We start from the raw sequence: 72,089 nt of genomic DNA, 5'->3' as shown, positions 1-72,089 counted from the left end.
TGTATGTAAGGGGGTTGCTATCGGTGACCACAGTGAAACTAGCCCCATAAAGGTAGTCACTAAACTTTTCTGTGACAGCCCACTTAAGGGCTAGGAACTCCAACTTATGTGCTGGATACCTAGCTTCACTTCTAGACAACCCTCTGCTTGCAAATGCTATAGCCTTCAGCTCACCATCTTGCTCTTGGTATAAGGCTGCACCTAACCCAGTCGTACTCGCATCTGTGTGGAGCAGGTAGGGAAGTTTAGGATTAGCAAATCCCAAAACAGGTGCTGAAGTGAGTCTCTCGATTATGGTGTCAAAAGCCTGTTGACAAGAAGCAGTCCAACGCTCACCAAATGGTTCTTTAGGATTGCGGTACTTGACATTGGCCTTTCTTTCCTTGTTCTTGCAGGTTGGAGGATATCCGGCTGTTAGCTCATTCAGCGGCTTCACAATTCTAGAGAAATCCTGAATAAACCTGCGATAGTAACCGCTGAACCCAAGGAAGGACCTCAGTTCCTTTAGGTTAGATGGCTTTGGCCAGGTTTTCAGGGCACTAGTTTTCTCTGGATCAGTCTCAACTCCATTCTGGGAAACAATATGGCCTAGATATCGGACAGAAGACTGAAAGAACTTACACTTCTCTGGTGAAAGTTTGAGACCATATTCCTTCAGGCGATTCAGAACATGCAGAAGGCGCTTCTCGTGCTCTTCAACTGTGTCTGAAAAAATGATAAGGTCATCAATAAAAACTAACACCTCTTTCAGGTTCAGATCACCCATGCAACGCTCCATGCAGCGCTGGAAGGTGCTGGGGGCATTTGTGACTCCTTGCGGCATTCTATTAAATTCATAAAATCCCAAGGGACACACGAATGCTGTCTTCTCCTTATCGGCCTCCTCCATTTCAATTTGGTAGTAGCCGGATTTCAAGTCTAAAACCGAAAACCACTTTGAGCCTGTGAGAGCTGAAAAAACCTCTTCAAGATTGGGAAGGGCATAGGCGTCCTTGATTGTCTGTGAGTTCAATTTGCGGTAATCGATGCAGAGACGGATGGAGTCATCACGCTTCCGGACCACCACAATAGGGGACGCAAAAGGAGACTCAGATTCGCGAATCACGCCTGCATCCAACAGCTCCCTTAAATGTTTTCTCACGGCATCAACATCCTGTGGGTGTATTGGCCGGGCTCTCTGCTTAAAAGGTGTCTGGTCGTGAAGTCTGATGTGATGCTTGACCTGACCTACATGACCAAAGTCGAGGTCATGGTGAGCAAACACTTCTGGCATTGACTTCAATGTTTGTGTTACTCTTTCCTTCCAGTCAGCTGACAAAGGAGAATCTCCAAAGTCAAACTGTAAATCTGGACTAGAATTGTTCTTGTCTTTGACAGAGTCAGGTACATTTGTGTCAGACTTATGTGCTACTATTTGTTGAACAGCACTGAGTTCAGCGATCACTGTTTTTGGTGTGATTGTTACATCATGGGCGGTTTCATTTTTGACTATCACTGCCAATGTGCTCGCCCTTTTCTTAGGCAATGTGACTAAACAATTTGCTACCAGTAGGCCACCAGGCATAGAGGTTGTTGTTGGTTGCTCTACCAAGGCCCACTTTTCATTAAAGGAGCTCCCAACAAGGGCTACCCCTTCTAAAGCAACAGTCCGTCCAGCAGGAATCGTCTCAGATTTCCCCCCAGACAGTTTTACTTGGCCCAGCTTGCCATTTGGTTGCTGTCTGTGCCTAATCTCCAAGGCTTTGAGGACTGCTCGGTAGCCATACTGGACAGGTAGGCCAAATTCATTCATGTGAGTAGCAACACTTGAGTACAACACATCTAGTGTATTGGTGCCAATGAGAATTTGCTCTTGGGGATTTTCTCTCATGTTTGGAACCACAAGGGCCAAAGTAGAAATCTCAATCTCCTTTCCTACAAACTCTTTGGGAAAAGTGATATCTATTTCCACATAGCCAAAATATGGAACTTGCTGTCCATTAGCTCCTTCAACCTCCAACAAATCATCTAATGATTTAATTTCTTTGTCCTTCAGGTTGCTTTCATAGAAGGACAATGGGATCGTCGTAACTTGAGATCCAGAGTCTAAAAGACAGTTTACTCTTTTCTCTGCAACACACACTTCAGCAGTGCATTTGCTTCCAACTAACCTCTGTGGCAGCCCACATGGCTGACCTTTTGGCTGTCTTTTGCTTTTTTGCTTGGAGGTAGAGGGACTAGTGTTAGACTGAACTCCTGTCTGTCCCACAACAGGAGTTGCTGTCAGTTTAAATGGTGTGGGTCCACAGAACCATTCTGTGTCTCCCACTCCTGCCGCTTTCTTTGAAATTGCTTCCTTTTTGCTGCTACTAGCACGGGGTTGGCCTCATTACTGCATCTCAAGGCTACATGGCCATCCTCTCCACACCGAAAGCAGTACCACGGGCGTGGCCTGGGAGGTGGCTGGTGCTCTGGAACAGGCACTGCCAAGGGCTGCTCAGGAGCAGGATTGGTCTGCACAGTTACCGTTGCATTTGAGTTTGCTTTCTTACCCCTGTTTTTCCTGTGGGGGGTTAACTGAGCCATTTGAGCCTGTAACTCAATAACTTGTTTCTTCAGGAGATTGGTTTCTGCTACAGCCTTAGACTCAGAGCAAACACAGGCAGTTTGCAGTTGGGACCAAACATGCTGTTTGGGTGGGGCTGGCTGTTGTCTGGAAGTACCAAGGTGCTTTTTCATACGTACTGCCTTGTTAGCATGCTTGTCTTCCTCAGTACGCAACAGGAGCAATAATTCAGCAAAACAAGGAGGGTTTTTAATTTTTTGTTCAAGCTGGAGCTCTGCTATTAAGGAGTCATCCCAGCAGCCTCTACAAAACTGCTTCAACAACTGCCTGTCAAACTCATCAGCAGAGGCCCCTCCTCTCCTTGTAGCAGTGTTAAGCACAACTTGGAGTCTGTGAAGGTAGTTTGATGGTTTCTCACCAGCATTCTGCAGAGTACCCATAAACTTAGCAAACAGCTCATCTCCATCCTCCACAGCACCGTAAGCTGAGTCAAGAAGCTGCAAATATGCAGAAGGTAAAGCTTGTGAATCAAGATGCCTAATGAAATCTGAAGCAGGGGGCAACAAGCTATCAACAATCTTCCTGGAGCGACTTAAATCAGACAATGCTGGGTCTGTTAAAAGAAGTTCCACACTAGAGCGCCAGGTCTCATAATCCGTTTCATTATTTGGCCGCGGCAATCGGCCTGAAAAGACTCGAAGGCGTGAGGCAGCATAATGGTGTGGTGGTGCCTCCTCATTTCGCACAACATGCTCCACAACGACCTTTTGTATCTCAGGGGGGTTGAGATCACTGGGGCTTAGATTTGGGCATGAACTCACCGTCACTGGTGGTATTCTCGGATGTTGCTCTTTGGTCAGGTTTTGTATCTCTGGAGCTGAGCGTAGTGCAGCACCCTGAATAGTGGCATCAGGAGCAATTCTAGATTGCATTGCACCTTGCGGTAATGATGCCGAGCTGAAATTAGGTGCCTGACTTCCATCATGATGACTCCTGTCCACAGGGGCATTTTCTACTGTGGCTGCAACTGTAGAGCTCAACTTAGTTAGTTCATCTTGCAAAAGAAGCTGAAATGACTTCCCTGTTAACTTAGCAATGTTTTGCAACTCAGACATGTAATTCTCAGTAGCACTATGGCTAACCACAGGGGTATAGACACTAGCAAGCGCACACACGTGGAAAGTCACATCAGGCCGTGTGGGGCTTTTGTATTTAAATGGCAACAAAGGAGCAAGCGTTTGCAGCGCAGTACCAAAAGTGAACTCAACAATTGCATTGTTATGGAACTCTGAGTTGGGTTCATCTATACGCAGGACACGATTAATAGAACCATGAGTCTCTAGATAGCTCTGTACTTCATTGTCCACCTCAGTCCAGGTTAACCCTTCAACCATGACAGAGTTAGGGATTTTTACCAGCTCACGTGTCACTACTTCCATGTCAACAATTTGGCAAATGACTGTTATAATGACTGAAGATAAGAAATTTTTTGCCCAAAAAGGAGAAAAAAAAGAAAACAAAGCGTCAATAGTCTGCCACCTGCTCCTGGCTGGCTCGCCAATTTTCTGTAACACCCCTTTCAACACTTGGGATACAGATTTAAATGGTTACCTGTGTGTTGGGCCAATAGCTGAGGTTCGACTACTGGAGCAGAGTGGATGACTAATGAAACGCTCAGAGAACTTGGTTTGATCAGTTTGTATTCACAATTAAAGAATCTCACATATATACATTGAAAACAATAACAGTACATGAAAGGAAAAATTGGGCCCAAGTGATGGAAAACAATAAACAAAACACACACACCCCCGGGGGATTTGACTCAGTCTCTCTCTTGTGTCAGCCGACACCCTTAAGTGTGAGTCCAGCAATGAGGATTCTCCTTGCAGGATGTGCAAAGGAGGAATGAAGTGCAAATCTGTCCTACCACTTAAGTAGAGTTTGTACAGTTCACGGTTCGTCCAAAGAATGTAGTTCTCCTCTTAAAACAATCATCTCAAGGATCCTGGAGGGGTGGCTCGCCATCTTTGGACTGGATCATGACTGAACTGTACTCCCAAGTAAAAAAACCTGACCAAAGTAACCAATAAAATGGGCTCTCCTGGAGCTTCAAAATGGCGATGGTGCAGCGTTGTAGCACAACCAGAAGAATCCGAGCAGTAACAAACTCCTTTCTGGTTAACAACAATTTCCAGATTGTTTATTTCCACCGTACAATCAGACTGAATAAAAGCAACCACGCTTTCCACTAGGAAAAAACGGACTTTTCTTCCTCTTTCCTGATATCCGTAGCTGCTACGCCGTGAACGGCAGGAGGCGGTACTTCCCCCTGTATACTTCAAGGACCATCAGGACATTATAGACATCTTCTATTTTATTAATTCTCAACAAAATAATTTAACTTAATAAAACTTAACAGTGAACTCAAAATACTAACACCACTCATAACACACTAAAACCCTTAGTAACTCTCCAGGGTTACACTTCCATACATATTGAAAATGTAAGGGAGTGCAGAGATCTTGAATATCTCAGAGTATCTTGGCACAGCATGCATGCAAGATAGAGTTCACTTAGTAAACATGAAAAGGTAGAAAACAGACTCAGTCAGCTTATATGCTTTTATTAAAATGGCAGCACTAGTACTTCAGTGATCTAGTTATTCACTCAGAATAATTACTGATAAGTTCGTAGACCCATTTCTATCTAATTTAGTACAAAAACACCATTACTGGCAAGTTGGCAACTGTATCACACCCTCGACCACCTCTGACTGTCATGGTCCTGGGTCGGTGACCCAGCGCTTTCAGTTTATTATCATTTTCTAGTTTATTATGATGATGTTGATTATTATTGTTTGAGTTTTATGTGTTATATTTGGTCTGCCTTTGAGTCTGCGTCTGTGTCTCTGTCTGTCTATCGTGTCACCCCGCCTGTTTGTGAAGCTGTCTGTTTAGTTCTGTGTCTTTTTTGGTTCCTCGTGTCTGAGTTTCCTGTTTTATTGTGAAGGTCTCTGTCTGATGTGAGTATGTTCAGTTTACATTTCCCCTGTCCCGTCAGCCCTGATTCCTCCCAGCTGTGTTGCCCTCCTGTGTGCCATTTCCTGATTACCTGGTGTGTGTATTTATAGTTGGTGTCTGCCTGTGCTTCTCGTCGCGTCGTCTGTGTTTATTTGTGTCTCTGCTCTGCGTCTCTCTGCTCCTCGCTCCATGTCCTCGCTCCATGTCCTCGCTCCATGTCCTCGCTCCATGTCCTCGTTTTGTATTAGCTTTTCCAGTTTAGGTTTATGTTCTGTTCTGCTCACACCTTGGTTATTTGTGCACTGTAAATAAAACCCACTTGCACCTCCGCCACTGTCTGCTTTTGGATCCTCCTTCCTCACCTCCACACGACTGCCGCCCCAGCCGTGACAGTACGACGCGACCACAAGATGGATCCAGCAGCTTTGTCCGGGGAGAGCGACCTCACACGCGCCCTACGCCTGGTGGACTGGGTAACCCACACCTCCAATGCACGAGCGAAGGTTGTGGGGATAAATGCCATTGAGGCTATCCTGGCCGGAAATCCCTATCTCCACCAGGTCCGGGGATTTACTAACTTAATCGCTGACCTGCATAAAGCCCGGGAAGCGGTGCAAGCTTCGGAAGATTCTGCCCCGCAACAACGGACAACGACCACCACAAAGCAGCCGTCTCAGATTCACCCACCGGAGGTTTCACGGCCCGACCCCCCCAGGGGTTTTTCCCTGCCTGTCGGAGCCGTCAGCGGTGGGGAGGAAACATTCGCGCCACCGGCGCTTCACCCCACAGCTGGATTCAGGGACCCCTGTGCGACCAGCTGTGGTGAGTTTTAAGGACGCTGGTGCTTCTGGGACTGTGTTTTCTGGGGCTGCTCATGGGGAGAGTAGAGACAGTTCACGGCGCTTACCTACCTTCGTGGTAACTGACCTCTCACAAGTTGGCATTTTCAAAACATCCAAAACAGTAACTGATCGGGTTTCATCCACTCCACTACCAACTCCAGTCTCACCTCAAACAGTACATCAGCCTTTAGCCAGTTCATTAGCCCAGCCTGCATCTATTCCATTAGCCCGGTCACTCGTTCCCTCCGTACTGGAGGCTGTGTCTGTGCCACCCATTTTGAATCCCGTTCCTAGCACCCATTTTAAGCGGAGAGACAAACCCAATAAAAACACTCTAGTTTCTCAGAAACTGGCTAATTTAGAGACTGTTATTCGCCCCAGGGCCTCCCCAGAGGCTGGGTTTCGGCCCCCAGCAGACTCTGGACCCCTGGAGGCTAAGAACCCAGCTGAGGACTGCACCCGGCTGTCGCTGCCTGAGCAGGGTCGGTGCTCCGCGCAGCTGCGTTCTGTTCTGTGCCCGCCAGAGGTCCCCGCACCTGCTGGTTCTGTTCAGTCTCTGCCAGAGGTCCCCGCACCTGCTGGTTCTGTTCAGTCTCTGCCAGAGGTCCCCGCACCTGCTGGTTCTGTTCCGTCTCTGCCAGAGGTCTCCGCACCTGCTGGTTCTGTTGTGTCTCTGCCAGAGGCCTGTGTGCCTGCTGGTTCGGTTCTGTCTCTGCCAGAGGTCCCCGCACCTGCTGGTTCTGTCCTGTGTGTGCCAGGGGCTCCAGTGCCCACTGGTTCTGAGACTGTTTTCGCTGGGGGGCCCGAGGAGCCCGTCCAGCCCCAAGACTCGTCAGCTGGAGGGCCCGAGGAGCCCGTCCAGCCCCAAGACTCGTCAGCTGGAGGGCCCGAGGAGCCCGTCCAGTCCCAAGACTCGTCAGCTGGAGGGCCTGAGGAGCCCGTCCATCCCCAAGACTCGTCAGCTGGAGGTTCAGGAGAACCTAGCCAGCTTCCTGCTTCGCCAGCTGGAGGGCCCGAGGAGCCCGTCCGGCCTCCTGCTTCGCCAGCTGGAGGGCCCGAGGAGCCCGTCCGGCCCCAAGACTCGTCAGCTGGAGGTTCAGGAGAACCTAGCCAGCTTCCTGCTTCGCCAGCTGGAGGGCCAGAGGAGCCCGTCCGGCCTCCTGCTTCGCCAGCTGGGGGGCCCGAGGAGCCCGTCCAGCCACCAGCTGCTCCACCAGCGGCCGCATCCACGCCTGCAGCAGCAGCCGCACCCACTGTTTCGCCCACGCCAGCTGCAGCCTCGGAGTCTCCACCATCATCGCCCACGCCAGCTGCAGCCTCGGAGTCTCCACCATCATCGCCCACGCCGTCTGCAGCCTCGCAGTCTCCACCATCATCCCCAACTGCCGCCTCAACACCGTCGGTCATCTGCCAGGCCGCATGTTGGGCATCTTCGTCACCGTGGCCGGCCCCCGGACTTGCTTTCACGACGCCGTCACCGTCCGCACGGTCGGCAGCTTTGTCACCATGGCCGGCCCCCGGACTTGCATTCCCGCCGCCGTCGCCGTCCGCACGGTCGGCCCCCAGAACTGCTTCCTTGCCACCGTCACCGTCCGCACGGTCGGCCCCCAGAACTGCTTCCTCGCCGCCGTCGCCGTCCGCACGGTCGGCCTCCAGAACTGCTTCCTCGCCGTCGCCGTTCGCACGGTTGGCCCCAGAACTGTTTCCACGCCACTGCCTACTGCGTGGCCGGCCTCCGGACCTGCCCCACTGCAACTGCCATTCGCATGGTCAGCCTCCGGAACTGAACTGTTTTGGCCTCCTGCGCTGTCGGCCCCCTGAACTTGGCCATCTAGGCCTTTTTGGTCTCTGTCCCTCCGTCCTGGACCCCCTCCGCCCGCCCTGGTCGGGTCGTTTTCTGTTTTGTTTTGGTCTGTTTTTGTGTTTCTGCTGGGCTGTCTGGAGCCAGCCCTTGAGGGGGGGGTACTGTCATGGTCCTGGGTCGGTGACCCAGCGCTTTCAGTTTATTATCATTTTCTAGTTTATTATGATGATGTTGATTATTATTGTTTGAGTTTTATGTGTTATATTTGGTCTGCCTTTGAGTCTGCGTCTGTGTCTCTGTCTGTCTATCGTGTCACCCCGCCTGTTTGTGAAGCTGTCTGTTTAGTTCTGTGTCTTTTTTGGTTCCTCGTGTCTGAGTTTCCTGTTTTATTGTGAAGGTCTCTGTCTGATGTGAGTATGTTCAGTTTACATTTCCCCTGTCCCGTCAGCCCTGATTCCTCCCAGCTGTGTTGCCCTCCTGTGTGCCATTTCCTGATTACCTGGTGTGTGTATTTATAGTTGGTGTCTGCCTGTGCTTCTCGTCGCGTCGTCTGTGTTCATTTGTGTCTCTGCTCTGCGTCTCTCTGCTCCTCGCTCCATGTCCTCGTTTTGTATTAGCTTTTCCAGTTTAGGTTTATGTTCTGTTCTGCTCACACCTTGGTTATTTGTGCACTGTAAATAAAACCCACTTGCACCTCCGCCACTGTCTGCTTTTGGATCCTCCTTCCTCACCTCCACACGACTGCCGCCCCAGCTGTGACACTGACGCATTCCCACTGCCCCAACATGTCTTCCTTTGGTACACACAATCTCAGTTTTATTATTTTCTCAATACAGTTTATCAACACTAAAATATCGAAACTGAATATTATGTCTGTTCACGTCTTCTCTGTTCACAGTGCAGGTCTCTGTAAGACAAAAAAAGAAAGGCCTTTTAATGTTAATAAAATACAGGAATGCACAGAATATTGTGTTCTTTAAAGGACTTTATGGGTATTATTTATTTTTTAGTTTATTTTTTCCTGCCTAACTATAAATGTCATTATCTTGTTTTTCTATGGCTATTTTACATGCCATCTCTAACATAGATTTCTGTACTGAAATTTTGAAGAATAAGAAATGTTTAAAAGTCACATTTGGATTTAAACTGAGCTTTCTCTAAATAAGTGGGCCAGTTATTTAATTTATGTACTTATTTATTTTTGGATTTTAGAGCAGAGTTATTTGTTAGACAAATATTCAGAATTTTAAGTCAGAAATTTGCACACCTGTATGGCTGCGGTGCTGTAATTTCAGCCATTCTCAAACTCTCTGTGAATTGTACTCATGACCACTGATCAATGACCATTTGTATATTAGTGATCATGAAATTGACCTAACGGGCCACTGTTAGTCAGTGGTGCTAGTTTCAGGTTGAAAAAACCTGCGTTTAGTTGAGACTGAAGAAGTCACTTGGATGAGTGATTAATTATTTCGACCACTGAAAACACTACATCCACATGAATAGAATCAATCTTTTGGGACATCCTGCTACTTCTATCAGCAGTCACATCGTCAGTAAACACTGGTGACCCAGTTCACCTGACTGCCATACATGTTCATGCCATAATATTACCTCCACCACATTTCAAGTGTCAAGTGGCTTTTTTTTGTCATTTCAACCATGTACAGTGGTACAGTACAGAGTGAAACAAGACAACGTTCCTCCGAGACCACGGTGCTACATATGACATGTAACAGACAATCAACACAGGACTACGTAAAGTGCAATCTGCAAAGACTGCAAAAAAACAGGTGGACACAAAGGAATTTGGTGCTCTTGACAACCTCCACAGAGGATCCATCAATGTTAAGTTTTACAGTGATCTCTGCTCTCCTGAAGTCAACAATCATTTCTTTTGTCTTGTCCACATTCAGAAACATGTTGTTGGTTATACACCAGTCCGTTAGCTCTTGCACCTCCCCTCTGTATGCTGACTCGTCGTTCTTGCTGATGAAATCCACTACAGTCATGTCATTGGCAAACTTGATGATGCATTGCTGCACAGTTGTGAGTCAGCAGAGTGAACAGCAGTGGGCTGAGCACACTGCCCTGAGGGGGTCCAGTGCTCAGTGTGGTGGTGCTGGAGATGCTGTCGCCGATCCGAACTGTCTTTCTGTCAGAAAGTCCAGGATCCAGTTGCAGAGGAAGGTGTTCAGATCCAGTAGGCTCACTTTTCCGATCAGGTGCTGAGAAATGATTGTGTCTATGAACAGCATTCGTACACTACTTCCTTATTGTCCATGTGGGAGAGGGCGAGATGTAGAGTGGTGGCGATGGCGTCATGATGGTGACAGGCGAATTGCAGTGGGTCCAGTGTGGGTAGCAGCAGGGTCTTAATGCGCCTCATGATGAGGTTCTCAAAGCAGGACACTGGGGACTTCTTTGGCACAGGAACCATGGTGGTGGCCTTGAGGCACCTCAGGGAAAGGTTGAAGATGTCAGTGAGGACATCTGTCAGCTGGTCTGCATATTCTCTGAGTAGTCTTCCAGGAATGTTATCTGGACTAGCAGCTTTCCATGGGTTAACTCTGCGAAGAGTCTTCCCCACATGAGCAGAGGTCAGACACAGAACCTGGTTGTTGTGAGGGTCGGAGGACTTCCTCACCAACACATCATTCTGTGCGTCAAACTGTGCATAGAAGTTGTTTAGTGTGTCTGGTAAGGAGGAGTCACAATCGCAGGCAGGTGTTGTCTTCCTGTAGTTGGTGATGGCCTGGATGCCCTGCCACATGCGTGTGTCACTGCTGTCTTGGAAGTGGCTGTGGGTTCTTCTGCCTTGCGTGTGCTTCGCTGCTCTGACGGCTCAGAGACAGTTTTGCCCTTGCTGTTCCTAAGGCCGCCTTGTCGCCTGCTGTGAAGGCGGAGTCTCGAGTCTTTAGCAGCTCAGTGTTCTGAGTGTCAGAGGTGGGTGCGGGACTATGCTATGTACGTGCTGGAAATGTTTGTGTAAACAAGATCAGAGCATTTTCCCCCCTTCTCGCAAAGTCCACATGTTGATGAAATTTCAGAAGCACTGACTTGAGATTTGTGTGGTTGAAATCTCTGGCGATAGTAAACAATCCATTGGGGTGTGCATTCTGGAGCTCGCTGATATTTGATAGCTCATATATTATCAAATGTAATATGCTTCAGATAATGCTTTTTCTCTCCTTCTACATACTCTTCTTCATCATTCGATTACACATTAATCTTTGTTTCATCTCTACAAAGGAAAAAATATCTGATCTGTGGTGGCTCTTTTAGAGGTTTTGTGACAAAGTCTAGTCTGGCCTTCTTGTTGTTGGTATTTTTGTACTTGAGTGGACCAGCTGTAAACTATCAGTTTTTAAATTCATGAAGCATCTCCTGATTTTGACAGTGATATTCCTATCTCCTCAAGATTCTCGGGTAGATGTTGTGAAGTTGAAAGCATTCTGTGATTATCCACCCTATTTCTGACCTGGTCAGTACATTTGTTTATCAAAATAAAACAATTTCTCAAATTATTGATTTGGTCTCTCCCAAGGTTTTCTGTGTTTCTTTCAAGCCTAATGATGACATTCACTTGCATCAACATCTCTTTGGTCCTCATATTAAGAATGAAAGGACAACAAATGCAAACTCAAGATTCAGAATAAACTTCAAATCTTTTCTTCTTTTTCTGTATTTAATAAAATAAAAAGGGAACATATAAAAGGAACTGTAATTTACCGAGGCATCTAATCTCTCCAGTCCATTCACCATCGATACAAGTTTTGAATGGTCCACCATCCATGAGCAAGAATTGCTGACAGACATATTCAACTTCTTCATTATGTTGGTACTCTTGTTTAGTAGTTATTTTGGTGTATCCATTTGAAAGAGGTGGTGGCTTCCCACAACCACAACATTTTATACTATTAGTAATATTATTTTTTAGAATTGTATTATTAAAATCCAAAGTTCTAGTTGATTTTTGTGAAAATAGCTATTCAGACTTATTACTGTATGAAATGATTGTTTTTTTAAATGAAATGTTTTAAATATTAGTATAAGTATACTGAAATATTGATATAAGTATTAAAGATATTGGCTCACACAGAATGATTCTGCAAGTTTTATGTGATTTGTTTACCGTTTTCTTCTTGTCATTCATTTACATGTTTGTTCAGGCAGCTTGTGTCATTTCCAGTTAAGGGAAAAAGCTTTATTGGCAAGAGGACAAGGTCATTACATCAATAAATAACCAAAAAGAAACAAAAAGACTCATACTAGCACAACCATTATGAAATGTTCAGTGGTCTAGGCCACACATGAATGCATTCATCATTATGATTTTTATATTTTATGATATATAATATAAAATATATAATAATGTAATTATCCCAGAAGAGAAGCAGCAATTAGGAGAGCAGCAGTAAGAGAAAATAGCTTGATGTATTAATATAGTTTTTTAGGAAAGGCAACTGTGGCCAATTGCTACTGTTTTCTTGGATTTTGTGAAGCACTTTGGTGTACCTGTGGTTTTATGGTGCAATACAAATAAAATTGTATTGTATTGTATTGTACAGTGTCCAGACTTAAACCCCGTAGGGTTTGGGATGGACTGGACAGAATGAAAGCAAAGTAATCTGCAAGTGCTACACATTTATGGGAACATCTGTAACAGATGTGGGAAGAACTCTCTGAAGAATATTTGATTTCTATTGTAGAAAGAATGCCACAGGTTTGTTCAGCTGTTATATCTGCCGAAGATGCTACTTTGATAAGTCAAAAGTTTAAAATACATTTTGGTCTATAATTTAATTCCATGATTTCTCTTTCAACTCCAATTGCTTTTTTTGTACTATACTTTCATTTTAGAGTGCAATGAGACAATAAACAGCATAATTTTCAATAATAAACTGGAAAAATTGGGGTGTTCTAAACCTTTAGACCTGCAGTGTACATAAGGTATGTATAAAGGGGCCATAAAAAGGGAAATATGCTGTGTAAAAAGAAGATTATGCAATTCTTGTACATGGTTTTCATGCTTCATATATAAAAGCTTCCTCCGTGAATGGAACTCTTAAATATTACTGGCACAAAGTATATAATTTTTTTACTTACCCTAAATGAAAGGTTAATTTACTTTTGTTTGTCTGTGACCATTATCAGATTCATCTTAATCCAGTCACATCAGCTTAGGATTCATGTGCTTATTTAGCTGCATTACATTCAGTCTGCATTTAGATCAAATGGGGAAGTGACAACAAGATTGAATCAGCTTCCATATGAGTGAGGAGGTGGAATAAATGACTAACTTTTTGTCTCTGCTTCCCATTGCAATCAAATTCATTTCCAAATGAGGTTTGTGGTCTGTTTATTGTGCCACTTGCGTAAATGTGTAACGTTCACATGTTTAGGACTGTGAAAATCTGGAAAAGGTGAGGAAGAGTCTAAGGTAGAGATTTATAAAAAAGGACCAAAAATATTGATGTATGAGGATTTTAAGGAAGATTTTGTGCATGTACAATTTTACTACAAAGGTTTCAAAAGGATGCAAAGTGCATTAATAAAGTATGGATGACATATAAGAGTATAATACACTAGATTTAAAAAATCATACTCAAAAGAAAAAATCTGATCGCCTAAAGGAAAACAAAGTACAAAAATGCCTGATATGGTTTCTTTAATTGCTATTCCTAAAAGCACACAACTCTCCAAAATCACCAGACCCCTTACATGAAAGTTAAGTTGCTCTACAGTTTATTCCAGATTCAAATGTTTATACTCCATGCATATAGTGTGTTTGCAATCGATCATTCCAGGTGTATGAAGACAGTCTGTTGGGTCAATAAAGTCCAATAAATAAATAAATAAATATTGTTTTATTCTCCTTTTCTCTTTCTACCGTATTCACCCAGTGGAGTGAATCTTATATCAATATGAATATTATGTCACAGTCCTCCATTCCTCTCTGTGTTGTCTATGTTTGTGTTTTTCTATCTCTCTTTTAGACACTCCTCTCCTCCTGGGTGTTACTCATTTACAGGGCCCTTGACCAACACACTTGAAGGCAGCTGACTTACCTGTAATTCATTGTCCTGGATTACCCTGCCTACTACTTAAGGTGATGGCAGAGTGATATTCTCCACTGGATTGTTGTACTTACCTCTGTTAGTGTCAGCTGGCCTTGTGATTCCTGTTTTCTCTCTACGTGTTTCCTTTCCATGTACAGAACTTCCTGGACCCTTCCCTGTTTCCCTCCGGACCCCCATCGAGTGAGTGTGAGTGGACCTCTGTGGATTGTGAATGAGTGCTAGTGTGAAGAGGAGTTTAATTGTATTTGCCTTTTTTCCCTTGTACCTCCTTGGATTCCCCGGAGCCCCTCTCACCCCAACACTGTATATATTTATATATCTCACCTGGTGGCATTGTGTAAATAAACCTCTTTTGATTGCACTATTTAGAGTCCTGTGTTTGATTCCTGCCTTTGTGATTGTGACACATTAAAAGTTATACAAGAGGAGAGTCTGATTAGCCAGGATTAACAAATGTTCACAATCAGTCTTCTTTATGTAAAGTAATGACATGCCTTCCAACAAAGCCCATATTGAGGCCATTTTCTCCATTCCTGTCTTGGCCTGGTCAGAGAGCTCATAGAGGCAGGGCCACTTTCTTTTCTCCTGGCTAAGCAGAAGAACAGATCACAGACTGAACATTTTTTCAGCTCTTTCAGGTAGAAAAATGTTAAAAGTATCAATTATTTATTATATAAAATCAAAAGATGTATATATGACTTTTATGTCAGAAGAGAATGCAGTTGCTGTCCACCTAACAGCGTACTTGGATAAACATAACATCTATGACCGTTTCTGTTTCAAATGCTGCACTAATGAATTAGACCAACTATTCACTTTAGCTAAAGTTATTAAGTTAGCTAAAGAGTTGGGATGCTGTGTAAGACATAAATAAAGCTAAAATACAAAGGTTTGGACACTGTTTTGCATGTTTCCCTACTGTAGGGGTCTCTGCAAGCATACAGGGCTCTGACAGGGTACAAGATGACAAGTCTGGAATTCTACTAGAAACAGTCGATCATATTTGTTTGTCGAAGCTGAATTCAGTGCAAACTACGCTAAATTAGCATTTTTAGCTAACAGCTACAATAAGCATAAAAGTTACTGTACGGCTATCATTTGTTAACATGACGCTTGTTCTTATACATGTAATACATTTATTACCAACCTGAGAGTTTATCCGCTGGTCATTCGACATGACGAATGACTTCTGAAGTCTCAATTTAGCTCAAGACACCGTCGATTCCCGTCAGTAACACTTTCGGTCCGCTAGTAAAACGTAGTTCTATTAATCTGCGCTTGATTACTCTTGAACCGGAACCGGATGTAAGTCCCAAAAAACCTGAATTTTGGAACTGAAATTGAATGGTGAGAAGTGAATCTGAAATTATTCGAGAGCTACATTTTTAAAGGATAAAATATGGTTTCAAAGCAAAGGAATTCATTTTCGAACTATAAAATTCAATTTCAATTTAGTGTTGATCATTTTCAAACTAATAAATTGAATTTCAAATTAGGCTAATTCATATTCAGTTTTTAAAAGCATTTATTCAAGTTACAATTCAGATTCAATCCTAGTAATTCAAATTAAAATTTAACTTATTCAAATTCAGTTTCTGATGGCACAGATTTCTGCCCATACCCCTCCCCCATCTATCACTTTCACTCATGCCCAGGTTTAAAGACAACTGAGAAGACTCCACTCAGGCAAGTCTAAGTAGGGTGAGTCCCTGTGTGCTCACGGCCCGTGCCCCCCAGCTTTGTGGAGTCTTTCATAAACTTTTCATGATGCCAACAGACTCAGTAAATATAAATAATAAATATCTCATAATTAGCTTCACATATTTGTGTTTTATACTTTATTGCACATACTTAATCATTGTAGAGTAGTATTAGAAGTAGATTGGTACACTCAGATACTAACAGACATAAATAGAGAGGAGCTCCCTTCTCTAACGAATTTGCAGGTTAGGGTCTGTCTCACTAGTGAAGGCACCAGAAGGTAAACATGGTCATAAATTTTGGGATTGGAGAAGCTCTTTCTCTCTTTCTCTTCAAGTCTGGCCGAAAGCCACTTGAGGTGGCATCTCCAAATAAGGAGATGCTCAGAAAATTGCAGAAAAAGAAATGTGAGCCGACATCAGACCTAAGGCCACCCTAAACTGTTTCGACCAATCATGTTAACATTATCCTTATCAAACATAATAAAAAAATGTTTACTGCCTGGGTGCAGCAGCCTTTTGTCTCTGAGCCGGAGAGAGGAAGTCTATAGCGCCATGTAAAACCAGTTTTTTGATAATAAATTGCAAAAACTTATATTGGGGGATATTTGTCTTCTCTCTCACAAAAAACTCTACACATAGTAACCTATACTCGATGGTCACGACAAAGCCATTTTAACCACTGTACTTGGAAAAACTCACAATACATTGGACATAGTCATTAAATTTTCCAAGAAAAACTGTGAGCGGCTGCCTAACTAATCAAGTGGTGTTAGCTGCAACAGCGGCCTCTGGAAATTACAGCAAGGACTGCACTGGATTCAAGGTTGGAGACTTTGTTCTACAGTTTGCAGCTGCCTGGGAGGAGGCTTGCTGCTTTTCTTCCTGTGTGACAGACAGTGCGGCAGGGAAGAGGACTCCTCTTGGATTTGACCAGGATACTCCTCAGAAGAGAGGCGCCAGTTTATAATTTTTTTTCAGGGCCACTGGGTCCCCCGACCACAGCGATACAGGCCTGCAACCATATCGGGCGTGGCAATTCTGGGTTGGTTTGTGTGTGTCTGTGTGTGTGGTGGTGGCCCATTAAACTAAAGTAGTGAATTAAATCACAAGTTACTTTGGGACTTTATTCTACTTATTCTATTTTCGATACTGAAGGTGACTAATTGATTTAATTATTTTTTTTGCTTGTTACTCAGTTAACAAATTTAATTCAACTTGAAGATCTTGTTGCAATTTAATGTTTCCTATTCCCAGATAAGTTTTTAATAAGTAGTTATTGTGTGATTAGAGTGGGAAAAGGGAAACACTGAACTTCCAAACAAAGTGAGACAAGCTTCTGAAAAGAAAGGGAACGCCTAAAAATTATATGTATATAGAAACAGGAACCGAAAACAAAATTAGCAGGTAAGATATAGCGATGGGAATTCCGGCTCTTTTTAGTGAGCTGGTTCTCTAAAAAGGCCCAGATGTAACAGTGTCGGCTTCTTAGGGCTCCCAAGCAGCTCTTCAGGTTGTTTTGTTGTTTTAATTAATTAATTATTAACAACAATATAATATTATGCACAAAATGAATTACTAATGTAAAAATGTTATTTATTTATTTATATATGTTTATTATATAAATATGCTTTTATTTATTTAGTCCACATAACATAATAAAATACAAAAAACAACTATTTACAGTTAAACTTTTGAACTCTTTAAATTTTCAGCTTTTTCTTTTAAACAAATTTAAAGTGAAACAACACAAAACACTGGAAACCACAACACAATAAAATATAGATGAAATTATGCAAAGAAAAAAGAAAAAAACAGAAGACCCAGATCTTTTCCTCGCTCCCTTCCCTATCTCTTTATGCAGACCTGAACAGAGGACAAGAGGCGGTTGCCATGTTAAAGGGAGCGTTGCCTGCAAGAGGGTCATCTCTATATAAGGAGATCCAGAGAGGTGCAAAAGAAGAAACATGAGCTCATATCATTTTTGACATGTTTTAAAAAGCCTCTGTATAAATTGTATAGCAAATTCAAAAGTGTTAAATGTTTTGGTGTTAGTAGTCTTAGAGTTAATTTTACTCTAAGTAGAGTCACATTCTTTTAATGTAACTCTGAGGTGTAAAATGATAGTAGTTAAAATCGAGTGTTAAAAATGAGTGTTTCTATTTCAAATCTGGAGGTGTTACAATGGAAACATTAACTCTTGACCTCTTAACTCTGAACTCCTACAGGGGCTATGACACTAATAGAGTAAATTCACAGACTCCGCCCCCAGCACGGCTCCAATCGAAGCTGAAGTGAAGCCGTTTCAGAACATTTTGCTCTACATATTTGAGTTGTTTGCCATGCTTGGTAAGTCATGTTTTCAAAGATTGTTTCAATTATTGTTATTAGCTTTTACTTCTGTGGCTCTTTGGAGTTGAGACAAAGCTGTGTGAAAGGCATTAGCCATGTTGCTCGGTGATAGCATAATATTCTGTTTTAGCTAGCTGAAAGGTATTGTTTGCGGGCAAATACCACAGCCTTGAAAAAAAGCTTGCATGTGAATTTTCAGTCAAATTTCTTGGTCAAATACACTTAAAACAATGTCTAGAATGTGAAATGTTGATATAATGGTGCTACTTGAAGCCTGAAAACGATCTCCCATAAAAAAAACGAGCAAACAGCAGTAGCAGACGTCCCGAGTCCCGACTGAGTTCTACGTTAGCACTTAGATCCCTCCAGAGTTTTGTGCACACGGTTTAGGTAAAAAATGAAAAAGGTTGAGGTTTTACATTTAGTTCAGTATTACCTGTTGTCTGTGTCCTTGTCTTTTGGGAAAATACTAGTAGTAGTAAAAAAATAGTAATGGCTCAAAAAGGATTCCTTTTTTTTTTACTGTGCTGCAATTGATTTGTGCCATTAATTAGTGTCAACTAATTTTTATTCAATCTCCACATAGGATATGCTTGTGAAGATGGAATATGGGGGAGAGCAGAAGTTCGTTGAAGTTCCACAAAGTGATGAATGAAGGACATGCATATTGTATTTTGTATTTATTGAAATAAGCGATGAGAATGCTGTTATTTGCATTTACCAACTCACCTATGTCAGACCTTTTGATAAACGAAATTCTAATGAAAGTGAGAACATGTACACTGTTACATCTTTCAGAAAATGTTTTGAAATTGTGGTGCACAGTTCAGAATAAATGTTTTTCAAAAACCATTGCGTCTTTTTAGTAAATGTTTATTTCCAAAAGAAATTTCTAGAAGTTCAGAACAGTAAAATTCCCGCTTTTTAGAATTAATTAGAAGTTAACTCTTACGTAGTTAAACTAAAATACTCTTTGAGAGTTAATATATAAACTCTTAACACCAAGTGTTAAATTATCAACTCCAGAGAGATTTGGTGTTTAACACTAAATCAGAGTTAACATACCAACTCTCCAAAAAGAGTTAAATTAACACTCTCTGGTGTGGACCCATATAGACACTTTAAAAGTGTTGAAATCAAATCTGACAGTGTTAATTTGGACATGCTGGATTTGCTGTGTACCTTGAATTGGAAAATGATTTGCACTGTTTAGATTCTATTTGGTGTTATTTGGCAAGGTTTTGATGTGGGTCTAGTGGTATTTCCATAGTTAAGGACAGATTTTATGTAACTGAATATGTTAATTGTTTAATAATTTATTATTGTTTAATAAAACATACATTAAACCCACAAATAAATGCAAAGTGGAAGCTAAAAATAACGAGAACGTCTGTCTCTAACAGTTTTTTTTCTCGGCTCTTTTAATTATTATCGGTGTCATGATTTTCATTTCAAGCAGACTGTGTTGTTACTAATATGCTGATCATAAAATGACACACTGTCTCATCTCAGTGGAGTATGTGAGGAATAAAGAGCATGCGATACTACACAAACAGCTTGTATTGACATGTGTTATAACCTCAGGATAAAAATGCTTGGAAACTCAAGTGCCAGTTTTAGGACGTTTACTGACCACTTTTAGAAACAACCACAGCTAGTCGCACACATACAGGAAAACTGTCCCACCCATAACAATCCGGCAGCTGAGAACCCTGAAAAACCTCTGAAGGTTCCGGGGTGCAACGCCCCCAAACATACATTAACAACAACACTGCCTATAACAACATGAATGCTCTTAAAGTTAGGTAATTTATTAGCCATCTCATGATAACTGGTTTTGTTGGGTCTGCCTATTTTGCAAACGCTCATATGGGTTGTATTTGACTGTAGGAAAAAAAATCTTTGTTTGGACCAAAAAACCTTTTAACTTAAAATTCCTGATATATTATAGAGGAAAGTACACGTCAGGTGGATTTTTTTCCTTGTCTGAATGATTCTACATACAATGACCCAGAGAGAAGTTATGGAAACTCCAGAACGATCAAAAGGTTTTTATGACTGAACAAACATCAGCCAAGTCATGTTTTTGTACAGATCATTTGATAACTCTTTAAATCAGATACTTAGTATTCAAAATTCAGTTGCTGGGCAACCTTTATTAAATCATAAAATTCTCAGGCTAAGCCAAGTGAGGCATATAGGTTCTGAATTTGTGTTAGAAGATTTATGCAAGATAGATTTCACTCAGAAAACACGTAGACGCTGAAAACAGACTCAGTCAGCATTTATTAGCTTTTATTGAAATGACCACAAACAGCACCGGTACTTCACTGGTCTAAGTCTTTAATCTGCTCTTCAATTATTGACACATTAGTGCCCTCGTGTTTATCTAGTCTTGTACAAAAAAGCATTACTGGCAAGTCGGCAAATGTATCACACCATGTTCACACTTCTGAAGCATTCTCACTGTCCCAACATCTCTGTGTCCACTGGTACACCTAAACTCGATTTCATCATTATGTTCTGAATACAGTTTATCATCTCTTTTATATTTGAACTGAATATTATGTCTGTTCATGTCGTCTCTATTCACAGTGCAGGGTTCTGTAAGACATAAAGATAAACAGTCTTTTAATGTTAGTAAAATACATGAATGTACAGAATATTGTGTTCTGTAAAGGACTCTGTGGCTACAAATAAAATTTATTTTCTCCTGCCTAATTCTAAATTGTGGTCAAACACTGGAATGGTACACAGATGATCTACTGTTGCTGTTGCTCTTGTGGGGTGATTACATTCACTGTTAATTTTATGTAATAGTTCTGTGACTATTTTACATGCTGAAGTCCTGTCCATCCCAGCCTGACTCCTCTCAGCCTCACTACAGTACTAGACACTTTAATACCCACCTGCACAATGTACATTTTTCAAATGTTTCAATTTGAAATTTCCAGATTGTCTTATTTTATTTAATTCACCTTTATGGTTATATGTATATATGTTCTCTCTTTTTGCATGTACATAATGTTCTCTCTCTCTTTTTGCACAGTTCACTGCGTGGTGTGCTCGTATAACTATGTGTGTGACAAGGGCTCTGTACTATAATTCAACTTCATCATGTCTATTTTATAATATCACCTGAAGTCAACAGGAAAAAAAATTAAAGAAGATCTTACTGGAGCTCATCATGGAAAAACATAAAACATGTTTTTCAGTAAACCTCAGACCTTACTATCCACACACTGAGAAATGATTTTTTACCTGTTGATTTCTTATGTCAAACACAACAGGCTCCAAAAAATCTATCACAGTTTTTTAAATGCTTGTGGTGTACACCACCACAGTGGACTTTAAACTGAACATTTAAGATGTTTATTGAAGGGCTTCAACAAAGCAATGCATTCACTGTTTGTGAGTAACATATTTAATTTCCTATTTTATACATTGTTTCTCATCTTGAGAGGCTCACAAGCAGTCGTGTATATTTGTGTATATATAGGTCACACCTCTGGAATTAAACAAAATTAAAAAACAGAAACCAAAATGACTTTTTACGTTTCTCTTCACACAATGTAACATGAAAAATATAAAGAAAACTTTTACTTACGGAGGCATGTAATCTCTCCAGTCCATTCACCGTCATTACATGTTTTGAACGGTCCACCCTCCATGACGTAATAACGCTGACAGATATATTCAACCTTGTCATTATGTTGGTACTGGTATTTGGGTCTTGTTTTTGTGTCTCCATCTGAAAGAGGTGGTGGCCTCCCACAACCCTGGCCAGCTGCAAAAGTGTGAGCAATAGAGAAAAAAAAGTTTAGACAACATTTAGTCACAATAATTTTTTAGTCACGTTTTTATGTTCATATACCGTCACATATTATTTTACATTTCAGGTGAAGTATTCATCATGCAATCCGAGTGCAGATCACAGCCTTAAGACTGCTTTGTCTTCCTATATATGTAGTTCTGTTATGCTTAGAAAGCGGTCAGCACTCTTTGTAACTAATGATAAACTGTGTTGTACTGGTATCAAACTCATGTTGCTGTTGAAATGACCTGGTTCTTTGATATATTCATCTACTGCCCTCTCCCACATCTTACAGATCCTATCCTTTTAATTGTTTTAATCATTTTATTGTGAAAAAACATTTTTTTTTTAAGTTCAAACTCTTCTGTGGTTCGTGTGCGCTCATCAGGTTCTCACATTTCCTCTGACATGTCCATAGCATGTTGTATTTCCCTGTTCCTCCATGTAACCCATGTTAACTGGTGATGACATGTGTGATGTCTGTGGCAATGATAGAGGGCCACTTAAAAACACTGAAATCGTGGAAAGACAAACCTGACATTAAATCTCTCAAAGTGTGACTTTGGGCAGACTGCAATAGTGTATCTAGGAGAAGTAGTGGGTGGTGAACAAGTGAAACCCATCCACTTTAGAACTGAAGCCATTGTGATGTTCTCAGAGCTGCAGCACAGTTTGGGGATGGTGGGTAATTACAGAGGTTTCTATAAAAACTAATTCTTCTTGTTCGTATTAATATTATTATTATTTAATGATATAACTGCAACTAACCCTGAAGTCTACATTGTGGTGTGTTCAGGTATAATCTTAAATGCACCACATTTCAAACAGTTTTGAGCTACTGTCTGTGTTAGTGAAAACAACTTTTCAACGTCACACTTAACCAACTTCTCAGATTTACTAAACTTCTCAAACTGGTTCCAGCGTCCCTCCACTGGCTGTTTGTTTACTTAGAACATATTTAAAAACTTTGTGTGCAACAAAAGGGAAATGTAACTCACGGCGGCATCTCATCTCTCCAACCCAATCACCATCGACACAGGTTTTGAACGGCTCACCCTCCATGCCGTAGTCTCTGTCACACACATATTCAACCTTTTCATTGTGTCTGTACGTGTTTTTAGCCGTTGTTTTGGTCCGTCCATCTGAAAGACGTGGTGGCGTCCTACATTGCTTGGCAGCTAAAAATTGTGGGCAATAACAGAGGAAAAACCAACATTAGATACTATTTTGTCACAATAATCACATTTTCACTCTGACCTGCTGTCATGCATCATTTTTCATTTGAAGTGAAATATTTGTCATACACCCTGTGCATCACTCTCCTTTACCTTAACACTGTGTGGCCATCTGTGACAAAGAATTAACCAGAAACAATGTTCACACAAACTAATTAGCACAAGAGCAGATCAGGCAGAGGACATTTTACTGATAACCTGAAATGTGTTTTTACCTCAAAACAAACTATTAATTTCTGGTTTAAAGTGTGTGTAACTTACACTCATTCACACGACACACCAAGAAATACCAAACACAGCAATAGCAATCTTTTTCCATCCTTTGTACTGATAAACAGTAAGATCACAAGAGGACAAGTGATGTACCTTCACATCTGGGAAGAGGATTGCTCCAGTGTCCATTTTCCAAACATTCAAGCGTTGCATTCCCTTTGATGATGTGATTACTGTTTTTACAAGCAAATGTTAGATGTTGTCCTTTTTTCATTTGATCGTCTGTTACATCTGTGGTGATTGTTAGAGCTGCTGGTGTTTCAGGGACTCTACATTTCTCTGTTTTGAAAAAGAGAATCTGTTTTACTATGAGGTTTACATTATAAACATGAAACCAAATCAGATTTAAAGTAATAAGACACTTTTTCACTACATTTTCAAACTAAGCAAGTTTTTCTTTAAATATTTATTATTAATAGGCATTCAGTTTCTCATTGCTGTAATGGAGATGTAATCAATGTCCAGTCTTTTAGATAACTCTTTATTGTCATTGCAGAGTCATACTAAGTACAGCACTACAATGAAATTGGAAATCTGTCCTATGTTGGCACTAAATATAACTAAAGAAAGATGAATAAAGATGAAATATGCCAGCAGGCAGAGTGACAGCCAGCAGTGTTTTTAACTTTTAAGACTCCAGTTTTAAATCTTATTCACCGCAATAGTTTATTTTCATGTACGTACGTATACACTGAATATTGAGCTCCTTCCATTTCTCAGCTGTGCATTTAATCGTGGCTTCTCCTTCTAGTTAAGCACTGATAAGTTACTGTAGAGTCAGATTCAGTATTCCCTATAATAAGGAGTTAGTAGTAACTCAATGGTCATAAATGTATTTGTCCCTTGTATTCATGATCCAAGCTCTAGTGCTGTGTAAAAGTAAATATAAACAGAATGCAATGATTTAAAAATTTCATAAACCCAGATTTTTTCACAATAAAACATAAAACATTTGTCTTAGATATCCTATATAACCTTCCTTTAAGACTGCTTTGTCAAATAAACTGCCAATTCTGACTCAAACAGCCCACTGAACGACTGATATTACTTATGATCTCTCCTATTGATATATATCCTTCTGTTATGCTCAGAAAGTGGTTAGCACTCATTGTAACTAATGATAAACTGTGTTGGACAGGTATCAAATTTATGTTTGAGATTTCTAATTAATTCCCTCCTCACAGTCCTGCCAAATGTTGTAAAGGAAACGTTGCTGCTGCAATTATCTGCTTTATTTGTTTATTCGTCTACTGCCATCTCCCACATCTAACTCATTCAAATCCCATTCTTCTAATTCTTCTTATTTTTATAAGAAGTAATAATTCCTAATGATTAAATTAAATTAAATTAAATTAAATTTTATTTATATAGCGCCAAAATCACAACAAAAGTCGCCTCAAGGCACAAATTGTGATTTGTGATTTGTTGTGATCATTGATTTGGCTCAATGATGTTTTTTTTTGTTCAAGGTCAGCTAAGTAAAAGCTGCGGTGCCCTTGTGCTCGAACACCAAATAAATAGTTCCTACCTTGCAACAGTTAGCTTTATCAAGAAGAGCAATATATCACAAATGAATGTGAACAATCACATTTATCCTGAACATTCTTACCTCTACATTCATTAGAGCCATGCAGGCCATCTTCCCTAAAGATTGGAGTGAAACTTCCTTCAGAACCTCTCTTGCATTTATACTGGACACTATTATCTTTCTTTTATCCCGAATAAATTTTCACAATAATATTGTGAGTAGACTGGCTCTAATATGGTGCATTTCTTCTCTATGTGAGCACTCACTATACTTAATACAACATGCATCGTTCATTTATTGACAGACAAGTTTTGAAAAGATGTGCAGTTATTCACAAGATTTTTTAAATCATATTTTTGCAAATACATGAAATAAAAGAAATAAAACCAGAATTTGAAGAAAAACAAGCTACACCTCATAATACCTTGACAAAGTGGATTTGGTTTCCATCCATCTCTGGTGCATGTGGCCCAGGGAGCGCCATCTGTACTCCTGTAGTCTGATCCACATGTGTAACTGACAGTGTCGCCCAGTCTTTGCTGTTGCCCAGAATCACCCCAGTAATCCAAATACAGAGCTTGTGGATGGCTACATGTAACCTCTAGAAAGAGATATAGACTAACTAATAGGGGCAGATCATCTTCATGTATAAATGAACCGCTGCAAAGCAAGAAACCTTAACCTTGAAATATGTGTATAAAGCAGATGCGGTTTTATACCTTCACACACTGCTCTGATAGCCCAGTCTCCGTCATTTTTGCAAGTAGTCTCAGCTGAGGTGGTCTGAGTGTTCAGAATCCAGTAAGCCTCCCCACATGTAATTCTTATCTTCTCACCGGGAGAAAACAAACTTCTATAAGCAGGTTCATATGTGGTTCCTCTGAGTGGTGGAAGAATCAGTTGACATTTTATTTCTGAAATTGTTGAAAGATGAGGCATTTTGACCATTAGTATGTTATAATAAAAGATGCCGTTTGTTAAATGAGATTTGAAGGGCAATTGTGAGTGTGACAGGAACAAACACACAGACACACGCACAATATAAACAAATTCCCCTCTTGCCCCCCACGGTCATCTACTAAAGGCCTGGGTACTTGAGGGTCCTGCTCAGTGTCTTAGCTGTTCCTAGGACTGCACGCTTCTAGACAAAGACCACTGTTACCTTCACCCTCCACATCTTCTTGAAATAAAAACTCAGCAATTGTGGGTCTTGCTGCCATATCATCTTAAATCAATCATGTGATTTAGACGCACCAGCATGTCTGGCAACTAGTGGGTTAAATGACTAAAATCCTTCCAGGTTTTCATGAGTTTTGCTTTCAGCCTTTTTCTCCATGGAGGCTGGCGTCTACATGAAAGTTTTATGTGGTTCTATTAAATTAAATAACGTGCATCGCCACTTTTGATTATAAATATTAAATATAAACAATAAAAATAAGAATCTATGTCAGCTGTATGATGTGATGACGTCTTTCATTTTGCATAAAACTATTCTTAAACAAATGTCGTTTCTGACACAACTCCAAAAAGGATTTGTGTCTTCACCTGGGAGAGCTGAGTGAATGTGCAAAGCACTGCATTAAAATGAATAAATGTGTCATTGACTAATTAAAAGGCTGATTTCGATCCACTGTTTAAACATCTGTTTGTTACTGTAAACTATTATTAAGACAGAAACTAGTAATAAGACTTTCTTACCATTCTGCTGTAAAGATTCATTTGGATTCAGCCACAGGAGAAAAAGCCAAGGAAGGCCAAAGAGTCTCATTATTCAAATCAGGGATTGCTGTGTTCAGGAAATACTGCCTAAGAAGTCATTCACCTCCACACTTACACAGACTGAACTCTTTTACCACATGAATATGTGCATGCTGTGAAACTTACTCAGGGACACTGGCATTTAACCCTTCCACCTGACACACACACACACACACACACACACACACACACACAAAATCAATTATTCAGATTTATGTCTGTTTTCAACTGTTGGGTATAAATATAAGTATACTAAAATATTTAATATTTATATCGATAAGTATTAAACAAAGTTATAGCACACTGCTGGCACACACAGAGTTGTTCTGCAATTTTTATGTGATTTGTTTACCATTGTGCTTGTCATTCATTTACATGTTTGTTCAGGCAGCTCATGTCACTTCCAGTTAAGAAAAATCTTTAGTGGAAAGAGGACAAGGTCATTACATCAATAAATTACCAAAAGAAAAGAGAAAAAAGACACATGCTCCATCCTCCTACTTTTTATTATATGGAAAATAATAATAATTATTTTTCAAAATAAATAATTGACAATTCAAATAATGAAACTGGCATTTAAACAGTTAAAATCCTGAAATACTGACTGAATGTTTTATTATTTGATAAGGGGTCAACTTTATTAGGTGAAGCAGAAAAGATATTGATCTATGAGGATTTTATGGCAGATTTTGTATAGATCTGCGTGAGGACAGAGCCAGAGATTTGAATGTGTTTTTCAACAGATTTGACACTGCAGTGAATGCTTACCCCTTCTGACTTACCTGTAGCCAGCCTACAATCCACAGGTACACTACACTCTCCCTCTCTCCACCTTGCACCATAGCCTCCTGTGAAAGTCCTGAGACCCCTCCCCCACCTATCACTTTCACTCATGCCCAGGTTTAAAGACAAATGAGAAGACTCCACTCAGGCAAGTCTAAGTAAGGTGAGTCCCTGTGTGCTCACGGCCCGTGCCCCCAGCTTTGTGGAGTCTTTCATAAACTTTTCATGATGCCAACAGACTCAATAAATATAAATAATAAATATCTCATAATTAGCTTCACATATTTGTGTTTTATACTTTATTGCACATAGTTAATCATTGTAGAGTAGTATTAGAAGTAGATTGCTACACTCAGATACTAACAGACATAAATAGAGAGGAGCTCCCTTCTCTAACGAATTTGCGGGTTAGGGTCTGTCTCACTAGTGAAGGCACCAGAAGGTAAACATGGTCATAAATTTTGGGATTGGAGAAGCTCTTTCTCTCTTTCTGCAAGTCTGACCGAAAGCCACTTGAAGTGGAGATGCGTCAAAGTTAAAGTTGCAGAAGAAGAAATGTGAGCCGACATCAGACCTAAGGCCACCCTAAACTGTTTCGACCAATCATGTTAACATTATCCTTATCAAACATAATAAAAAAATGTTTACTGCCTGGGTGCAGCAGCCTTTTGTCTCTGAGCCGGAGAGAGGAAGTCTATAGCGCCATGTAAAACCAGTTTTTTGATAATAAATTGCAAAAACTTATATTGGGGGATATTTGTCTTCTCTCTCACAAAAAACTCTACACATAGTAACCTATACTCGATGGTCACGAAAAAGCCATTTTAACCACTGTACTTGGAAAAACTCACAATACATTGGACTAGTCATTAAATTTTCCAAGAAAAACAGTGAGCGGCTGCCTAACTAATCAAGTGGTGTTAGCTGCAATGGCGGCCTCTGGAAATTACAGCAAGGACTACACTGGATTCAAGGTTGGAAACTTTGTTCTACAGTTTGCAGCTGGCTGGGAGGAGGCTTGCTGCTTTTCTTCCTGTGTGACAGACAGTGCGGCAGGGCAGAGGACTCCTCTTGGATTTGACCAGGATACTCCTCAGAAGAGAGGCGCCAGTTTATAATTTTTTTTCAGGGCCACTGGGTCCCCCGACCACAGCGATACAGGCCTGCAACCGTATCGGATGTGGCAATTCTGGGTTGGTTTGTGTGTGTGTCTGTGTGTGTGGTGGTGGCCCATTAAACTAAAGTAGTGAATTAAATCACAAGTTACTTTGGGACTTTATTCTACTTATTCTATTTTCGATACTGAAGGTGACTAATTGATTTAATTATTTTTTTTGCTTGTTACTCAGTTAACAAATTTAATTCAACTTGAAGATCTTGTTGCAATTTAATGTTTCCTATTCCCAGATAAGTTTTTAATAAGTAGTTATTGTGTGATTAGAGTGGGAAAAGGGAAACACTGAACTTCCAAACAAAGTGAGACAAGCTTCTGAAAAGAAAGGGAACGCCTAAAAAATTATATGTATATAGAAACAGGAACCGAAAACAAAATTAGCAGGTAAGATATAGCGATGGGAATTCCAGCTCTTTTTAGTGAGCTGGTTCTCTAAAAAGGCCCAGATGTAACAGTGTCGGCTTCTTAGGGCTCCCAAGCAGCTCTTCAGGTTGTTTTGTTGTTTTAATTAATGAAATATTAACAACAATATAATATTATGCACAAAATGAATTACTAATGTAAAAATGTTTTTATTAATTTATATATGTTTATTACATAAATATGCTTTTATTTATTTAGTCCACATAACATAATAAAATACAAAAAACAACTATTTACAGTTAAACTTTTGAACTCTTTAAATTTTCAGCTTTTTCTTTTAAACAAATTTAAAGTGAAACAACACAAAACACTGGAAACCACAACACAATAAAATATAGATGAAATTATGCAAAGAAAAAAGAAAAAACAGAAGACCCAGATCTTTTCCTCGCTCCCTTCCCTATCTCTTTATGCAGACCTGAACAGAGGACAAGAGGCGGTTGCCATGTTAAAGGGAGCGTTGCCTGCAAGAGGGTCACCTCTATATAAGGAGATCCAGAGAGGTGCAAAAGAAGAAACATGAGCTCATATCAGACCACCCTCAACTGTTCAGACCGGTCATGTTAACATGATGTTTCTGTGACATGCAATAAAAGTCTTTACAGCCTGGGTGCTTTGTCTCTAAACCTCTTTGTCTCTCATAAAAAGTGAAATCTAATTATTTTGAGCATATTTGTCCTCGCTCATGGAAAAAACCCAACACAATTGGAATAAGTGATCCTTTCTTATATTTATTTTTCTAAAGATTTAATGAGGATTTTTGGCATGTTTTAAAAAGCCTCTGTATAAATTGTATAACATTTAAGTAAGACCTTGAATTGGAAAATGATTTGCACTGTTTAGATTCTATTTGGTGTTATTTGGCAAGGTTTTGATGTGGGTCTAGTGGTATTTCCGTAGTTAAGGACAGATTTTATGTAACTGAATATGTTAATTGTTTAATAATTTATTATTGTTTAATAAAACATACATTAAACCCACAAATAAATGCAAAGTGGAAGCTAAAAATAACGAGAACGTCTGTCTCTAACAGTTTTTTTTCTCAGCTCTTGTAATTATTATCGGTGTCATGATTTTCATTTCAAGCAGACTGTGCTGTTACTAATATGCTGATCATAAAATGACACACTGTCTCATCTCAGTGGAGTATGTGAGGAATAAAGAGCATGTGATACTACACAAACAGCTTGTATTGACATGTGTTATAACCTCAGGATAAAAATGCTTGGAAACTCAAGTGCCAGTTTTAGGACGTTTACTGACCACTTTTAGAAACAACCACAGCTAGTCGCACACATACAGGAAAACTGTCCCACCCATAACAATCCGGCAGCTGAGAACCCTGAAAAACCTCTGAAGGTTCCGGGGTGCAACGCCCCCAAACATACATTAACAACAACACTGCCTATAACAACATGAATGCTCTTAAAGTTAGGTAATTTATTAGCCATCTCATGATAACTGGTTTTGTTGGGTCTGCCTATTTTGCAAACGCTCATATGGGTTGTATTTGACTGTAGGAAAAAAAATCTTTGTTTGGACCAAAAAACCTTTTAACTTAAAATTCCTGATATATTATAGAGGAAAGTACACGTCAGGTGGATTTTTTTCCTTGTCTGAATGATTCTACATACAATGACCCAGAGAGAAGTTATGGAAACTCCAGAACGATCAAAAGGTTTTTATGACTGAACAAACATCAGCCAAGTCATGTTTTTGTACAGATCATTTGATAACTCTTTAAATCAGATACTTAGTATTCAAAATTCAGTTGCTGGGCAACCTTTATTAAATCATAAAATTCTCAGGCTAAGCCAAGTGAGGCATATAGGTTCTGAATTTGTGTTAGAAGATTTATGCAAGATGGATTTCACTCAGAAAAAACGTAGACGCTGAAAACAGACTCAGTCAGCATTTATTAGCTTTTATTGAAATGACCACAAACAGCACCGGTACTTCACTGGTCTAAGTCTGCTCTTCAATTATTGACACATTAGTGCCCTCGTGTTTATCTAGTCTTGTACAAAAAAGCATTACTGGCAAGTCGGCAAATGTATCACACCATGTTCACACTTCTGACGCATTGCCACTGTCCCAACATCTCTGTGTCCACTGGTACACCTAAACTCGATTTCATCATTATGTTCTGAATACAGTTTATCATCTCTTTTATATTTGAACTGAATATTATGTCTGTTCATGTCGTCTCTATTCACAGTGCAGGGTTCTGTAAGACATAAAGATAAACAGTCTTTTAATGTTAGTAAAATACATGAATGTACAGAATATTGTGTTCTGTAAAGGACTCTGTGGCTACAAATAAAATTTATTTTCTCCTGCCTAATTCTAAATTGTGGTCAAACACTGGAATGGTACACAGATGATCTACTGTTGCTGTTGCTCTTGTGGGGTGATTACATTCACTGTTAATTTTATGTAATAGTTCTGTGACTATTTTACATGCTGAAGTCCTGTCCATCCCAGCCTGACTCCTCTCAGCCTCACTACAGTACTAGACACTTTAATACCCACCTGCACAATGTACATTTTTCAAATGTTTCAATTTGAAATTTCCAGATTGTCTTATTTTATTTAATTCACCTTTATGGTTATATGTATATATGTTCTCTCTTTTTGCATGTACATAATGTTCTCTCTCTCTTTTTGCACAGTTCACTGCGTGGTGTGCTCGTATAACTATGTGTGTGACAAGGGCTCTGTACTATAATTCAACTTCATCATGTCTATTTTATAATATCACCTGAAGTCAACAGGAAAAAAAATTAAAGAAGATCTTACTGGAGCTCATCATGGAAAAACATAAAACATGTTTTTCAGTAAACCTCAGACCTTACTATCCACACACTGAGAAATGATTTTTTACCTGTTGATTTCTTATGTCAAACACAACAGGCTCCAAAAAATCTATCACAGTTTTTTAAATGCTTGTGGTGTACACCACCACAGTGGACTTTAAACTGAACATTTAAGATGTTTATTGAAGGGCTTCAACAAAGCAATGCATTCACTGTTTGTGAGTAACATATTTAATTTCCTATTTTATACATTGTTTCTCATCTTGAGAGGCTCACAAGCAGTCGTGTATATTTGTGTATATATGGCTCACACCTCTGGAATTAAACAAAATTAAAAAACAGAAACCAAAATGACTTTTTACGTTTCTCTTCACACAATGTAACATGAAAAATATAAAGAAAACTTTTACTTACGGAGGCATGTAATCTCTCCAGTCCATTCACCGTCAATACATGTTTTGAACGGTCCACCCTCCATGACGTAATAACGCTGACAGATATATTCAACCTTGTCATTATGTTGGTACTGGTATTTGGGTCTTGTTTTTGTGTCTCCATCTGAAAGAGGTGGTGGCCTCCCACAACCCTGGCCAGCTGCAAAAGTGTGAGCAATAGAGAAAAAAAAGTTTAGACAACATTTAGTCACAATAATTTTTTAGTCACGTTTTTATGTTCATATACCGTCACATATTATTTTACATTTCAGGTGAAGTATTCATCATGCAATCCGAGTGCAGATCACAGCCTTAAGACTGCTTTGTCTTCCTATATATGTAGTTCTGTTATGCTTAGAAAGCGGTCAGCACTCTTTGTAACTAATGATAAACTGTGTTGTACTGGTATCAAACTCATGTTGCTGTTGAAATGACCTGGTTCTTTGATATATTCATCTACTGCCCTCTCCCACATCTTACAGATCCTATCCTTTTAATTGTTTTAATCATTTTATTGTGAAAAAACATTTTTTTTTTAAGTTCAAACTCTTCTGTGGTTCGTGTGCGCTCATCAGGTTCTCACATTTCCTCTGACATGTCCATAGCATGTTGTATTTCCCTGTTCCTCCATGTAACCCATGTTAACTGGTGATGACATGTGTGATGTCTGTGGCAATGATAGAGGGCCACTTAAAAACACTGAAATCGTGGAAAGACAAACCTGACATTAAATCTCTCAAAGTGTGACTTTGGGCAGACTGCAATAGTGTATCTAGGAGAAGTAGTGGGTGGTGAACAAGTGAAACCCATCCACTTTAGAACTGAAGCCATTGTGATGTTCTCAGAGCTGCAGCACAGTTTGGGGATGGTGGGTAATTACAGAGGTTTCTATAAAAACTAATTCTTCTTGTTCGTATTAATATTATTATTATTTAATGATATAACTGCAACTAACCCTGAAGTCTACATTGTGGTGTGTTCAGGTATAATCTTAAATGCACCACATTTCAAACAGTTTTGAGCTACTGTCTGTGTTAGTGAAAACAACTTTTCAACGTCACACTTAACCAACTTCTCAGATTTACTAAACTTCTCAAACTGGTTCCAGCGTCCCTCCACTGGCTGTTTGTTTACTTAGAACATATTTAAAAACTTTGTGTGCAACAAAAGGGAAATGTAACTCACGGCGGCATCTCATCTCTCCAACCCAATCACCATCGACACAGGTTTTGAACGGCTCACCCTCCATGCCGTAGTCTCTGTCACACACATATTCAACCTTTTCATTGTGTCTGTACGTGTTTTTAGCCGTTGTTTTGGTCCGTCCATCTGAAAGACGTGGTGGCGTCCTACATTGCTTGGCAGCTAAAAATTGTGGGCAATAACAGAGGAAAAACCAACATTAGATACTATTTTGTCACAATAATCACATTTTCACTCTGACCTGCTGTCATGCATCATTTTTCATTTGAAGTGAAATATTTGTCATACACCCTGTGCATCACTCTCCTTTACCTTAACACTGTGTGGCCATCTGTGACAAAGAATTAACCAGAAACAATGTTCACACAAACTAATTAGCACAAGAGCAGATCAGGCAGAGGACATTTTACTGATAACCTGAAATGTGTTTTTACCTCAAAACAAACTATTAATTTCTGGTTTAAAGTGTGTGTAACTTACACTCATTCACACGACACACCAAGAAATACCAAACACAGCAATAGCAATCTTTTTCCATCCTTTGTACTGATAAACAGTAAGATCACAAGAGGACAAGTGATGTACCTTCACATCTGGGAAGAGGATTGCTCCAGTGTCCATTTTCCAAACATTCAAGCGTTGCATTCCCTTTGATGATGTGATTACTGTTTTTACAAGCAAATGTTAGATGTTGTCCTTTTTTCATTTGATCGTCTGTTACATCTGTGGTGATTGTTAGAGCTGCTGGTGTTTCAGGGACTCTACATTTCTCTGTTTTGAAAAAGAGAATCTGTTTTACTGTGAGGTTTACATTATAAACATGAAACCAAATCAGATTTAAAGTAATAAGACACTTTTTCACTACATTTTCAAACTAAGCAAGTTTTTCTTTAAATATTTATTATTAATAGGCATTCAGTTTCTCATTGCTGTAATGGAGATGTAATCAATGTCCAGTCTTTTAGATAACTCTTTATTGTCATTGCAGAGTCATACTAAGTACAGCACTACAATGAAATTGGAAATCTGTCCTATGTTGGCACTAAATATAACTAAAGAAAGATGAATAAAGATGAAATATGCCAGCAGGCAGAGTGACAGCCAGCAGTGTTTTTAACTTTTAAGACTCCAGTTTTAAATCTTATTCACCGCAATAGTTTATTTTCATGTACGTACGTATACACTGAATATTGAGCTCCTTCCATTTCTCAGCTGTGCATTTAATCGTGGCTTCTCCTTCTAGTTAAGCACTGATAAGTTACTGTAGAGTCAGATTCAGTATTCCCTATAATAAGGAGTTAGTAGTAACTCAATGGTCATAAATGTATTTGTCCCTTGTATTCATGATCCAAGCTCTAGTGCTGTGTAAAAGTAAATATAAACAGAATGCAATGATTTAAAAATTTCATAAACCCAGATTTTTTCACAATAAAACATAAAACATTTGTCTTAGATATCCTATATAACCTTCCTTTAAGACTGCTTTGTCAAATAAACTGCCAATTCTGACTCAAACAGCCCACTGAACGACTGATATTACTTATGATCTCTCCTATTGATATATATCCTTCTGTTATGCTCAGAAAGTGGTTAGCACTCATTGTAACTAATGATAAACTGTGTTGGACAGGTATCAAATTTATGTTTGAGATTTCTAATTAATTCCCTCCTCACAGTCCTGCCAAATGTTGTAAAGGAAACGTTGCTGCTGCAATTATCTGCTTTATTTGTTTATTCGTCTACTGCCATCTCCCACATCTAACTCATTCAAATCCCATTCTTCTAATTCTTCTTATTTTTATAAGAAGTAATAATTCCTAATGATTAAATTAAATTAAATTAAATTAAATTTTATTTATATAGCGCCAAAATCACAACAAAAGTCGCCTCAAGGCACAAATTGTGATTTGTGATTTGTTGTGATCATTGATTTGGCTCAATGATGTTTTTTTTTGTTCAAGGTCAGCTAAGTAAAAGCTGCGGTGCCCTTGTGCTCGAACACCAAATAAATAGTTCCTACCTTGCAACAGTTAGCTTTATCAAGAAGAGCAATATATCACAAATGAATGTGAACAATCACATTTATCCTGAACATTCTTACCTCTACATTCATTAGAGCCATGCAGGCCATCTTCCCTAAAGATTGGAGTGAAACTTCCTTCAGAACCTCTCTTGCATTTATACTGGACACTATTATCTTTCTTTTATCCCGAATAAATTTTCACAATAATATTGTGAGTAGACTGGCTCTAATATGGTGCATTTCTTCTCTATGTGAGCACTCACTATACTTAATACAACATGCATCGTTCATTTATTGACAGACAAGTTTTGAAAAGATGTGCAGTTATTCACAAGATTTTTTAAATCATATTTTTGCAAATACATGAAATAAAAGAAATAAAACCAGAATTTGAAGAAAAACAAGCTACACCTCATAATACCTTGACAAAGTGGATTTGGTTTCCATCCATCTCTGGTGCATGTGGCCCAGGGAGCGCCATCTGTACTCCTGTAGTCTGATCCACATGTGTAACTGACAGTGTCGCCCAGTCTTTGCTGTTGCCCAGAATCACCCCAGTAATCCAAATACAGAGCTTGTGGATGGCTACATGTAACCTCTAGAAAGAGATATAGACTAACTAATAGGGGCAGATCATCTTCATGTATAAATGAACCGCTGCAAAGCAAGAAACCTTAACCTTGAAATATGTGTATAAAGCAGATGCGGTTTTATACCTTCACACACTGCTCTGATAGCCCAGTCTCCGTCATTTTTGCAAGTAGTCTCAGCTGAGGTGGTCTGAGTGTTCAGAATCCAGTAAGCCTCCCCACATGTAATTCTTATCTTCTCACCGGGAGAAAACAAACTTCTATAAGCAGGTTCATATGTGGTTCCTCTGAGTGGTGGAAGAATCAGTTGACATTTTATTTCTGAAATTGTTGAAAGATGAGGCATTTTGACCATTAGTATGTTATAATAAAAGATGCAGTTTGTTAAATGAGATTTGAAGGGCAATTGTGAGTGTGTCAGGAACAAACACACAGACACACACACACGCACAATATAAAGGCTATAGAGGGTCCTGCTCAGTGTCTTAGCTGTTCCTAGGACTGCGCGCTTCTAGACAAAGATCTCGGATGTTGTTCCTTGGATATGCTTGAGCCACTAGGCCAGCTATGGGGTCACTGCAGTGAGCGCTCCGATTACCGCTGGGACCACTGTTACCTTCACCCTCCACATCTTCTTGAAATAAAAACTCAGCAATTGTGGGTCTTGCTGCCATATCATCTTCAATCAATCATGTGATTTAGACGCACCAGCATGTCTGGCAACTAGTGGGTTAAATGACTAAAATCCTTCCAGGTTTTCATGAGTTTTGCTTTCAGCCTTTTTCTCCATGGAGGCTGGCGTCTACATGAAAGTTTTATGTGGTTCTATTAAATTAAATAACGTGCATCGCCACTTTTGATTATAAATATTAAATATAAACAATAAAAATAAGAATCTATGTCAGCTGTATGATGTGATGACGTCTTTCATTTTGCATAAAACTATTCTTAAACAAATGTCGTTTCTGACACAACTCCAAAAAGGATTTGTGTCTTCACCTGGGAGAGCTGAGTGAATGTGCAAAGCACTGCATTAAAATGAATAAATGTGTCATTGACTAATTAAAAGGCTGATTTCGATCCACTGTTTAAACATCTGTTTGTTACTGTAAACTATTATTAAGACAGAAACTAGTAATAAGACTTTCTTACCATTCTGCTGTAAAGATTCATTTGGATTCAGCCACAGGAGAAAAAGCCAAGGAAGGCCAAAGAGTCTCATTATTCAAATCAGGGATTGCTGTGTTCAGGAAATACTGCCTAAGAAGTCATTCACCTCCACACTTACACAGACTGAACTCTTTTACCACATGAATATGTGCATGCTGTGAAACTTACTCAGGGACACTGGCATTTAACCCTTCCACCTGACACACACACACACACACACACACACACCTACACACACACACACACACACACACACACACACACACACACACACACACACACACAAAATCAATTATTCAGATTTATGTCTGTTTTCAACTGTTGGGTATAAATATAAGTATACTAAAATATTTAATATTTATATCGATAAGTATTAAACAAAGTTATAGCACACTGCTGGCACACACAGAGTTGTTCTGCAATTTTTATGTGATTTGTTTACCATTGTGCTTGTCATTCATTTACATGTTTGTTCAGGCAGCTCATGTCACTTCCAGTTAAGAAAAATCTTTAGTGGAAAGAGGACAAGGTCATTACATCAATAAATTACCAAAAGAAAAGAGAAAAAAGACACATGCTCCATCCTCCTACTTTTTATTATATGGAAAATAATAATAATTATTTTTCAAAATAAATAATTGACAATTCAAATAATGAAACTGGCATTTAAACAGTTAAAATCCTGAAATACTGACTGAATGTTTTATTATTTGATAAGGGGTCAACTTTATTAGGTGAAGCAGAAAAGATATTGATCTATGAGGATTTTATGGCAGATTTTGTATAGATCTGCGTGAGGACAGAGCCAGAGATTTGAATGTGTTTTTCAACAGATTTGACACTGCAGTGAATGCTTACCCCTTCTGACTTACCTGTAGCCAGCCTACAATCCACAGGTACACTACACTCTCCCTCTCTCCACCTTGCACCATAGCCTCCTGTGAAAGTCCTGAGACCCCTCCCCCACCTATCACTTTCACTCATGCCCAGGTTTAAAGACAAATGAGAAGACTCCACTCAGGCAAGTCTAAGTAGGGTGAGTCCCTGTGTGCTCACGGCCCGTGCCCCCAGCTTTGTGGAGTCTTTAATAAACTTTTTATGATGCCAACAGACTCAATAAATATAAATAATAAATATCTCATAATTAGCTTCACATATTTGTGTTTTATACTTTATTGCACATAGTTAATCATTGTAGAGTAGTAATAGAAGTAGATTGCTACACTCAGATACTAACAGACATAAATAGAGAGGAGCTCCCTTCTCTAACGAATTTGCGGGTTAGGGTCTGTCTCACTAGTGAAGGCACCAGAAGGTAAACATGGTCATAAATTTTGGGATTGGAGAAGCTCTTTCTCTCTTTCTCTTCAAGTCTGGCCGAAAGCCACTTGAAGTGGAGATGCGTCAAAGTTAAAGTTGCAGAAGAAGAAATGTGAGCCGACATCAGACCTAAGGCCACCCTAAACTGTTTCGACCAATCGTGTTAACATTATCCTTATCAAACATAATAAAAAAATGTTTACTGCCTGGGTGCAGCAGCCTTTTGTCTCTGAGCCGGAGAGAGGAAGTCTATAGCGCCATGTAAAACCAGTTTTTTGATAATAAATTGTGAAAACTTATAATTGGAGCATATTTGTCTTCTCTCTCACAAAAAACTCTACACATAGTAGCCTATACTCGATGGTCACGAAAAAGCCATTTTAACCACTGTACTTGGAAAAACTCACAATACATTGGACTAGTCATTAAATTTTCCAAGAAAAACAGTGAGCGGCTGCCTAACTAATCAAGTGGTGTTAGCTGCAATGGCGGCCTCTGGAAATTACAGCAAGGACTACACTGGATTCAAGGTTGGAAACTTTGTTCTACAGTTTGCAGATGCCTGGGAGGAGGCTTGCTGCTTTTCTTCCTGTGTGACAGACAGTGCGGCAGGGCAGGGGACTCCTCTTGGATTTGACCAGGATACTCCTCAGAAGAGAGGCGCCAGTTTATAATTTTTTTTCAGGGCCACTGGCTCCCCCGACCACAGCGATCCAGGCCTGCAACCATATCGGGCGTGGCAATTCTGGGTTGGTTTGTGTGTGTGTCTGTGTGTGTGGTGGTGGCCCATTAAACTAAAGTAGTGAATTAAATCACAAGTTACTTTGGGACTTTATTCTACTTATTCTATTTTCGATACTGAAGGTGACTAATTGATTTAATTATTTTTTTTGCTTGTTACTCAGTTAACAAATTTAATTCAACTTGAAGATCTTGTTGCAATTTAATGTTTCCTATTCCCAGATAAGTTTTTAATAAGTAGTTATTGTGTGATTAGAGTGGGAAAAGGGAAACACTGAACTTCCAAACAAAGTGAGACAAGCTTCTGAAAAGAAAGGGAACGCCTAAAAAATTATATGTATATAGAAACAGGAACCGATAACAAAATTAGCAGGTAAGATATAGCGATGGGAATTCCAGCTCTTTTTAGTGAGCTGGTTCTCTAAAAAGGCCCAGATGTAACAGTGTCGGCTTCTTAGGGCTCCCAAGCAGCTCTTCAATATAATATTATGCACAAAATGAATTACTAATGTAAAAATGTTTTTATTAATTTATATATGTTTATTACATAAATATGCTTTTATTTATTTAGTCCACATAACATAATAAAATACAAAAAACAACTATTTACAGTTAAACTTTTGAACTCTTTAAATTTTCAGCTTTTTCTTTTAAACAAATTTAAAGTGAAACAACACAAAACACTGGAAACCACAACACAATAAAATATAGATGAAATTATGCAAAGAAAAAAGAAAAAACAGAAGACCCAGATCTTTTCCTCGCTCCCTTCCCTATCTCTTTATGCAGACCTGAACAGAGGACAAGAGGCGGTTGCCATGTTAAAGGGAGCGTTGCCTGCAAGAGGGTCACCTCTATATAAGGAGATCCAGAGAGGTGCAAAAGAAGAAACATGAGCTCATATCAGACCACCCTCAACTGTTCAGACCGGTCATGTTAACATGATGTTTCTGTGACATGCAATAAAAGTCTTTACAGCCTGGGTGCTTTGTCTCTAAACCTCTTTGTCTCTCATAAAAAGTGAAATCTAATTATTTTGAGCATATTTGTCCTCGCTCATGGAAAAAACCCAACACAATTGGAATAAGTGATCCTTTCTTATATTTATTTTTCTAAAGATTTAATGAGGATTTTTGGCATGTTTTAAAAAGCCTCTGTATAAATTGTATAACATTTAAGTAAAACCTTGAATTGGAAAATGATTTGCACTGTTTAGATTCTATTTGGTGTTATTTGGCAAGGTTTTGATGTGGGTCTAGTGGTATTTCCGTAGTTAAGGACAGATTTTATGTAACTGAATATGTTAATTGTTTAATAATTTATTATTGTTTAATAAAACATACATTAAACCCACAAATAAATGCAAAGTGGAAGCTAAAAATAACGAGAACGTCTGTCTCTAACAGTTTTTTTTCTCAGCTCTTGTAATTATTATCGGTGTCATGATTTTCATTTCAAGCAGACTGTGCCATTACTAATATGCTGATCATAAAATGACACACTGTCTCATCTCAGTGGAGTATGTGAGGAATAAAGAGCATGCGATACTACACAAACAGCTTGTATTGACATGTGTTATAACCTCAGGATAAAAATGCTTGGAAACTCAAGTGCCAGTTTTAGGACGTTTACTGACCACTTTTAGAAACAACCACAGCTAGTCGCACACATACAGGAAAACTGTCCCACCCATAACAATCCGGCAGCTGAGAACCCTGAAAAACCTCTGAAGGTTCCGGGGTGCAACGCCCCCAAACATACATTAACAACAACACTGCCTATAACAACATGAATGCTCTTAAAGTTAGGTAATTTATTAGCCATCTCATGATAACTGGTTTTGTTGGGTCTGCCTATTTTGCAAACGCTCATATGGGTTGTATTTGACTGTAGGAAAAAAAATCTTTGTTTGGACCAAAAAACCTTTTAACTTAAAATTCCTGATATATTATAGAGGAAAGTACACGTCAGGTGGATTTTTTTCCTTGTTTGAATGATTCTACATACAATGACCCAGAGAGAAGTTATGGAAACTCCAGAACGATCAAAAGGTTTTTATGACTGAACAAACATCAGCCAAGTCATGTTTTTGTACAGATCATTTGATAACTCTTTAAATCAGATACTTAGTATTCAAAATTCAGTTGCTGGGCAACCTTTATTAAATCATAAAATTCTCAGGCTAAGCCAAGTGAGGCATATAGGTTCTGAATTTGTGTTAGAAGATTTATGCAAGATGGATTTCACTCAGAAAAAACGTAGACGCTGAAAACAGACTCAGTCAGCATTTATTAGCTTTTATTGAAATGACCACAAACAGCACCGGTACTTCACTGGTCTAAGTCTTTAATCTGCTCTTCAATTATTGACACATTAGTGCCCTCGTGTTTATCTAGTCTTGTACAAAAAAGCATTACTGGCAAGTCGGCAAAGGTATCACACCATGTTCACACTTCTGACGCATTGCCACTGTCCCAACATCTCTGTGTCCACTGGTACACCTAAACTCGATTTCATCATTATGTTCTGAATACAGTTTATCATCTCTTTTATATTTGAACTGAATATTATGTCTGTTCATGTCGTCTCTATTCACAGTGCAGGGTTCTGTAAGACATAAAGATAAACAGTCTTTTAATGTTAGTAAAATACATGAATGTACAGAGTATTGTGTTCTGTAAAGGACTCTGTGGCTACAAATAAAATTTACTTTCTCCTGCCTAATTCTAAATTGTGGTCAAATGCTGGAATGCAAACCTCAGACCTTACTATCCACACACTGAGAAATGATTTTGTACCTGTTGATTTCTTATGTCAAACACAACAGGCTCCAAAAAAATCTATCACAGTTTTTTAAATGCTTGTGGTGTACACCACCACAGTGGACTTTAAACTGAACATTTAAGATGTTTATTGAAGGGCTTCAACAAAGCAATGCATTCACTGTTTGTGAGTAACAAATTTAATTTCCTATTTTATACATAGTTTCTCATCTTGAGAGGCTCACAAGCAGTCGTGTATATTTGTGTATATATGGCTCACACCTCTGGAATTAAACAAAATTAAAAAACAGAAACCAAAATGACTTTTTACGTTTCTCTTCACACAATGTAACATGAAAAATATAAAGAAAACTTTTACTTACGGAGGCATGTAATCTCTCCAGTCCATTCACCGTCAATACATGTTTTGAACGGTCCACCCTCCATGACGTAATAACGCTGACAGATATATTCAACCTTGTCATTATGTTGGTACTGGTATTTGGGTCTTGTTTTTGTGTCTCCATCTGAAAGAGGTGGTGGCCTCCCACAACCCTGGCCAGCTGCAAAAGTGTGAGCAATAGAGAAAAAAAAGTTTAGACAACATTTAGTCACAATAATTTTTTAGTCACATTTTTATGACATTTTTATACCGTCACATATTATTTTACATTTCAGGTGAAGTATTCATCATGCAATCCGAGTGCAGATCACAGCCTTTAAGACTGCTTTGTCTTCCTATATATGTAGTTCTGTTATGCTTAGAAAGCGGTCAGCACTCTTTGTAACTAATGATAAACTGTGTTGTACTGGTATCAAACTCATGTTGCTGTTGAAATGACCTGGTTCTTTGATATATTCATCTACTGCCCTCTCCCACATCTTACAGATCCTATCCTTTTAATTGTTTTAATCATTTTATTGTGAAAAAACATTTTTTTTTTAAGTTCAAACTCTTCTGTGGTTCGTGTGCGCTCATCAGGTTCTCACATTTCCTCTGACATGTCCATAGCATGTTGTATTTCCCTGTTCCTCCATGTAACCCATGTTAACTGGTGATGACATGTGTGATGTCTGTGGCAATGATAGAGGGCCACTTAAAAACACTGAAATCATGGAAAGGCAAACCTGACATTAAATCTCTCAAAGTGTGACTTTGGGCAGACTGCAATAGTGTATCTAGGAGAAGTAGTGGGTGGTGAACAAGTGAAACCCATCCACTTTAGAACTGAAGCCATTGTGATGTTCTCAGAGCTGCAGCACAGTTTGGGGATGGTGGGTAATTACAGAGGTTTCTATAAAAACTAATTCTTCTTGTTCGTATTAATATTATTATTATTTAATGATATAACTGCAACTAACCCTGAAGTCTACATTGTGGTGTGTTCAGGTATAATCTTAAATGCACCACATTTCAAACAGTTTTGAGCTACTGTCTGTGTTAGTGAAAACAACTTTTCAACGTCACACTTAACCAACTTCTCAGATTTACTAAACTTCTCAAACTGGTTCCAGCGTCCCTCCACTGGCTGTTTGTTTACTTAGAACATATTTAAAAACTTTGTGTGCAACAAAAGGGAAATGTAACTCACGGCGGCATCTCATCTCTCCAACCCAATCACCATCGACACAGGTTTTGAACGGCTCACCCTCCATGCCGTAGTCTCTGTCACACACATATTCAACCTTTTCATTGTGTCTGTACGTGTTTTTAGGCGTTGTTTTGGTCCGTCCATCTGAAAGACGTGGTAGCGTCCTACATTGCTTGGCAGCTAAAAATTGTGGGCAATAACAGAGGAAAAACCAACATTAGATACTATTTTGTTACAATAATCACATTTTAACTCTGACCTGCTGTCATGCATCATTTTTCATTTGAAGTGAAATATTTGTCATACACCCTGTGCATCACTCTCCTTTACCTTAACACTGTGTGGCCATCTGTGACAAAGAATTAACCAGAAACAATGTTCACACAAACTAATTAGCACAAGAGCAGATCAGGCAGAGGACATTTTACTGATAACCTGAAATGTGTTTTTGCCTCAAAACAAACTATTAATTTCTGGTTTAAAGTGTGTGTAACTTACACTCATTCACACGACACCCAACGAAATACCAAAAAAAGCAATAGCAATCTTTTTCCATCCTTTGTACTGATAAACAGTAAGATCACAAGAGGACAAGTGTTGTACCTCTACATCTGGGAAGAGGATTGCTCCAGTGTCCATTTTCCAAACATTCAAGCGTTGCATTCCCTTTGATGATGTGATTACTGTTTTTACAAGCAAATGTTAGATGTTGTCCTTTTTTCATTTGATCGTCTGTTACATCTGTGGTGATTGTTAGACCTGCTGGTGTTTCAGGGACTCTACATTTCTCTGTTTTGAAAAAGAGAATCTGTTTTACTGTGAGGTTTACATTATAAACATGAAACCAAATCAGATTCAAAGTAATAAGACACTTTTTCACTACATTTTCAAACTAAGCAAGTTTTTCTTTAAATATTTACTATTAATAGGCATTCAGTTTCTCATTGCTGTAATTAAGAAGTAATTAATGTCGAGTCTTTTAAGAAGTCAGAAAAGAATGGCAATTCTTTTAAAAGTGATTAAAGGGAAGAATAATTGTCTAAACCTACAAACTGCACCACATTGGGGTGTTTGTATGAAAACTCCTTTTTTTTTTTGTCTACTTACCTTCACATTCTATTGGTTTATCCCACTTGCCATGTTGGCACGTTGCATTGCCAATAATTCCTTCTCTATTCTTACACTGATATTCAATGATCTCTCCAGTCATGTATTTCTCTTTCTCTGCTGTGAAGTCCATCGTCTGTGACTCATCCACAAGCTTTTCACAGTACACTGAAAATACATAATAATATTGTCAATATTATATACATTGTTACATACATTATTGATTTGACCAATAGTGCTGAAAATGAAGATAACGGCAGGTGTGTAAACCGAGGTACACATGCAGACTGTTATTGGGCAAAAAAACAAAAAACAAACCAAAACAGTATATTTAAGGTTAGTTAAAGATGAATGTTGGGTTAAATTATTTCCATTGTTTTGTCCCTCAAAGGACTACAGTCTTTCTCTACCCTTAATGAAGGGTGGGGAAAGAAAGATGAATAAAGATGAAATATGTCAGCAGGCAGAATGACAGGCAGCAGTGTTTTTAACAGTTTTAAAGCTTATTCACAGCAATATTTTATTTTTATGTACGTACGTATACACTGAATATTGAGCTCCTTCCATTTCCCAGCTGTGCATTTAATTGTGGCGTTCCCCTCTATTGTGTACTTATCACGACACTGATAAGTTACTTCAGCGCCAGATGGGTATTGCTTCCGATAACGAGTTGTAATAACAGCATTTTTAACTTTGGGTGGAAGGCTGCAGTTACCCTGATTAGCTGCAAGACATGAACATGTCAAACATGTAAACTATTAATTTACACACTGTAATCTCTTTATCAATATGTGTGAAAATAATGCTTGAGGTGACTCACATTTACAGATATCATCAAGTGATCCATTTAAATCCCATCGTCCGTCACGACAGGTTATTTCCTCAATCTCAGCAGAGTATCCTTCATTGCAATTAATGAATATCATGTCTTGGGTCTGTCCGTGTCGTTCAGTACTCCCTAGTGTTCCTTCCCCATTAGGAATCTCAGGAGCTTCTCGACACTTTTGTTCCTCTAAAGTGGATATGATTACAAACAATCAGGCAAAATTTTACAGATGGATAAAATCCATTCCTCCATTTAAAAATGTGATCAGAATAAGCAGTGGAAGAAACTCTGTATGAATGCACTTATTGTAAGATATTACAGAAAATATTTTCACACCAGTTTTCTTAAACATAACTGCAGATAAAACTTAAATGTTAAAAAATGTTTTAAAAAGATTCTAAAATATATTTTTTTCTATGTAAACATCTTATACTCCCCATCTTGACATTGGTATTGAACAAGTCACTGTGTTTGCTTTAAGCTAATAACAGAAGATACTTTAATTAGAAACTTTAATTACCAATACAGTTTTCAACTCCAGACCAAACACCGTCCACACATGTGGCTTCACCCCACCAGCCTTTGGTGAGAGGTTTGTAGCCATCCTCACACCTGAAGTAAAGTTTGTCACCATGTAGCCAAACTTTAAGTCTGCGGTCAAAGCTCGTTGTTGGACATCCTGTTATAGCTATCAAAAAGACAGATATTACATTTAGATATTATCATAGAGCAGTCAGAATACATTCTTGTCTTACTAGTAAGTGTGAATCATAGATAACATTCTTCAACTATCGTTGGACTAGGCTTAAATATCCTTAATACGCCTGAATAGACTGTGTAATGTCTGTTATTAAGTGACTAGCATTGAATCCTGCTGACTTTGGCAAACCTCCATTTCGTGTGGTTTTTGATTGTCTTTACGTGAGATGTTTGAATGAAATTTGGTTCATGACTGTCACTACTATTAGACTTTCAGACTGTAGCTTTAGATTCTTACCAAAACAGCAAAAACCTCAGCCACAAGTGAGACTGAACTTTCCAACAAACTAGTGAACTCAGTAGGCATTAACAAACATACTTCTCTTTTGCATTTACCACCCCAATATCAAAATTTTTGAGATGCAGTACAAAAGGTAAATGAAAAGATACAGAAATGATTTGCAAATGTCATAAACTGAAAAATATACAATTTTAGGATTTTTTTTTTTAATTTGATGCTAGCGACACATCTGAAAGAAGTTGACAAGGAAAGAGTCATCCTTTCTACTAGCATCCCTTCTTATATATTAGAATTGAAGAAATCAGGTGCTGGACCTTTGGGACAGCCACCCTGTGGAATAGGCTTTTAGTTGCGCAAAGCCTTCCCATGATGTGTCAGATGTTAGTGAGCGAGGACCCAAAATGCAGACTCCGGGAAGCAGAGGGAGCTAAACAAAACAAGAGCTGGTGATTTCAACTGATAGACAGACACAAATTAAATAATAAATTTTTTTTATATTTGCGGTTCTATTTCTTACAGGAGCATGTGTAACAGAAAACAATACCTCATCTCATTATTATTATTTTTGCTGTGTATGGTAAAGATCAATATAGACTATCCAGTCACTTATACACTGCAATCCAGAGTGTAATTAAAGAAATATTATATAAATAATACATAAATATCTTATTCGAATGGTTACTGTCATGAGTGAAAGTTAGAAAGTCAGCCACTGGAGTTTGAGCTCCATTCACTCATATCAGCAAGGAGAGACAATGTACTGTAAATTCACTAAGATCAAACGGCCTCTGTTTTAATATTCAGCTATGACTCCATCTGTTCTCTGTTGTTTCATAGAAAATGTTATTTACTGCATTAACTGACTTCATGGTAAGTATATAACGTTACTCATATACTGCACTGACATAAGGAATATATTTATACCTGAAAATTAAATGTTAGAAAAACAAATTAATTAATTAGAGGCGACCTACTTCTTAACTGTTTTTTTTTTAAATTCTCACTGATGCTTCTGGTGTGAATCTCTCATTAAGAACAGCAGGAGGTTCGCTATGACAAAAACTCCAGACCCTGAGTAAAACATCATGCCCATTATTATGATATGGCAATAGCCAAACTGGCCACCAGGTGTCACTTTGAAGATTTCAGATTGAGGAAAAAAGATGAATGAAGCAAAACCAGAAGCAAAACATAAGGAACACAAACTCTCAAAATAAAACAGGAAGTGAGATATCACAGAAGACACATAAATGAACTTAATAAAAGGAAGACGACACAAAGCATGGAAGACTAAAGGAGGAATCAAACTAATAGAAGTGGGAATTAGGAATAGAAGTAAATGTGAACACTAAACAAAAAAAGGATTCAAACAGATACTTAAGCCAAGGTTAAAGTCGGATGCAGACATGGACAACCGGAGACCCAAAGGCCCAGTTATTATTCTGTGTTAAACTTCTTTGATGTCTGCTCGACGTCTACCACCAGGTGCAATACCATAGAAATTCTTTTTGGATAAGTTAGCTCCGTCAAAAAAAAAAGAAATCTGTACCTTGGCACAAAACCTTGCTCTAACCATCTGATGACAAACTTTACGGCACTGGGATCCGAATGAGCCCCAAGCAGATTTGTATGTGTGGAAAGTATAACCTTTTCTTTATTTTCAGGGCAAGAAATCCCAGAAGAAGATGGACAAGGCGATGACATCATTGTCAAGGAAAATGCATGTTACTCTTTGATAAGAGTAACATGCATTGCTTCACAAAAGAAAAATGTTTGTGGAGCTCATCAAGGGATCTAAAGATAAAGACAGACTAAAGATAGACTTCTGTCAGAGGGCCCGGTGGCGCCAGTGTCCAGCAGCCTCGCCTCTGTCAGTGCGCCCCAGGGCGGCTGTGGCTACAATGTAGCTTGCAATCACCAGTGTGTGAATGTGTGTGTGAATGGGTAGATGACTGAATGTGTAAAGTGCTTTGGGGTCCTTACGGACTAGTAAAGCGCTATACAAATACAGATCATTTACCATTCTGTAGAACCAGATGCTTTTCTGCAAGTTCCCCGATTTGAGAGAATTCATGTTGACTGAACTTTCATATCGGATTCACTTTTCAGTCCTGAAAGCAATGCTCACCTTTTATACAGAGTTTATACATTTGTCTTTTGTCATCAGTTGTTTACAACATTTATATTTGTCATGAAAAACAGTAGTCCTTGAATAACTGAATAAATGTATCCTTTTAAGTTTATTGCATTTTCTTACCTGTACATTCATTAGACCTAAACCAGCCATCTTCTCTACAGGTTAGAGTGAAACTTCCTTCATAACCTCTCTTGCAGTTATACTGGACACGGTTGTTGTACCTGTATTCAGCCTGAATGTTTCCAGTAATATCTGCATTATTAAACTGTTGCCTCCTGCATTTTATCTCTGAAAGGAACAAAAACACATTTATTAAGCTCCTGCATTTACTTTGATTCAGATACTTTTGTCATGTAAAACATTCAGATACTTTCATATAATCATTTAAGTAAAAGCAGCAGCTCCTCAGTGTAAATGTGATTCCATTTAACAGTTCTGTATTTTATATTTGAATATGTTCAGTCAAAGGACAAGAAAAATGTTCAGTTGTGGATTCAACATCCAGCTGAAAGTTGTTGTTGCAGTAAAAATGTTTCTTGCAGTCTGTACAGAAAATAGTATCCAGTGAGTATTTTTACACTCTTTCGGTTAGTGCTTGGTTAGTACACAAATAAACAAAAAAATGAATGTTATTACCATTTTCTTTCACTATGAACTATCACACAGAGTCTCTAATATTTATATTGCTGGCTCGCATGTTTTTACTCTATGACTGAATGATCCTTTGAGGCTTCTTTTGACCAAAGATATTCTGCAGTTCTCTCCTGTTTTCTCAAATATGGACTAATATTAAATAAATTAAAAAGATCATGTCAGAATTAGAAGAAAAGTGAACTAAACTTCACCATACCTTGACAAAGTGGATTTGGTTCCCATCCATCTCTGGTGCATGTGGCCCGAGTGACGTCATCTTTCTTCTTGTATCCTAATATACATGTGTACCTGACAGAATCACCCAATTTCTTTGTCTCATCAGGCCAAGAGCGCTCCCAGTAGGACAAAAGTCTATCTTGTGGACGGCTGCATGTAACCTCTGGAAAGAAAGAAAGACTTGATAATCTTCAAAAAATTGTTCATCATCCTCATGGCTGATTGAACTACATGAAAGCAAAGAACAGTGAGCTTAGAATACTGTATGTGTCTAAAGCTTTTGTAGTTTTATACCTTGACATACTGGTCTGACAGACCACTGTCCATCCTTTTTGCAAGTAGTCTCAACTGAGCGCGTGCGGGTTGTCCCAATCCAGTATCTCTCCTCACATGTAACTGTTACCTTTTCACCAGGTGAAAACCTACTTCTATGAGCAGGTTCATATGTGGTTCCTCGGAGTGGTGGCAGTGTCAGCTCACATTTTATTTCTGCATATGATGGGAAATGCAGCACATGAGTTAGTGTGTTGTACCAAGACAGAGCAATACCATCACATCCAAACATCCAGCTCCAGATCTCACTAGTCAGTGGCATTTAATGTATAAACTGTATGTAATTCTGTTTATGTTTACCTTGACATTCAGGTGTGGGGATCCACTCTGCTCTGTCTCTTGTCTTTGTGCAGATTGAAGGTAAATCTTGAGCACGTTTATATTGAGGATTGCATTCAAAGTTTAGGATATCACGTTCATTGTACTCTTTGATATCTCCAGGTACAAAACCATTTTCAATCCTCGGTGGTTCACATTTTACAACTGTTGAAGGATAAAGTCAGAGTCAGGAATAAAACTACAGCAACTGCTGATAGAAAGGTACATAAAAGGTAACCGCTGATTAACCTGTTGTGAAAGGAAGCTTTTTTGATAAAATAGAAAAGTGAAAGTGATCATTTTACTGAAAAACAAGCAAAGCAGCTGCAATGTTTTTCTCATTAATTACACTTGTAGGCCAATTTTATGATGTTGTTCGTGTTTTTTTGTTTTTGTTTGAAGCTGATATTTTTGGACTTCCTATGTCCATAGCAGTGGTACCTTTATTTTAACCAAATAGGCAAATATTCCCTCAAACTATCTAATACTTAAGTACAAAAATTGTTTGGGTTTTTTTGCTCTAAATGTATTCTGTTTTCATTTTCTATTCTTGTACCTTTAGTACAAATAAACTAATTTTGTATACAAGTGATAATTATTTAATTCTAAATTTTGGCCTAAATAAAATACAGCATTACACATGGCACAGATACATTTGTGTGACACATTTAACACCATTTTAGTTATAAAATAGTGTTAAATGTGTCACTATTACGAAACTAAGTGTTTCATAATAGCTCAAAATTGAATATAGAATATAGAGTTGCTCCTCTATTCTCTTTCAGGGGGTTGGTGATTGTTTGGGTGTTACTACCTAATTACTCGAGAACAAAGTAATAGTAACAATAGTAAGCCAGCTTCACTTTACCTTCACATTTTGGATTGCCGGCCTCCAAGCCTTTCCAGTCTCCATTTTCATCACAATAAATTTCTCTTGCCCCTTTCATAATGTGATTGTTGGACTTGCAGCTAAATCGAACTACATTGCCGAAGGTAGCTTCTTCTGCATCACCCATCACGTTCACATCTTTGGGAACATTAATTGATGGACACTGCTGAGCTGGAGTTAAAAACATTAGGAAAAAACCCCTCAAAGTCAGACAAAAACATAAACACAGGTTGCTATTTCTTTCTACGTGTATATTACTGATTGCATAATTTCATTTATATCAGCTCCTACCTTCACAGACGGGGACAACGCCATCCCAGCCTTCCGCCATACAACGTCGGAAGTTTGTTCGACTGACCATTTGAAATCTGAATCAGGTTTATAATAGAGAATTCATGGAGATGACTAAAAGAAAAGCCAAATGTACAGATAGTATGCACAGAGCATGCATAACTATGCAGATTAAGAAACACAAAACAAATAAAATCACAAGGAAAATGTGATTAAAATTATTATGATACCCTTTCTGGCAGGTGTATACAACTTCTGAGCCAAAGACAAAATCGTCCCCCTTTCTAAGTTGAAAATCGGCAAACTGGGCTTCGCCAGGATGACCACATGATTTCGCTTAAAGCAAATAAGACAAAATGTGGGTAAAAGTACCACAGAGAAAAGTGGAATTTGCTGTACATTTCATAAAAGTACACTACATATTGTTCAGCATTGCAGTCTGTGATATGAATTTTCGAGCAATAACTCAAACAAGCTAATGATGTTTACGCTGCTTTGGTAAGGCAAAGATGACATTCATAAGTGAATGTTAACTTACGTTGACAATTAGTGCCTCTGTGTTGCCATTTTCCCTCTACACAGGTCAGCTTGAAAAAGCCACTGTAGCCCACATTGCAGCCCACTTTCACTTGTCTCCCACCTGGGTAACTGGCCTGCATACCACTTATGTCAAAATTGCCATCGTAGAGATGGTACTTTTTAAAATCTTCAAGGGTACACGGTCCTGGATTATCTGGATAGCGGTAAATAAAAATCAGCATACATGATTTTTGTGTTTATTTCAACATCAAAATATTGTGTAATTAAAATGAGAAGATCATAGAAATCACCCGAAGTACTGGGTCTTACCTTGGCTTTTCACAAAGGTCAGTGTATGCATCCACAAAAGTAGGATACAGCTTGTGGTTGTTACATGCATTTTATCTTCGCTAGCCTCATTCACCAAACAGAACTAAAGACTGGAGACTCAAAGACTGTTGTACACTAGAGGAGCTTGGATTTCACGGGGAAAGAAGAGATTGCTCAATGATTTACAAAAGGCTGTCCTTGCCTCCAAATATGACCTTAGGCTCGCTGGGAAAAAACCCCAAAAACAAACAAACACTTAAAACACACCCGCACACACACACAGGAAGTGATTACATATAGCTACTTTCATGACACAATTGATCTTTAAAATCTTCATCACCAATTTTAAGGGCATTTATTTGCAGCAAAATAATTTCATGGCCTTGTGTGGTTACCATGTTTACCGTACAGTGACAAACCAAAGAACAAACAAACTTTTACGGGAATATTCACTTTCTTTTGCTTTCCTGTTAATCATTTGCGTGAATCAATAAGGCAAACAAAGTATGTTGCATCTTGGCAAGACAAATACAAAGTGAACTGTATTTTTTACTTCAAAAGCAGATCAAATGCATCATTTTTTACTCGCCAAATTGTGAACTGAACCTAATTTTTGTGTGCACATGAATACAATTGTTGTAACCATGAAAAAAAAAATACATGCACACAAAAACTGGTTTTGTATGGGAGGAGAGAACTGCCAAAAAACCTGGCAAAAGAAAAAAAGAAAGGCAGCCTGACTTTGTTTTGCAAACTACTGAAACAAAATGTAGCTGTTGAGCAATATTGGATTTGCCCTCATTTCTCTCCATAGCTTCATGTTACTCACTTCTGAACATACATTACATGTGCCACTCTACAAATGCATTTCTTGGACCATACAGTATGGCTTTGTTATGATATTCAATGAGCAAGTGGCATCTGTGAGTCAGAAAGTAAACAAACACTTTATACAGTATGTATTTTTCCATTTTTCACCAGCAGACTAACTATTATACCCTAACATGGGAATTTTAACATTTCTGTCTGACGTTTTGCATAAAGCTGAATTTCCTCCAACACTGTGAAACTATTTCTACTGACTGAGAATCACGAGTACTGTTTGCTCTGCAAACTACCTCCCTGCCCCACTGCTGACGAAGCAGAAAGAGCGAGAGCAATGTGGATTGATGGTCAAATGATTAAACCTTTTAAAGAATCAAGCTGTAAGAAGCAGATATTTTGTGTGCTCACATCAACTATTATTATCTTCAAATGTGAACAGTATGATGATGAAATGTTAACTTGTTCATTCTCCAGGTTTCTATCAGATTGAAAAAGACTGCTGCTGGAGGTCATAAAGAAAACATTCTTGTGTTTAAAATGTAATATGGAATAACATTTACAAGAAAGTTTTACAACTAACTATTATTGAAAAACATTCCTGACAAATCAATTGACGTAGGTGTGCAAAGGGTACCTTCAGCAACCATTACCCCATATCGCAATAGCACATTGTGCAAGTTTAGCATGTTAAAAGACTGACTGATCTTTAGATAAACAGTTGCTTTAATCCAGCTGCAAACAGGCTGATTTGGCTAGATGAACTTCTGGATCATTAAATGGAGCAAGAAATGACCAAATACCTAGATTTCACACATGCAGATATGCAGTTTTCACTTAATAAACATTTATGCTAGGACTTTGGTCAGATTTGCATTCTTTTGGCATTAAAATGTGTTTTTGGGATTCACTAAAAAGGCCCAAAAACAAGTGACTACCCACATAGCAATCTGGTCTGGCCCAGATCTGGTATCAAGCCGACACTGCTGGCTGACTTCTGGCATGGTAAGTGGTATGTCATCCAGATATGGGCCAGGCCTGGCATAGATGGCACTGTCTATGTAATGGCATGCCATATCAGTTTTGTTGCAGTTTGGTGTATGTGACCCAGGCCCATAGAAAACAGGTCTAGCCCAGATCTGGAATCAAGCTGGCACTTCTGACTAACTGGTGTCATGACAGAGTGTATGTCAACCAGATGTGGGCCAGGTCTGGCAATGATGGCACTATGTTCCTATTTTAGTTAGAAGACCCAAATGCCATGGTGCAATGCTATACTCCTATGGTAGCCAACGTTTCAAATGCAGGTTTGACAGGTTTGTGAGTGTACACTCTATCCAATACCTAGTGACGGTTTACACATCTTTGCCTGTAGGTGCTGTAGCTCAGCAGGTAGCGCAAGTCAGCTACTGATCGGAAAGTTAGTGGTTCAATCCCTAGTTCATCCAGTCTGCATGTCAAGAGTGAGAATGTGTATGAATGTAGCTAGAAAGCACTCAGTTTAGAGAAACTGTGTGAATGTGGCATGTTGTACAGAGCACTTTGAGTAACCTGGAAGAGTAGAAAAGCACTATATAAGAATCAGTGTCTGAACAGTTCTGTCATGTTATCTTTGCACTATTATGTCCTGGTGCATGTTGTTATTACATGACTTGATTAACCCTTTAAGATCTACATAGAACCAAGTCCGCCAGAGCTTATATTATATTTGTACATGTTGTAGTGCCATTTTTGGGAGCATTTCAAGTTGATATACATCAATACATCCATTATAGCCCAAATTTTAATAATATGTCTGCATTAAGTGCATAGTAATTACATACATTGCAAAAAAGTGCAATAAACTACGAAAAATGTAAAATCATTTTTGTTTTTTTAACATATATTTCAAGTTAGAGAAGTTTAATAGGCTTAACCCTCAAAACTGTAAATACAAAAAAGTTGCACAAAATAGATTCCCACCACAGGAAATTTATTTTAAGTGTCTTCATAGTTTTATTTTTGAAATACACCAATTTTTATATACCGCAGGAAAAACAAAAATAAATATTATAATGCAAATTTGTGTAATGGAGCAAATGTGATTTTATTTCCAGTGTTTTTAAAGGAGGGAAACCTTCCTCCAAATGGACAGAGCAGTGGAGCCACCAAGGGAATGCACACGAATTAAAGACTGTATAATTAAAATATAATTTATTATATTTAAATAGTTAAAAAATATAAAATGAATTAAAACAACCCTGGCCAGGGGACAACACAATAAAAATCAATAAAACACAACATTAAAAGTCCAGTGGCATCCGCCACGGTATAAAAGTCATGAAGAATTAAAAATCCAGTGAAGCGGTGCAGAAGGGAAACCTGGCGGCGTCCTCGCTTTCCTCTCCGCGTTCTGCGCCCCGGTGCGCTAAAGAAAGGGAGGCAGCGGCAGTCACTACTCTTTTAGGCAGCTTTCATTCATTAGAAGGGGACAAGTCAAAAGACTTACCCCGGGTGGGCAGAGCTCTTAACTCTGCCCGCCGCTTCTTTGTAACCGCCAATCGGCACCGGCCCTCCTCGCCGCCTCTAATTCCCTGCAGACGCGTAATCTGGCCTAATCTGGCCTCCTCCAGAACAGTTTCAGCTCTGGCACCAGATGTCAGCCTAATATGTGCCTTAACCCTTTAAAGCCGGTGGGAGCGGGCACGCTCTGTTTTGCGTAACTATCTTTAAATCCCGGTAGCACTGCAACCACGTAAGCTAGCGCAATAATTTTTTTTGCAGCAGTCGGACCGCTCGCTCCACGTCCCTGGTTGCTGGCGCTGTATCCTCCTCTCTCTTTAACGCCAAGCTCCACCAGTCGTCCAGGCTTGCAGGCGCCGCCGCCTGATACCACTCACTCCGCCACTGTTGCCCGTCTCTCAAGCCTCCCCTCAAGCCTCCTTCTCTGTGGTCTGCCAGGCCCTCTTATTGGCCTCTGGGACCTCCCAGGTGTGATCAGGTTTATAATCAGGTAGGGGCGGAGTCTTTCCAGGACAAGTCACCAATAAATACCATAAAAACATGCAGTAAAACTCATAAAAATAAACCAGTGTACAATATTAAAATATTAAAAAGGTAAAACACAGCAAAACATGCATAGTAAAAACCCCTAGATAACTTGTCCCTTTCCACCCCATGACATTTGCAAAAAAACAGCATATACATCAAATTAAACTATTTCCAGCAGTGCAATATGAGTCCTAAGCATTCCAGAAACGACACAGAAAGTCATAAAGTCAAACATAACATAACTAAAACACCAGTATAGGCTCATAAGGCCCTGATGGTAAAAAACTACATTTCCGCAAAATGACGTCTCAGGCAGGACATGGAGAACAAGCGATAGTTCACACTGATGGACGTAGGAAGTGTTACAAACAGCTGATCGGATCGGCAAAGCCTGTTTCTGGAATATTATGTTTTTGTTGCTGCAAGCGCTTTTTATGCAGTTTTTGCAAAGCTATATGTGGAAGGAAACCGTGACCTAGGACAAGCTGATGGCATAAGATGTAAGTACAACTCCTCCAGTTTCATATGCAAAAAAAATTATTGCGCTAGCTTACGTGGTTGCAGTGCTACTGGGATTTAAAAATAGTTACGCAAAACAGAGCGTGCCCGCTCCCACCGGCTTTAAAGGGTTAAGGCACATATTAGGCTGACATCTGGTGCCAGAGCTGAAACTGTTCTGGGCCAGCACAGGACCACCAGTGTGTCTGCACCTATCTTGTGCTGGCCCATGTGTGGGCCACATCTGGCAAACCAGATCTGGGCCACTGAAGGGCCGTCATTCTTTTGTGGGCCACGTGTAAGCACATGGGCCAGATCCGGGCCATACCAATTTTGCTATGTGGGTAAAAGCTGTGAACACGTCCTAAACACAGGAAGTTTGACCTTTACCTTGTTGTGCACAATTTGAGCTTGAAGCGTATTTAAATATTTCCTTAAAATGTGATTTAGTAAGGATTACAGTAAGCTGTTCACTGCAAATTGTACCATATTTAACAGTGGGAAAACCTCAGACACACTTGCAGTTTTCCAGTGTTTCAGTCAATTTTCTACAGAGATTCTCCACAACTAAAACTGAAGTCTCTCAGTGTGTGTACTCAGCAGCATGCAGAGTTTGATCATAACCGGTACCTGAAGTCCATTGCGCAGTCATTTTGTTCTCATTGTGGTTACATAAAAGGTCTTTAATAATCAGACCCCATCTTATCTTAATGACCTTGTAGTATGATATCACCCTATTAGAGCACTTCAATCTCACACTGCAGGCTTACTTGTTGTTCCTAGAGCAGGGGTGGGCAACTCCAGGCCTCGAGGGCCGGTGTCCCTGCAGGTTTTAGATGCGTCCTTGAACCAACACAGATGATTTAAATCGCTAAATTAGCTCCTTAACATGTCCTGAAGTTCTCCAGGGGCATGGTAATGAACTAATCATGTGATTCAGGTGTGTTGATCCAAGGTGAGATCTAAAACCTGCAGGACACCGGCCCTCAAGGCCTGGAATTGTCCACCCCTGTCCTAGAGTATTTAAAAGTAGAATGGGAGGGAGAACCTTCAGGCCCCTCCTCTGTGGAACCAGCTTCCAGTTTGGATTCAGGAGACAGACACTATCTCTACTTTTAAGATTAGGCTTAAAACTTTCCTTTTTGCTAAAGCATATAGTTAGGGCTGGACAAGGTGACCCTGAATCCTCCCTTAGTTATACTGCAATAGACATAGGCTGCCGGGGGGTTCCCATGATGCATTGAGTTTTTCCTTTCCAGTCACCTTTCTCACTCACTATGTGTTAATAGACCTCTCTGCATTGAATCATATCTGTTATTAACCTCTGTCTCTCTTCCACAGCATGTCTTTAACCTGTTTTCCTTCTCTCACCCCAACCAGTCGCAGCAGATGGCACCTCCCCGAGCCTGGTTCTGCTGGAGGTTTCTTCCTGTTAAAAGGGAGTTTCTCAACTACTTGCTCATAGGGGGTCATATGATTGTTTAGCTACTTTACGAGCTACTGTACAATTTAAAGCATCTTGAGGCGACTGCTGTTGTGATTTGGCGCTATATAAATAAAATTGAATTGAATTGGACATAGGCAGTGGAAAATAGATTTAATATGTTTAGAATGTCACTAAATGTGTTCTAACTGTTAAAGTCCAATTCTAGTGTTTGTGGACGATTTTGTAATTTCTCTTGGTGATTGTTTGGCTGCCCAGTGCCTGACGGTAGAAAACAGGACCACAGAATTAAGTCTTTAGTTTGGACAAGTGAGTTTTACAGAAAGGGAAGCAGAGATGACCCCAAACAAAAATATTTACAGAAGCAAAAACATCTTTCTCCACTATTTAGCAATTCAAGGTAAAATGGATCAGAACCAACTTAAGAATTGTAAAATATTGCTACTTCTATACTAAAATAAATATTTACTATGTTACCAAAAAAATGTACTCTTAGCTAACAATGGTGGAAGAATATTTTAAACTATTGCTTTAGGAAAATAAAACACAGGGAAAACAACTCAACACACAAAACACTCTAAAATTTAAACACTTTGAATGGATTTTATGCATTCAAAGTGTGCATAAAATATCAAAAGTAAAAAGAATTATTGTGCAGATAAATTGTTCCTCATCTGTGTTAAATGGTTTATTATTACTGCTGCATATGTTTAAGGTTTTGCTTTTTAAAAATACTTTATATTCTGCTTAATGTCAAGCATCATATTCTATAAATCTTATGTTTGTAGTGACTGTCCTGTGAGTTCCACATATCTTAAAATATGAAAATCAGTTCTTTGTGAGTTCAGAAACACAGACTTTTGTCTTGATTTTTTAAAATGTATATTAAAATAGAAGTTGCTCAATTAAAAGCTTTGAGCAGTGTGCGACATGGTTAACTGCCAACATCAAAAGGGTGAAGTGTTAGCAAAACAGCTGGTTAAATGTACCTTCAGACATTCTTATATATGCTAATCTGAAAGTGCTGCTGAGACTGCACCTACTCTTGCCTGTTTTATTAGACTGGGTCTGGTCAGAGCTGCCATCCCCTCTCCATCATGGTCAACAGCTATCTTGCTCGGTGGGCAAGCACCTTTGGTGAGGTCCCATTCCCACAAATATGCATGTATAAATATGCATAAAACACTAGGACACATAAAGGATGCCATTTTGGTTTGCATTTGGTTTGCATTTTGTTAAGGTGCATTAACAAGAACAAGGGTCTAACTAGGTTGAAGCTCCAGCACAACTTGTAGTATTAAGAACAGCTTCATTAGTACAGCAATGCATTTTAGATCGCATTCAACAGGGTCAAAGACAAAAGACATATGTGGTTCACTAATCATATGCATCTAGTATACCTATCCACCAATGGATGGGCTGAGCAAGTTGTGAAGTTACAAATGTCAAACCTTGGTATGTTTCAGTATTACAAACAGCCACTATGAAGGACACTAAAAATGAAAAGTAAAATATTACGTTTTAAAAATCCCAACTATACAGTAAAAACTTGATCTTGATATAGAAGATTCAAAAGGCTTATTAACAACTATTTTTCAGAGAGCTTGTCTTATTCTATTAGGGGTGCCAGGTGTTAAACTCATTTTACATTGTGGCCTACGTACAGCCCATTTTGATGTTAAGTCAGCTGGACCAGCAAAATTCCTTTTTGTGTAAAGAAGTTTAATCACACATTTAATCCCTGAGATATTTTAATACAAGAAAAAGAAGAGTAATTTAAGCAATAGATCTCAGTTTTTCTACATAAATGCTGCTTTGGGTTTAAATTATAATAAAGAAATGTGTAACATTACATAAAAAGTTGCTAATTTCTCCATTTATAAAATGTAAAATGTGTGTCAACAGACAGAATGTATTTTTTCTTCTGTTCATTTAAAAAGATCATACATTTCTATAGATCTTTGAATAAACAGGAACTTTGTCATTATATTTATATTACTTATTTACTTGTGTAACATGAAAGGTCATGGATGAGGTGTTTTATTTAGCTGTAAAAATTTAAAAATTTGTTAAAAGTTAAAAAAGCATGCCCGTGCACATAAACTTGGGTTTATGTGCACGATACATCTTTGGATGCGCTGGGACACATCATCAGTGACGTAACCTGGGATCACTGGATACAGTGGCTTGCAAAAGTATTTGCCCCCCTTGAACTTTCCCACATTTTGTCACATGGCAAGATCTGAAAACTGCTGTTCACAAATGCTGTCCATCTAATCTGACTGAGCTGGAGCTGTTTTGCAAAGAAGAATGGGCAAGGATTTCAGTCTCTAGATGTGCAAAGCTGGTAGAGACATACCCTAAAAGACTGGCAGCTGTAATTGCAGCAAAAGGTGGTTCTACAAAGTATTGACTCAGGGAGCTGAATAATTACGCACACCCCCCCGCCCCAAAAACAAACGAAAAACTGACCACTGTCCACAGAGAGCCTGGGTCACCTATAGCTCTCAGCCTTGCATGATGGACAGCCAGCAGGCCCTGATCACATAACCCTTATGGGGTTTATAGTTTTATATTATTTATTTAGTATTTATAGTTCTTGATTTTTTTTATAGTCCTTGTGTGTTACCCACTAGCTCGATAGCTAGCCAGCTCACTAGAGCCAGAGAGAACAGTGAACTCCCGGCACATCGTTTTCAAACCCCCAGCAGTCTTTTACTACTCAGGTAAACATGAAATATTAGTCACTTAGATAGGTTAAAAATGTTATTGTTTGGCTTTTTTCAGTGTTTTATTTGTTTGTGACTAAATCGGTTTGGCTGAGACTACCTCTGAATAGATGTCAAACAGAAAAATGATTAAACAGAAGTGTGAGATGGTCAGTCTGAAGACTAGACTGTCCAATTTTACAGCCGCTCACTTCCGGCCTACCCAGCCTTCAAAAGACCTTTGCCCACGTAGACTGCGAAGGCCGGGTCCTCAGGAGGATCCAGCCTCTGAATTTGGACACAGCTATAGTGTTTGTTTCCTTCTGTCCTTTTCTATATTCCTCATGTTCTTTAGTTTAGCCTTACCCAGTCTATGTTTTATTAGTGTTTTAAATTCTCCCCTTCGTTGTTGACTTGTAGTGTTTTTGTTCAGCCAGTAATAAAGGCTTGTCTTTTGTTAATATCCACCTCATTCCCGTGTGTCTGCATTCGGGCCCTCTTCCTCTCATCTCGACACGGTTTGCCTAGCTAACAATGACCTTTTTAAACTTAAATGCTAGTGTATCTTAAATTGTTTACAAGATTGCAGTCTTACACTTTCAAAACCATGCAGTCCTGATGTGATGTAGGCAATTCTGAATAACTTTTTTTTTGAATTTGTTGACCTTGTGACGCAATTTGACTCTTGTATGAATTTCAGCTAGACTTAACCAAAGACTTTACAGTAACTATTGTATCTTGATACATTTCCCCCCCTATTTTTAAAACCATTAAAAATAACTTTCATGAATAGCAGACATTAAAGCACTACTCATGTCCCACATTTTTATCCATTTAATGTTTAATTAAATGGATGAAATGAATTAATGTTATTAATTTCTTTAAAAGTCCCGTTTACTAAAGTGACTGGTTTACAGTGTTTGTGTTGGGAAGATGCCGGATAACCTAGGGGAGACTTGGTGTCTAATCTCATAATTTTATTGTTTGTAACTGTTCACAGTATTTTTGATGTATAAATGTATATGTATATTAACACATTTGTGTCCTGTTCAGATTTGTGCAGAGTGGTTTATGAAATTTCCCACTCGTGGGACTAATAAATATAAATAAATTATCTTATCTTATCTTATCTTATCTCAACAAAACAGAACAACAACACTAGTAAATATGGAATATTGGATCTATTCTTACTACATACATGCCTGTACACTCATAAACAGCTGATTCAGAAGTTGCTCAGCAGTGCCCTCTTGAGGTACTGATTAGGTGTTGCTAAATGAGGGGACATTAAAAATGGGCAACTGTTTCATGTGTAACAAAAAGCATTCTGAGAGCTCCACCAATAGTAAGCATATATATTCATTTTGTTTCTTGTGCTCTTTTTAAACTTCAAGAAGTTTGCAGTGCAGTAGAAACAAGTGAAAAGTGCAGGTTTTTGTTATTTGCCCTGTTGAAACCCATTTTAATATACTAGATATAATTTTCAGTGCAATTATTACTTGTTTTTATTGTGGCTATAGTAGATGTGTAGCATTAATTTTGTTGTTTAGTAACATTTTTTAAAATGTTCAGTAATAAATATGAAGTGAAAAAAGTTTTTTATCTGAAGTTTATTTTATTTCAAATTGTTTTATGTTAAAACAATCATGACCTGTTAATTTATTAATTGCATAATAAAATAGTTAAATAGATATTTGGAATAACACTCTCTATACGGCTATGTGTTGTCAGCACAAAGTATTGCAGCATGAAACATAGTTCTATTAAATCGCTCTAGCATTATTATCACTTTGACCTTCATATCAATCTGCTGATGAGTCTGTTTCTAAGTTAGAATGTTTGCTCTTAAGTGTTGACAAATAAATCATTATGCTGACCTTGACAAATTTAGTCTATGTAAGACAAATTTTAATGGACCGATAACCTGACACCCCTCTACACCTAGTTTTATAAGAATTTATTTTATTGACACACATGCAAATGCTTCCAAAAACATATCTCCCCTTTGCCAGAGGAAATGAAATAATAACACGAACACATTATAAAAAAGACTCACCTTACAGTATTTAGATCTAATTATACATCAGTCACCCACAAAGCCTCAAATTGTTGCAAATTAATGCATACCTTTGCTGTGCAGTTGTTGAATGACAAAACCAACACTTCACAATTTCTATCTAGTTATATAAAGCCATTTTAGTCAATTTGTGGATTACAAGGAAAAATAGATCCATCGACTCACGTTATTTTATGAGACACTGTTTTTCTGCATTAGACCTGCGCTGCTGGAGGCTTCTCATGATGTGCTGAGCATTTTTCCTTCTCTTACCTCTTTTTACTCACCATGTGGTATACACCACTCATTAAAGTATCAGTTGTTATTAATTTCTTGCTCTCTTCCACAGCAATTCTTTTGTCCTCTCCCCCACTCTCACCTCCAACTAGTAGCAGCACATGGCTGCACCTCCCTGAACCTGGTTCTGCTGAAGGTTTCTCCTGTTAAAAAGGCATTTTTCCACTGCTGCCAAAGTGCTTGCTCATAGGTCATTGTCTGACTCTTTCTTGAGGTGACTGTTGTTGTGATTGGTGCTATCTGAATAAAATTTATTTGTTATCTCTCTTGCTGCTACTAGCTTTCATTCTCCTTCTTTCCAAACCATACCTCCACCTCATTGGGCTCCCTTCGTCTGCTCCCTGCTCTTGCTCACAATGTCACCTGCACATATCAAAGTCTATGGAGATGATGAGCTCATGTCATAACCAATGTTCCCTCTTATTTTTCATGTGTCTGAGCGAACATACAAACTCCCTGAGCGGTCCCTTGGACCACTGTGAGCAACAGCAGACGTGTGCACTGTGGTCACTGTGGTTGTTCATGACCTGTGCAGTATGTTAACACTATTGGAAGTAAAAAATAACTTGAACTCCAATTTTGAAAACGCAACTTTCTTTCTTTCTTTCTTTATTTCTTTTTTTTTTTTTTATAAAGCTCTGACTTGTATTATGAGTATGAGTCTGTGGTCTGGGAAAGAGTCCTGTAACTCTCTGTCTGCAAAATACAGTATATAATGACGATTGTTGGGCAATTAATTATATAGTTACTTCTTCAAAAAAGTAACTGAGTTATGCAAACAACAAAGTTTTTTGCAGCTGTTTACCTAAAAATGCAGCCAAGGCGTTTTTTAAATAAATATTTCAAACTATTTACAGAACAATCAGTTGTTCTGCATCAAATCTGATGCCACACAAATTATTTGTGCCACTCCAAAAAATCATTTCTGTCCAATATGAGATAAAGGAGAACAACAGCCTGATACCTGCAGGCCTGACAACAGGAGATGTGTCACTCCTGTAACCAGTGGCGGTCCTTGCCTGTTTGGCGCCCTGGGCGAACACTCCCTGTGCCCCCCCCCACACACACACACAAAAAAAACATATTAAGGATTGTACATTAACATAAAACTGTTGCACACACACATATGAAGAGAGAGAGAGTATGCATAGTATGCAAACAGCCAAACAGCCATCATAATTCGTCATACAATGAGAGCAGGACAAATCAACAATTGACAATGACTAATTAATATTAAAATCTGTAACATAATGTATTGTTTGGAGTTTAGTCTGTTACTGTTGCTATTTTTACCATTTCTTCTTGGAGCAACTGTAATGCACATAATTTTTTTAGGGATTAATAAAGTATTCTGATTCTGATTGTTTCAGGATGACCTGCCATTATCCAATGACACATCTGCACCTGTATCTTTTGCTCGTTTCTCCTCCTCTTCTTTTCTCTTTTTTCTAAACTGAGGACCTGATGGCTTCGAACTTTTCTTGTCCATCTTCCATTGGTTTTAATTTTGCACTCCAGTATGAACACCCATCCCTCAACCCGAGGATCACCACAACATGATCTAACACACCTACACCTTAGTTCACAGATTCACTTTGTCTAAGGTGTATTTCTGAGATTTCACACAACCCAGGATTCAAATCATGAATACATAATGGACTTGGATTTACAACATTAGAATGAAATGTGCTCTATTTGGAAGCAGCTGCCCCCCTCCCCTGTGTGTGAGACTTTAAATCATCAAACTGTAAATTATAAATTTTAAATTGTTATTGATCCCTTTACCCCTGGTCCTAAAGTGTATATTTATTTTCTTACTCTTCTTATATATATTGTTTGTTTACTTGCACTGCTGTAACTGGAGCCTCGCCGTCTCGTCTCTCTATATACTGGACTGTAGCGGAGATGACAATAAAGTTAACTTTGACTTCAGCAGCAAGCAGGTGCACCGAGGGCTCTCGGGCTCACTTTTCGTGTATAGAATTTCAAAAAAACATCGGTGCAAATTATAAGTCTGTATTATAATGTCTGGTGTTTTCGTGTTTGTTGGTTTGTTTTTATTTTGTTTTATTTTGCGAGTTGGTTATTAGATGCTGCTCCAGCCGGTCAGAGAATCCCCCGCCGCCCCACCCTCTCCTCTCTGCGCCGCAAGCAGCAGGCTTTATTGCATTATTGGCTGGACTATGGGATAAGGTGGCATCGTTCTAATCCCATATGGGAGCAGCCAGTCACTTACCGACTAACACTGCAAAACAGTATTGTTAAAGTATTAATTTTAATTTCAATTCAGGTTAGATTTTTTGTGCACAACACAGATTTTCTGTGCGCAGAGACCGTGCCAGCAGTGCGCAATTGCGCGTGTGCGCAGCTTAGTAGTGATGTGTCGGTTGCGAACGAAACGGCTTTTAGAGCCGAATCTTTGACGTGAACGACACGAGCCGGCTCTTTATCGTGAGCCGTGGGTTCTTTCACCCTCTCTCTCTCTCGCACTTTTTTCCGCTTCACTCCGCATGCGAGCCTTGTGCTTTGCGCTGGGAATAGGGGGAGGTTACACAGGAACAGAGCAGGAGGGAAAGAGAGAGAAAGAGAGCCAGGGACAACAACGTCACATTAGAAAGGTATAGTAATCATCCACAACTATTTTCAGTTGCAGATGATAAAGGATTCAGAAAGTTTATTCATGCAGGCCTATATGACAGAGAATGTGCATCTTCTTTTTGTTTTCATATTTTAATTTATATTTAATTGTGCTGTGGTTAGCAGTGTTTTTTTTTCACTTTAAATTTATTTAAAAGGAAAAAGCTGAAAATTTAAATAGTTAAAAGTCGAAATGTGAATAGTTAGTTTTTGTATTATATTATTTATTTATTACATTTTATGTTTAGTGAATAAATAAAAGTATATTTACGGTGGCCCCTAGAGACAAAGCACGTATGAACTCCGAAGCACATACAAACTCCAAAACACATAAAAACTCTGAAGCACGTACAAAACCCCAGAAGTGCTCTAGGATGCTAGGCGCAGTGTTGAGGTTTTGTTACCTAGTGGCTACACAAGCCAGGAAGTACCAACGACCGGATTTGGTGTGTGGTAGTAACAGGTAAATGAACATTTTTTTAAATTATTTGAAACTATGTGAGTGCTTGTGTATAAATACACAAACAATATACATATGCTTTCAATTGTGTAATTTAAGTGATCTCGGTAGCTGTTTTGGAAGTTCAGTTAACGCTAGAAATGTGTTTTGGAGTTTGTATGTGTTTTGTCTCTAGGGGCCAGCGCATATAAACATATATAAATAAAACCACCTTTTCTTTACATTAGTAATTCTTTTTGTGCATAATTTTATATTATTGTTAATAATAAATTAATTAAAGCAACAAAACAACCTGAAGAGCCGGCTCTTTTTAGTGAGCCAAGCCGAAAGAGCCGGTTCTCTAAATAAATGGTAAATGGTAAATGGCCTGCATTTGTATAGCGCTTTACTCAGTCCCTAAGGACCCCAAAGCGCTTTACACTACATTCAGTCATTCCCCCATTCACACACACATTCACACACTGGCAATGGCAAGCTACATTGTAGCCACAGCTGCCCTGTGGCTACAATGTAGCCGGAAATCCCATCACTACAGCTTAGAGGGAACATTGGCATAACCTGTCCATCATTTCAGACAAGAAGGGACTCGGAACAGATCCCTTATGTAATCTCACCCTATCTCGGACCCATCACTCTTGCTGCTCACTTCACCACTGATTGTCTGGCTGTCCTCATGTATGTCCTGTAACAGCCTCATATCAGCTCCCCTCACAACCACTCCAGACTCCCTTATGCAGTACCACAGATCCTCTCTTGGTACCTAATATATGTTTTCACTAGATCCAGATCACACAGTGGAACTCCTGAAGCCATACAGGTGCTCATACTCCTTCATGGTATGACCCATCAGCTTTATCCCTCTGTACTTAGTACACCTCTGTACATCCCCCTTGTGAGGTCCAGATTCTACACTGCCCTCTCTCTCACAGGCATCTCCATACCTTCATGTATATATTATGTAGACCATCTGCCTTCTTGGTTTACGTCCTCTTCATAGTGTGGGCGATCATGGCTCAAGAGTTGGGAGTTCGCCTTGTAATCGGAAGGTTGCCGGTTTGAGCCCCGGCTTGGTCAGTCTCGGTCGTTGTGTCCTTGGGCAAGACACTTCACCCGTTGCCTACTGGTGGTGGTCAGAGGGCCCGGTGGCGCCAGTGTCCGGCAGCCTCGCCTCTGTCAGTGCGCCCCAGGGTGGCTGTGGCTACAATGTAGCTTGCCATCACCAGTGTGTGAATGTGTGTGTGAATGGGTGGATGACTGGATGTGTAAAGCGCTTTGGGGTCCTTAGGGACTAGTAAAGTGCTATATAAATACAGGCCATAGCTACCCTCACTTCCCACTAACTTTCTGGTTTACTGTCACTAACCAGTCCTCCTCAAGATCTCTCTCTCTAAATAAATAAATAAATCTGGGTAAATTCCCAGATGATAAATTGCTGGTAATAACTGAAATGAGTAAAGAAAATCAACAGCCTATTTATGTGGTATATTGGCTGGGTCTGATTACTGGGGGGTCATAACCCCCCTAACCCCCCTGGAAATCATGCCCCTGCTCTCCTGCTTCATCTATGTTAGCTGTTGAGGGTTTTTTTTTGTGTTGGTAAGTTCAAATTGTATAAAATATTTTTCTTTGCTAAATATCTGTAAAGTTGATATATTGATGACATGTACAGCAACTTTTAAACTACTACTACTACTTATAATGACAATTATATCTTAAATCTTTATAGAGCCTTCACACACAAAAAATCAAAGGCCAAAGGCTTTATTGAATAAGTGACATTTCAGCTGCTTTTTGAAAGGGAGAAGGGCTGTTGTGGATGTCAGAGGGGAGCATATTTCAGATATAAATGAAGGTGGATCTGACTGAGGGATGGGATGCACTGTACAACCCATAGAACCCAAAAATGCCACTGCATAAGGATAACAGCAAACGTCTATGGAGTCTAAATTACCCTGCCTGTAGTCTAACCTTGTCACTCACTGAAAAAAATATGTTGCATTATTAATCATCATTGTCAAAATTGGCCAAAGTCTTATATCAGGTTGGAGCTCAGTCTGGGGGGAGTTATTTTTTATTTTTTTTCTCCTTATCTTTCCTCATGTGGTGCATTTTCCATTGTTATACCTCTCTGACCTGTCTTCCCCATGTGATGATTTGTGTAATGTATCTATGGTTGGAGGGTAAGATGGCGCCGCCATTGCGTGCAATAGGTCGGCAGCCTTATGAAATTTCCCCTTGTGGGACTAATAAAGGTATATCAATATCAATATCAAAACCCAATTTGATTTCAAACTACAGCAAAACAGTGACTCAGTTTCCCAAAACGTATAGTGTTACTGAAAAAAAGTGATTTAACAGAGCAGTAAACATGCTGCTGTAATTATACGTAGCTGCATTTGAGCTTATGTGTTTTTACTCAGTTAAATGCAAATGACTGCATTGTATTTATTAGTATTTATTGTATGTCTAACATCTAAATTCACACAGCATCTTAACTGTTTTGTGAAATAGGGTTATAGAAGGGAATGAGGAGGAAGAAACAAGCACATTAACCTAATGGAAAACATGGTTTAAGCCTCATGATAAGCTTGGAGAAAGTAGTCTGCTGTTAATTACTATGTTTTGTGGGTCAGTCTTATTCAGAGCACAGCTGAGCGGAAACTGTGAAAACAGAGGCTTTAACTCCCAAAGGCTCTCCCACACTCTGTCCCAGTCCCAAAGGGACTTCCTGTTCTAGATGTATGGAGGCACTTACTGTAGGCCTTCTGCGATTGCACACTGGCTAAAAATATCCACCTACAGTATACTGGGATTACTGAAGGGTCACATAACCATGCATCACACGACACAGTCCACAAGATGTGCAAATGTATTCCGCACATTTTGAAAAAATACCCCCAATTAAATTACAGAGACTGACTGCAATACTTACCAACAGTCAACAGTGGCTTTGGTTGCACCCTACCTTATTTCTCCACTAGAGGACATAAGCGATCCATTCTGCTTCCAGAGCTACAAACTGAAATGCAGGAAAAGAAATCAGCTAAATAAATAAAATACAATAAAATAAAATTGTTTGGAATATTATCAGAAACACACTTTGTATTATCAAAAAACCAAAAACCAAAACAAAACAAAACAGGAATAAAACGGACACCAGTTGGTTTTAACACTTCTAGTTTTATGGTCAGCTTTTTGCCCACAGAGGAAAATATACAAATGACACAAAGTGCAAACACTGACCTTTACGCAGAGTCAGTAATATATAAAGCACATTTTCTATTTTCATTTCAACAGTGCTGTGCTTCATTTGGTTGTCATTTACTTCCATACAGTGAAGGATAAATGGCAAACTAAAGTTCAGTGTATTTAGGTCCTATCTATCTATCTATCTATCTATCTATCTATCTATCTATCTATCTATCTATCTATCTGCTGCTGAGTTTTTCTTTTCAGACTTAAAAGCTGCTAGAAAAAAAAATTCTACATATTTCCTTATTTGGCTTTTCCCTATTTTTTAAATGACTGTTAATCATGTGACTATGATGCACTGTGACACTCTCTTCAGTAAAAAGGAAAGTGTTTTTATTCACACTTTTTCAGCCTTCCACCAAACTCATGCTTTGAATTAGGAATAATAATGCAGCTTACCTAAAAATTGTCACATGAAATATTTTGGAACTTTTTGACCTTTTACAGAATACATTTCAGTGCTAGTCATATTTCTTTATGTATGTGTGAATGACTAAACATTGTAATGCTCATGATGAGCAGGGGTTCTTAGTGGCTCTATTTGAGGTTGTTGCTGGAGAAGTTTGCATATTAGGATGGGATAATCCCCGCCTGTTTATTCAACAGGATGAGCATGAATGTTTGAGCCCATAGCAAACAAACAGCCAAGCCCTCCCCAAAGATTTCAGCTTAATGCTAATGATATACAGTAAGCAGTTACAATGATTTTGCAGGTTAATGAACTGGCTGTTTCTCAGCTAACTGAGACTTTTGCTTTTCCACAATGGAGAGGCTGATGTGTAAAAATGACAGATTGTCACGATACGCTTAGCCTTAGCTGTCGTTGCCTTTCTGCAGAGTCGATACTCATTTATGTTCCAGTGCTTCTCCTACTTTGATCCTTATGCTTCTTACAGCAGACTGTCAAGAAAATAGGCCCTAAAACACATGGCTGACCGACTCAAATCCTAAATATCTTTTTATAACACAGCTGAGCTTCCTGCAGGTCTTTGCTCACAAAGGAATAATGAATGATTTAGAGTGATGAAACAGAAGGTTGCTGCAGAGTTCAGACCCTTGTTTGAAAAAGCCCAAGTGTGCGCTGACAACATTACACATGGAAAACCTGTGGACAGACAAAGCAGGCTAGCAAGAACTTATTTCAGGAAGGGTGAGGAGACGGAAGATGGCTGCGATCACATTGAATTCTGTCAAGTATTGAACTAAATTGCTCAAAACACATTTGTAAACGTGTGATGAATTCTGAAAGGTAAAAATGATAAATTACAAATAAGAGAAGACCATTTAAAAAGCTTATTTATGCATTTGTCCTAATGTGTCAGAGAGATGCCCTTCTTCAAAACGGACATTTACCAGTTTGTAGGTTTGAGTCCATGTCATTATATTTGCATGTGAGTTACACTTGCATAGCTAGTGAACAGGAAATGACTTTGATTGCTCATTTGTTAGCCAGCGCTCTCAATTTTTAATCTTATTGACCACCTTGAACTGCCACTCTTTAAAACCTGCAGTGGAGTAAATTAAACTTTTATCTACTTGATTATCGTATTTATACCTTAGTGACTAAATATCTTTGAGGCTTTGTGGTGGAATAAAAATGGTAGAACATTTGCTTTCGATTAAAAAGAGCTTAAAAGCTTTGTAACAAATAAAAGTACTTGAACCAGCATATTTTCTTTTCAAATCAAATCACATCAAAATGTATTTCTATAGCACATAATAATACAACAAAGTTGACCAAAGTGCTTCACAGTCGGTCAGAGCAATAGCATAAGATAGAATAAAAAGAAACAGTTAAAAGGAGGGCAGGAAACAATATGAACAATATGGCTAAAAAAAAAACATGACTTGCCACAAAATAACATACTAGTTTGAATTAAAAGCCAGACTAAAATAATAAGTTTTAAGACACAATTTAAAAGACTGGATGGACTCGGAGGAACGAATATAAGGAGTCTGGGAACTGCGACAGCAAAGGCCCAATCACCTCCGGACTTCAGACGAGACCTCGGTTTTGTCAGGAGCATTTGATTGGAAGATCTAAGTGCCTTATTAGGGATATACTAATGGAGGAGCTCGCATAGATAGCTGGGAGCCAAATTGTTTAAAATTTTAAAGGTAAGCAAGAGAATTTTGAAATTGATACGATATTCAACAGGGAGCCAATGTAGGTTGGCTAAAACTGGTGTGATGTGGGCATAATTTCTAGTACCAGTCAAGAGACGCGCAGCTGCGTTTTGAACTAACTGGAGCTGGTGAATAGAAGAAGATGGGAGGACC

At 38.9% G+C, this 72,089-nt stretch overlaps 2 protein-coding genes across 4 annotated transcripts; both read right to left on the bottom strand.

Moving 5' to 3' along the window:
• Nucleotides 1-20,624: 20,624 nt before the first annotated feature.
• On the bottom strand, nt 20,625-27,055 carry LOC148097969 (complement factor H-related protein 1-like). Its single transcript, XM_087831171.1, has 7 exons — nt 26,895-27,055; nt 25,916-26,110; nt 25,621-25,797; nt 23,762-23,947; nt 23,159-23,338; nt 21,954-22,133; nt 20,625-20,950 (listed from the first exon to the last, which is right to left on the bottom strand). The coding sequence occupies exons 1-7, from the start codon at nt 26,962-26,964 to the stop codon at nt 20,757-20,759; spliced, it is 1,182 nt and encodes a 393-aa protein (XP_087687297.1). The 5' UTR covers nt 26,965-27,055; the 3' UTR covers nt 20,625-20,756.
• Nucleotides 27,056-31,309: 4,254 nt separating this feature from the next.
• LOC102780612 (complement factor H-like) lies at nt 31,310-52,769 on the bottom strand. 3 transcript variants are annotated; one of them, XM_087831162.1, is made up of 17 exons: nt 52,606-52,769; nt 52,295-52,489; nt 51,987-52,092; nt 51,757-51,833; nt 51,445-51,636; nt 50,559-50,741; nt 50,220-50,414; nt 49,906-50,088; nt 49,176-49,343; nt 46,439-46,606; nt 45,913-46,104; nt 45,631-45,816; nt 45,093-45,260; nt 44,589-44,774; nt 33,770-33,949; nt 32,565-32,744; nt 31,310-31,561 (listed from the first exon to the last, which is right to left on the bottom strand). In XM_087831162.1, the coding sequence occupies exons 1-17, from the start codon at nt 52,673-52,675 to the stop codon at nt 31,368-31,370; spliced, it is 2,823 nt and encodes a 940-aa protein (XP_087687288.1). In that variant the 5' UTR covers nt 52,676-52,769; the 3' UTR covers nt 31,310-31,367. The 3 variants fall into 3 exon arrangements, with proteins under 3 accessions (XP_087687288.1, XP_087687287.1, XP_087687289.1); XM_087831161.1 differs by lacking the exon at nt 44,589-44,774 and adding an exon at nt 34,373-34,558 and having other exon boundaries at nt 52,606-52,768; XM_087831163.1 differs by lacking the exons at nt 31,310-31,561; nt 32,565-32,744; nt 33,770-33,949 and adding exons at nt 41,909-42,238; nt 42,777-42,956; nt 43,986-44,165 and having other exon boundaries at nt 52,606-52,768.
• Between the last annotated feature and the right edge of the window lie 19,320 nt (nt 52,770-72,089).

This window comes from Neolamprologus brichardi, chromosome 17 (assembly GCF_056152115.1).
Source record: "Neolamprologus brichardi isolate AB-2024 chromosome 17, ASM5615211v1, whole genome shotgun sequence".
In the NCBI taxonomy this organism is placed as follows: domain Eukaryota; kingdom Metazoa; phylum Chordata; class Actinopteri; order Cichliformes; family Cichlidae; genus Neolamprologus; species Neolamprologus brichardi.
The sequence above is the reverse complement of the archived record's forward strand: the minus strand, read 5'-3'. Positions and strand labels throughout refer to the sequence as shown.

Bases quoted from the DNA above. Each gene is read 5' to 3' on its own strand.
- LOC148097969 (XM_087831171.1), bottom strand. From the start codon at position 26,964: ATGAGACTCTTTGGCCTTCCTTGGCTTTTTCTCCTGTGGCTGAATCCA. The intron at 26,111-26,894 runs GTAAGAAAGTCT...CAACAATTTCAG, and splicing joins TGAATCTTTACAGCAGAATG to AAATAAAATGTCAACTGATT. The intron at 20,951-21,953 runs GTAAGTAAAAGT...TATGTCTTACAG, and splicing joins TGGAGAGATTACATGCCTCC to AACCCTGCACTGTGAATAGA.
- LOC102780612 (XM_087831162.1), bottom strand. From the start codon at position 52,675: ATGCATGTAACAACCACAAGCTGTATCCTACTTTTGTGGATGCATACA. The intron at 52,490-52,605 runs GTAAGACCCAGT...ACCGCTATCCAG, and splicing joins GACCTTTGTGAAAAGCCAAG to ATAATCCAGGACCGTGTACC. The intron at 51,637-51,756 runs GTAGGAGCTGAT...TTTTAACTCCAG, and splicing joins CGTTGTCCCCGTCTGTGAAG to CTCAGCAGTGTCCATCAATT.